Source organism: Caretta caretta, chromosome 20 (genome assembly GCF_965140235.1).
Source record: "Caretta caretta isolate rCarCar2 chromosome 20, rCarCar1.hap1, whole genome shotgun sequence".
NCBI lineage: Eukaryota > Metazoa > Chordata > Testudines > Cheloniidae > Caretta > Caretta caretta.
Window position 1 is genome coordinate 1,605,608 of NC_134225.1, and position 67,077 is coordinate 1,672,684.

Below are 67,077 nucleotides of genomic sequence, written 5' to 3' on the forward strand. Positions count from 1 at the left end.
AGGCTCTGGGGGGCATAGCAATGGGGGGGTCACAGACTAGGTCCTGGGGGGCACAAGCTGGGCACTGGGGGGGCATAGGGGTGGGGGGCACAGACTAGGCCTGGGGGGCACAAGCTGGGCACTGGGGGGCATAGGGGTGGGGGGCACAGACTAGGCCTTGGGGGGCATAGCGATGGGGGGGTCACAGACTAGGTCCTGGGGGGGCACAAGCTGGGCACTGGGGGGCATAGGGGTGGGGGGGCACTGACTAGGCCCAGGGGGCACAAGATGGGCACTGGGGGGATGGGGGGCACAGACTAGGCTCTGGGGGGCATAGCAATGGGGGGGTCACAGACTAGGTCCTGGGGGGCACAAGCTGGGCACTGGGGGGCACAGACTAGGCCTGGGGGGCACAAGCTGGGCACTGGGGGGCATAGGGGTGGGGGGCACAGACTAGGCCCCGGGGGGCACAAGCTGGGCACTGGGGAGCATAGGGGTGGGGGGGCACAGACTAGGCCCTGGGGGGGCATAGCGATGGGGGGGTGCCACAGACTAGGTCCCGGGGGGCACAAGCTGGGCAGTGGGGATCCATGGCTGGGGCAGGTTTCCACAGTCGTTCTCTCAGTCCCACTCTCACCCGTGGGAAGGACGTGCTCTGCCCCCCCCCCGGGCCTGGGGAACTCTCTGCCACCAGATCTCCCGCGGCCATGGCGGGCACCGGGCTCCCAGCAGGGCTGCATCTCGCTGGGACTAGAGTAGGAAACACCAAAGCAGAGTTAGGGGCTGGAAGCTCTTCCAGGCAGGAGCCAGCCATGAGCTTGAGGGCACGGCCCTGGGGCAAAGTTATCCCCTAATTGCCCAGGGGGGTGTTTCTTGCACCGTCCTTTGAAGCAGCTGGTGCTGATATGCGGTAGAGATAGGGCTGGGACCTGTCCAAGTTTTCCACCCATAGTCCTGTTTTTTAGGTAACTGGCCCGAGAACTCAGGGTGCTCAGTGCACGTGGGAAGCTGTCCCATTTTATGGGCTCAGGATCATCCCTGATCTCGCAGTTTTCATACCTCAGAAGGGGCAACCCCAGGTAGAGGACAGAGCCTGGGCTGTAAGGAGGCACTGATCCAATCCCCTACAATGATGCTTGTAGAGGGGAGCCTCAGCAGCCTTCTGTCACCGATTGGGAAATGTGTGTGCGGCCGCCTTTCAATCATAGCAGCAGGGAAGGGGCAACCTCACACCACCCAGCTCTGGTCAAAGTGCTCCTCTTTAAAACCTGGGGAGAGTAATGGCCCTTTGGCCCCAGCTCTGGCACCCATGCACCACTAGAGCACAGCGACTCTCCTACAAAAGCTTTTCCCAGAGGAGGCTGGTAGGAGCCTGAGCTGGGAACTTGAGCTGCATTTAAATTTGGGGGAGGGAGGGGAGGGAAGAGAGAATATGGAACAACAACAACAAAAAAACCACAGGCGGAAATCCAAGATCACCCAGTATTTAAAATGCACTTTTATTTTTTTCCTTTAAAAACAAACTCAGAGAAGCAAAATTTGAAACTCACTCTTTGCCTCTTTAAACATAAATTATATACATTTCAAAATTATATCCAATACAAAACATGCCACATACAAGTTCATTTTTTTGTTTTTCTTAAAAAAGGAATAATTTTATTTTTTCCATTCTTTTCTTTGTTACGAAGGACCACCTCGCTGTACAGGGTACACACAAAAAATAAAACCCCAAAACACACAGGAAGATTCCTCACAGAGTCCACGCTTGCCATAGTTTTATTTTAAACTTTATTTTTTTTAAAAAACCCAACAAAATAATAAATGGTTATTTCAGGGTCATAAAAGGTAAAACTTAGAAGATAATATCTGCAACTGTAAACAAACAGAAGTATTGGACAAGGCTTTGAATGCAATTTTACAAGCAGAGAACTTTAAAAAAAATCAAATGTCAGCTCTGGGGCTGGATTATAGTTTATATAAAAATTAAAAACTGTATAGGGTTCCCCCCTCCCCAGCTAAAATCTACAGGACTATTTTATACTCTAACCATAGTCTAAAAAGTCTTACATCCTGCTATATTCTGGTATTTTCTTTCCTCTTTCCCAGCTTTAATTGTTTTTTTGTAGTAATTTTTTAAATTTTTATTTTATACACTTTACAGCCTTCCAAGTTAATGGAAAAAAACAAAAAAAGTTATACTGGCTTTTTCTCTCTCACACATCTTTATTTTAAAATAACATCCAGTGGTTTTATTATTGGTAAAAACAGTTTTTTCTCTACACAGCTCCCATTTTATTTACAGGGTTAAATTTAAATTTTGTGTATAGTTTTTATTTTATTATTCCCTGCCCTCACCCCGAGTTCCAACATTTCATTTTAAACCTTTTGCAGCTTTGAATAGTTGCAGAAGCAGCTTTTTAAAAACGCGACACTTCTTCTCTCTCACTCAAAATCTTTTGATTTAAAAACATAAAATGCCCTGGGGCCCCCTCCCCCAGATTTCACTCCCCCCAAAATAATCTCACTTCATTTCATTCCCTCTCCTGCCCCCGGAGGGGAAGGAAGTTTAATACAAAAGAGACCCCTCCTCAGCTGAGCCAGGCAGCTGTGGCATGGGGGGGCACTGCAGGAGTTCGTTCTGCTTCTTTCCTCACACCTGTGCTATTCCCTATGCCACCCCCGGGGGGGTGGGGGTGTCAGGCCTTTGTGCGTTAAGAGATGTCAAACGATACAGTTTACTGGAAAGGGGCAGCGAGAGCGGGACCTCCTGCCCCATCTGGTTTACAGCAGTCTTAGAAGGTCCCTCCTGGATGAGCATTCAACCGTCAGCAAGAGGGCGCTGTGGCAGGGGGAGGCTGGAGGGCGAGACGTGGTGCCCGGTTTGTAATGTCACCAATCCTCTCCCTTCCCTGGGGAGCCCACGCCTGGCAGGAGGCTCCTGGACCCCGTCACATACAGGGTTTCTATTTAACAATGAAGACAAGAGCAGGGAGTGGGGAGGATGTTTGCTCCCCTTGGTTGAGTTATGGAACATGCCCCCCCTTCCCCCCCAAGATCTCCCCTCCCGCACAGTCCAAAATCTCAGCCAAGCAGAGCACAGAAGAGAGCCCCCCAAGATTCTAATATATACAAGCTAAGGTATAAATAGATAAATACCCCCCATACCACACCGACATTACAGACCCAGACAGCCTCCTCAGGCCAGCCTGGAGCAGCAGTTCTGCTAGTGAAAGGGGGGCTGGTTAGTGGGGGAGCGGAGTGGCTGAGGCAGGGCCCAGAGCAGAGCTCGGCCCCCTACCCCACCCCCAGACTTAGGAGTATGGCAGCAGCAGTCAACTCTCAGCCTGAAACCAGGCTCCCCATGGAGCTCAGCTCCTCCAGCCCCAGGGGCTTGAACGGACACCTGGTCTCCCCGACACGCTGGGCTCAGTGTCCAGCAGCGGTGCTCGGGGGCTGCTTGCGCCGGGCTGGGAAGGTGGGTGGAAGCAGGGCCAGGGTCTTGGCACGTTCTAATTCAAGCCCCGAACCTCCACCTCTCCTGGGCTCTGCCTCTGGGCTGGCAGCAGAGTGCCCAGCTTTATGCACGGTGTGGGAGTCGCCAGGAACACACCTGTGCACCTAACCGGGCGGACCCCACAGGTGGGGGGAGGGGATCCTGGGATATTTTATGGTCTCTCTCCTTCCAGGCAGAACCAGGTCAGAGCTCAAGGCAACAATCTCCCTCTGCTCCAGGCTCCCCCCACGGCCACTAGTTCTCATTCAGAACGAGGAAGGTTGCGTGTGGTCAGTCTCGGAGGGAGGGTCACATTGAAAACAGCAGAATCTAACACTTAAAATGAGGTAGGTTTGGGTGCAGAGGCTCCTTGCGTCCATGGGGGTGGGGAGCCCTTTTCTGCACGCGGCTCTCCCCAGCTCTGCTCCAGCAGCGGGTGCCTCCTTCACATGCTCACGGTGCTTTTGTTGGCGGAACAAGAAATAAACCAAAGCCCAAGCGAGCTCTGTCTGTCTCCAGAGAGCCGGGCTGGGAGGTTTGGGATTGTCAAGCTCAAGGAGTCTCTTTGTTACCTTGGTAAGTTAGCGAGCAAATATTATTAGTTTCTTTTTTTTTTTTTTAAACAGACTGACTGGATCTGAGCTCCCCGTGGGTCCGATACCTCGGCCGCCCCGCCCCGGACTCCAAGCTGGAGCACCCCGATCACCCCGCATCCATCCAGTTATTTACAGTGAGCAAGGCGGACAGGGCAGGTTTTGTTGGTGCCACAGGCCCCACCCTCCTCACAAAACAAAACAAAGAAAACCCTGAGTTGCCAGTTCATCGGTTCCACTCATGGCGCTGCGGCCACCCACCCGGGGAGAGCAGCGCCCTGCCAGCAGAGGCCCAGGGCCGAGGCGCGCAGGGCTGGAGTGGCTAGGGAGAGCACCGAGGTCCCTGGTCTTTTCGATACGCCCTCCCCGTGGAGGTGAGGCGGGCAGCATCCGATGGGTGTGAGCAAGGACGGGCGCCCCCTGGAGCCACCTCGCCTTTGGAACCGAAGGTGGCCCCGGCTGACCCACCTGCACCAACCTCGCTTCCTGGGCTCCAGATGGGGACGTTTCCCCTGCGCCGTCTCTGCGTCCCCCGCCCCCAGCATGGCAAAGGGGGAGGAGAACCCGCAACAGAGGCCTCCTTCAGCAGGCTCTGCTGTGCCCCTGGGGCTGCCTGTGACTGGTGGCCCCGTGGTGGCTAGTTCATCCATTTCCTGCAGTTCCAGGCTCCGCAGTGGCAGGGGATCTTATGCTGATCGTCTTCAAAGTCAAACTGGTAGTCGTAGGTCAGCTGGGGGCGAGAGGGGCAGAGAGTGAGAGCCAGCAACGCCCTGGCAGATGGGCAGCACTCACGCCACCAGCTGCCGAGCCGCACCATGCCTGCCCCCTCCTGGCCCCGTGCAGCCCCGCCCTGTCCTGGCCCAACTTGTGGGGGGAGGAGGGGGGCCCTGGTGCACCCCACCCCCTCCTCGCCTGTCTCCAGGGGGCCAGCCACAGCCCTGCCCCCTCCTGGCCCACCCAGACTCTGCTTTGATTGGTTCCTCTTGTGGGGCCGGAGCTCCCCCTAGTGGCTGATCTCTCCCCAATGCTCTGAACAGCTCGGGATGCGCCTATGGGAAGGCTGGCGTGTGCATGCGTGCTGGGTGACCTGCTGGGCAGATGCTGCTAAGGGGGGCCCCGCCCGCTGCGCCAAGCTTCCTGAGCCAGGAGGCAGCACGAACCGCATGCCAGAAGCCCCAAGGCCAGGCTGGGACCCCCGCCCCGCCCCCCCCTCCCTTCGTGGACCCAGTTCCCTACCTCCTCCCCTTTGGGAATCCGGCGGCTGGAAATGATAATGATCTTATCTTCCTTGTCGAAGGTCACGACCTCAGCCACACAGTTTGGGGCGCAGGAGTGGTTAATGTACCTGGCAGGAAGGGCAGAGAGGAGGCGTCAGAGTGGGGATCTGGGGACAAGAGGCGAGCCCAGGTGAGGGGTCAGGCCCTGCATCCCCCTGTCCCCCAGCAGGAATGCTCAGGCACAGCTTGGGGGGCGAAATATGAGACTTGATAAGTCGAGTCAATGCCAGAGACCCCTTGCGCAGCTTGGGAGGGGAGACAGGGTGCCTGACATACAGGCCAGAGGGTGGGGGGGCTAGAGCCAGGACTCCTGGGTTCTCTTCCCAGCTCTGCCACTGCCAAATCCCTTCCTCACTCTGCCTCGGTTTCCAAGTTCCCCACAACCCCCAGCTCATGGGGCTGACGCGGGCTAGGCCCTCCAGGTTTACAGGGAGCAACGTGACTGCGCTCACCCAACGGGGCAGGTACCCCCCCGTGCAGCTGGCCTTTCAACCGGAGATCGCGTCAGACTTGAACCCAGCACCTTTCGGATTGTAGTCGAGTGCCATAAGTTCTCAGCCACTGCCCTCCGCACAAGGGGGGTGGGGGGGGGAAGAGGGTGTCAGTGACTGCAGGGCACCCAGCTGAAGAAAGCTAGAGGGGGCAAGCGGCTCCCACGGGGGCATTTCCCCCAAACTCCAGCACTGCCTCTCCCAGGGGCCATTTGCCCCAAACCCCAGCACCGCCGCCATCCCCCCCCAGCCATGTGCCCCACACCCTCACCTGGCTGGGCCCCCCGTCAGCGTGGCGTCGATGACGTGCTCATTGTTGATGCGGAACATGTAGATTCCTCTGTTCTGGGAGCCAGAAGAGCAGAGAAAAGCAGTTATGCAGCCGCAGGGCCAAGGGTGTCCCTGGGACAACCCTGGGTCTGAGCCCACAGGGTGCTCCAGGCCCCACCCAATCCCTGTGGTGTCTCCCCCTCCCTCCCCCCCCAGACCCACCCCTCACACACACCTGCTCCTCGTAGATCTTCTCGCGCCGGTTGGCCACCTCGTTGCGGATGATGGTGCCGATGTACTCGATGACCATGGTGTGCTTCTCCAGGTCCTTGGCGGCATAGAGCCCCAGCCCCTGGATGCGGGAGCGCGCCAGGTACACGTTGTTCTTCCACTCGGTCTTGAGGCGGCGGTACTGCGAGGACTTGGAGTGCACAAACTGTTTGCTGTAGGGCGTGTTGGTCTCCCCCGTGAAGGTGCTCTGGTAGGCCTTGGACATGCTGGTGCTGTTCAGGGTGTGGGGCCTGCAGCAGGCGGACAGCATGGGCACGGCGGCAGGGGGGAGAGGGACCAGCACTGACCTCCCCCAGCCCCGAGCACATGGGGCCCCAAGGGAGTGGCTGGGAGAGCCCAGCCCGTTGAGGCTCAGTTTGCAATTCCCTCCCGCCCAGCCCCAGGCCTGGGGAACCCCAGCTCCAACCCAGGCCAGGGCCCCTCCCCCACAGGTGGCCCCCCAAGGGGCATGGCCCCCCTCCCTTTCCCCCACTAACCGTTTGTAGTGGGTGAGGATCTTGGGCTCGGAGCGGGCACAGCCGGTGGGGTTGATCATGAGCGGCAGCTCCATCAGGGGGTGGCGCCCGTAGCGGAACAGGTAATTCTGGCAGCTCTCCACGCCAGGCAGCTGGGAGGGAGCAAGCAGAACCCACCGTGGGTTGGCTGACAGCACCCCAGTCCCGGTGCCTGGAGGGGCTCCACTGAAAAGGACGAGCCCTGTTCCGCACCCCCATCCCCTCGGGGCCCTGGGCAGGGGGGCCACCCCTCGGGGTGCGAGTGCTTCCCTGAATGTGCCCAGCTGGCACCGGCCCCTGTGCTGGGCCACAGTCCCCGGGGGGTCCCGGCCGATGTGGTTCCAAGCATATCGCCGGGTGCTGTGTCCCTCCCGCCCCTCGCTGTCGGGAGACCCCCCCCAGCCTGCCCCTCAGTCCCCGGGGGGTCCCGGCCGATGTGGTTCCAAGCATATCGCCGGGTGCTGTGTCCCTCCCGCCCCTCGCTGTCGGGAGACCCCCCCCAGCCTGCCCCTCAGTCCCCGGGGGGTCCCGGCCGATGTGGTTCCAAGCATATCGCCGGGTGCTGTGTCCCTCCCGCCCCTCGCTGTCGGGAGACCCCCCCCAGCCTGCCCCTCCCGTCGGGTGAGGGGTTCAGGGCTCCCCCCCGGGTACATACGGACTCGGCAATGCGCAGCACGGCGTGCACCGTGAGACCAAAGAGCTCCTCGCCCTTCAGGTACTCGGGGAAGAGCCGCAGCATGTCGGCCTCCTTCCTCATGGCCGCCACTGGCTCGATGATGCGGTTCCAAACGGCTGGCGGGGGGAGGGAAAAAGATGAGACTTGGCTTCCGGACCTGCTCCCCACCAGCCCCCCTCACCCCCAGCAGCGACTCCCTGTGGCCTGGCAAACAAGCCCAAGGCATCAACTCCCTCACCACGGTGAAAGGCAGCCACCTCTGGGGCGGGCTGCAGCAGCTGGTTAACAGCCACAGAATTATGCTGCCAGAGACGGGCCACCCAGTGTGCCAATGCAGCCACCTCTGGGTGGGACACAGCAGCTGTTTACGATCCCCCACCCCATGCTGAGCTGCGGCTGACTCTGGGATGGGGAGCAGCGGCAGGCTAACGGAGAGCCGGGCCCAGCCTCACCCTGTGGCGAGGCGTCGGTGAAGACCAGGTCCTCCAGGCCCTGCTCGATGGCCTGCACCACGAACTCGGGGCGCCCGTTGTTCTCGCAGACGGTGCATCGGTAGCAGCAGCGGCGGTTGTTGGTGCGCAGGCTCCAGTAGATGCGGGTGGCCTCGAAGCCCACGGGGTAGAGGGCCGTGACGCTGTGGAAGTCGCCCATCTGGTGGGGCAGCAGCTGGCCGATGGCGTGGAAGAGCAGGCCGCCCACGCGGAACATGTGCAGGCGCTCGCCGCGCTGGATGATGCTGGCGATCTGCTTCACCTCGTCCCGCTCGATGTAGACACGCCGGAAGACGGTGAAGGTGCTGAGCTCCTGCTCGCAGGGGCCCTTGAGCTTGTGCAGCGGGCACAGCATGGTCTTGTCCTTGAAGAACATGCACTTGGCCCGGATGGCGCAGGCGAAGTGGTAGACGCTGGGGCAGCGGATGCGGTTGCAGCTGTTGGTGGCGCCCGTCTTCTGGCACAGGGAGCACTTGGTGAGCAGCCCTCGGTGCAGCGCCCCCTCCACGTTGATCAGCGCCCCGCCCTGCGTCTCGTACACCTCGGTGGACCACAGGGCGCAGTTCAGGTGCACCCAGAGGTCCAGGTCAAGGTTGAGGAGGCGGGCGGGCCCGTCAGTGGCACCGTCCCCCTCCTCGTGGCAGAAACAGCATTTGCGCAGGTCCCGGGGCACCTTCTCGGGCCGCAGGGTGGTGCCCAGCTTCTCGATGAACTCGGAGATCTCCTTCTCGCCGTCCTGCTTGGCGCCGCCCTTCTGGATGGTGATGAGGAAGCGCAGCCGCTTCCACCGCACCCCCTTCCACTTCTTGAGCCGGGGCCGGGGCTCCTCTCCCTCCTCCGGGGGCCGCGAGCGCTGCTTGAGCTTGGGCGGCGAACGGGCCGCCTCCTCCTTGGAGGGCGGGGAGAGGGCAGGCGGGGAGGGGGGCGCGGGGGCCGCCTCGGGGGGCGCCTCGGGGATCCTGTCCCCAGGGGCGGGGCTGGCAGGGGAGGGGACGAGGGGGGACAGGGGTGGGGATGGCTCCTGGGGCAGGACGGAGAGCTGACGCACGTCCAGGTTGGAAACATTGTTCACGTAGCAGTGCTGCACGGCCTTCTCCAGCGCTGGGCTCTCCTGGGGGCACAGAGCAGGGCGGCTCAGAGCGCGGGCGCAGTGGGCCGGGCATGAGGGTGCTGGGCCCAGGACTTCCCAGCACCTTCCCTCCCACACGGAGCCAGACAGCCCCGCTGGGGAGACCGGGGGCTCGCCCAGGATATCAGCCCAGCCAGAGGCTGCCAAGCCAGGGTGCAGCTGGCCCTGGGATTTGTCCTTCAGAGCTGCCCCACATCCCCATTCTGGCCCCAGGCCAAGAAACACCTCCGCCCCCCCCGCCATGGGTCACTGACCTGTTTGAGCAGCGTCAGGATGTCCAGCTCATTCTTGAGGCTGTACCCCGGCAGCATGGCGTCAAACTGCTTCAGCCACTCCGTGCCAGCGTCGGGGGCTTTCCCTGCCAGCGCCGCCTTGGCCTTGCCGCCGAGCCCCCCTACGAGAGAGACGGGACCCCATGGCTCCGCTGCTGGCTCCCAGCGGGGGATGGAGAAACCCTCTGCCCACAGGGCTCCTCCCGCCGGGGCTGCCCGATACTCACCAGCCCCGTCCGTCTCCACCTTCTTGGCCTCAGGCCCAGAGCCCCGCACTGGGCTCTCGGGGAACAGCACCTCGTAGGAGCTGGGGATCCTCATGCGCAGCAGCTCGGCCACGGCCACCATGACGCCGTTCAGGTTCTGGGGGGCGAGAGGCAGGGCTGGGTCAGAGACGCTGCTGCGGCCCCAGCCAGGGCAGGACCCTGCTCCTGAGCTCCCCAGGGGCAGGGCCCGGCGAGACGATGCCGGGGGCTCTCCACATGGGCTGAAGGGAGCCCTGGCCCTCCCCGCTCCCCCTGCACACGGCGCCTCCCCCACCTTAGCAGCCGCGGCCGAGACGGTCAGCATGACAGAGACTTCGCTGCCCTTCCCCTTCTCCCAGGCGATGCCCTGCGCCAGGGCCACTTTCCCGCCGTGCTCCCCGAAGGGCTCCCGTGCCTCGGGGGGCCTCGGGTCAGGGAACACTGAGAGCAGGAGAAAAGACAGGTTAGGTGCGTGCCGCGCCCGCCCCCAGCCCCGTGAAGGGACCCCGCCCCCAGGGTCCCCTCTGCACATGGCACCCAGCCCCACCCAGCCCACCCTCCAGGGCGTCCCCATACAGCCTTCACCCAGGCCGACCCAGCCCCACCCACCAGGGCCTCCCCATACACACTTCACCCACCACCCTCCAGGCCGACCCAGCCCCACCCACCAGGGCCTCCCCATACACACTGCACCCACCACCCTCCAGGCCGACCCAGCCCCACCCACCAGGGCCTCCCCATACACACTGCACCCACCACCCTCCAGGCCAACCCAGCCCCACCCACCAGGGCCTCCCCATACACACTGCACCCAGCCCCCAGGCCAACCCAGCCCCACCCACCAGGGCCTCCCCATACACCCTTCACCCAGGCCGACCCAGCCCCACCCTCCAGGGTGTCCCCATACACCCTTCACCCAGGCCGACCCAGCCCCACCCACCAGGGCCTCCCCATACACACTTCACCCACCACCCTCCAGGCCGACCCAGCCCCACCCAGCCCCCCCTCCAGGCCAACCCAGCCCCCCCTCCAGGGCCTCCCCATACACACTGCACCCAGCCCCCAGGCCGACCCAGCCCCACCCTCCAGGGCCTCCCCATACACACTGCACCCAGCCCACCCTCCAGGCCAACCCACCAGGGCCTCCCCATACACACTTTACCCAGCCCCCCCCTCCCCCCCCGACCCAGGCCAACCCAGCCCTTAAAGGGGCACTCACCCACCAGGATATCCCAGCCCACCTTCTCCCCCCAGGTACCCAGCCCACCCTACTGGGACCCTCACCCCCCGCCTGTGCCCACCTGGGATGCTGGCCCTGGGGATGATGGGGATGACTGGTGACAGCACCCGCTCCTGCAGCTCCGGCTTCGCCTCGGCCAGCAGGGGGAAGCGGGGCGGCTCCTCGCCCAGGACGCTCTCTGGGGACGAGGCGGGGACGATGCTGTCGGGGGAGTCGCTCTCCTCGTCGCTCTCCATCCTGAGGGGAGACGCTGGTGAGACCCCGCAGACCAGAGACCCCTCGGCCCCTCCTGCCATCACTGGCGAGAGCCCGGGGGGGGCCCTCGCCCTTCCCACACTGCACCCAGGAGACTCCCCACAGCCCCAGCCCGCCCCCCCCACCCCAGCACGGTGTTTGGCACGGCCAGAGGACACCCCCACCCTCCCCAAGAGAGCTGGGGAGGGGCAAAGCAACGGCACAGCCCAGGACGGGAGCCCTCCCCCGGCCCCTCACCTCACGTCCTCTGTCTGGTTGTGTGGGGGCGTAGGCAGGGCTGCCAGCAGGTCCAGGCTCTTCACTTCCACGGCGGGCGCGTCTGGGCGAGGGAAGGAGGGCGAGGGTCAGCAAGCACCAAGGCCTGGCGTGCGGAGCCAGACGCTACCTGCCATGGGCATGCCGCCCAGCACAGCAGCCCCGCCCCCAGCCCGTCAGCCCCGCCCACCTCCCCCTCAGCCCCACTCGCCCTGGCAGAAGCTCCTCCCACATCCCATCAGTGCTGCTCCCGGGTTGGCCAGCAGGGGGCACCGGGGTACCCACACAACCCCCCACCAGAGCTCTCTGCTCCCCTGGGGAAGGGGTAGGTCGGCAGCTCCCCCCTGGGCCCCAGCTGTGGGGCTGGCTGCGCAGCCCTCGCGCGCCTTACCCTTCCGGCCTTCGGCTTCCCGGGCCTGGTCCGGCTCCTTGGGCTGCTCGGCCAGCTCCTCCGAGGAGGTGACGCCATTCACCATCTTCTGCTGCACGGAGGGGGGCGGAGTGGGGGGCAGCGAGGAGGGTGGGGTGGGCGGGTTGCTCAGGTTGTTCTGCCGGGAGAGGATCCATCATGGATGGTCACTGTCAGGCAGCATCCCGCCCCCTCCCTGCACCCAATCCCTGCTCTCCCCGCCCCCTCCTCACCCCCCAATCCCAATCCCTGCTCTTCCTGCCTCCCCTCCCCAAAGCGGGTGGCTCAGCTCTGTTAGTTCACCCACAGATAGGGAGACTGAGGCACGGGGCCCTGCCCAGGCTGGGGCGGGCAGTACCTTGGTGAGCAGCTGGGTGTAGTAGTCGGGGACGCTGTCCAGCACGGCACTGCCGAATGCCCCCTTCAGCTGGCTCTTGCCGTTGATGGGGCTGCTGCCGAAGGGCGCAAAGAGGCTGAAGTTGGCCGTGATGGTGGGTTCCACCAGGGGCAGCAGGGAGAGCTCCTGTCGAGAGAGGGAGGCAGTCAGGAGGGGAAACCCCCAAAACTGCCCGAGGCATGAACGCGTGGGCAGCTTAACCCCTCTGGGCTGGTACAGGCGATAGGGTACCCCCCAGCGTTCCCTCTCGGTTTTTACATCCATGTGCGGAATGAATTTTGTTATGTGTACCCATATGGAGGTGATGTGTGGTGGGGCCGAGGGGTTTGAAATGTGGGAGGGGGCTCAGGGCTGGGGGGGGGAGAAGCGGGCTCTGGGGTGGGGCTGAGGGATGCGGGAGGAGGCTCAGGGCTGAGGCAGAGGGTTGGGGTGGGGGTGAGGGCTCTGGGGTGCAGTCTGCCCAGGGGCTGCGGTGGGGAGAGAGGACTCCCACCAGCCCTCCCCAGCTGCAGCAGGTCCATGCAGGGGCTGGCGGGGAGAGCCCCCCCCCACTGCAGCCCTGAGCCCCTGCGGGAGCACCCAGCTTAGAGGGAACTTGGCCCCCACCCCCAGATTGGGGCCCCCCGGTGTGCGACCTGACCAGACCAGGAAGCCTTGAGAGACCCACAGTCCCAGCCCCTGGAAACGGCAGGGCCAGGTTGGGCTGTGCGAGGTGCCGGGGGGCACGTGACGGTGGGGCGGGGCGACGGCGGTTACCTGCTTCAGCTGCTTCATTAGGGCCTCGCTGGATTTGAGCCCATCCTCCTTGCGCAGCTTCTTGCGGGAGGCGGCCACTCGCTCCCCGCTCTTCTGGGCCCGTTTGGGCTTTGGGGCCGGGGGCTTCTTGCTGGCGGAGGGATCCTGTGGGGAGAGGGTGAGTCACGGGGCTGCCTGCTGCCCCACCCCACCCACACTGCAGGGCAGGGGACGGGTGCGTGCTCTGCACACCATTGTATTTACCCCCCCCGCCGTACCCCGCCCCACACACCCGGCATGGCCCCTGCTCACCTCTCTGCCTGGGGGTGCTGCCTGCAGCCTCTGCTCCAGCCCCAAGAGCTTGCCGTCACTGTGCCCGTTGAGCTCGGACCGCAGCCCCTCGGCGGAGCGCTGCGACGCCAGCTGCACGTTCTTGGCCCGCAGCAGCTTCTGCAGCAGCAGGTGCCCAGCCTCAGACCTGGCGCCCGCCAGCAGCTGGCTACCCATCAGGAGCTTGTTGGCTGGGGTGGGCGCCGGCTCCCCGTTGGCCTCGCGTTTCACAGCCTGGCCCCCGCCCAGCACGCACGGCACCGTCTCCTCCTTGGGCTCCTGCTTGATGCAGACCCCAGGGGCCTCGGTTGGCAGGGCCCCCCCTTCCAGAGGAGAGGCCTGTGGGCCCGGCCTTTCTACCACCTGCCCGTTGACTTGACTCCCGGCCAGGCTGCGGTCCAGTGGCTTTCTCGATCCATCCATGGGCTCCATGCTGGGAGAGGAGTTGGGACCCTGCACTGCTGGCTCCCAGTGGCCAGGGGTCCCAGCAAAGGACTCCTCCCCTGTTTGGCTGGGGGGTGGCTTTGGGACAGCGGGCACCGGCTCCACCAGGAAGCTATTCTGGGTGGGCGTCAGCCTGTGCTCGGGCTGCGCCCCAGGGCTCTGTGCCACACTGGGCGGCCTGGCCAGGGTGGGCGGGGAGGCTTCCTTTGGCTCTTGGGGGCTCTGTTCCCGGCTGGGTGGGGGGTGCTGATGCACAGAGCCCAGGCTGACCATGCTCATGGGCGCCTGGACCGGGGTGGCCGCCGGCGGGGCCGAGAGTCTGAGCACCCCCTGCTGGGGACTACGCCCCACCAGTGCCGTGTGCACCAGTTCCGCCAGCGGCTGCTGGGGGGCGCTCAGCGGCACTCTCTGCTGGCCGGTGGTCGCCTGCTCCATGGCAAACCCTGGCTGCATCTGCTCTGCAGCAGCGGAGGGGCCGGCTGGCCGGACGTGGAACACCGTCCCCGGCTGCCTCGGTTGCTGGCGCACCACGGAGGCCTGCAGGGCCGAGGGAGGGTGCGGCCCCTGCTCCAGCGATGCCTGGGCCTGCCCCGGGAAGGGGCCGGCCTGCCTCAGTGCCTGGCTCTGCTGCAGCAGGCTCTGCTGGTGGCGCTGCACCAGGATGGCCTGCAGCTGCTGCTGCTGCTGCGGGGTGAGATGCCGCAGCTGCGGGCTTTTGGAGATGACGCCTTGCAGCTGAGCTCGGAATTGGCCCATCACTGGAGCGGACACCTGGCTCAGGATACTCTGTGCATGGGATGCCTGCGGGACTAGCAGGCTCTGCTGCGGCTGCCCCATCGGCCCAGCCTTGTGCTGCCCTGCTGGGCTGGGAAGCCGCTGGCCCACCGGCCCTTTCGGCTGCTGTTCTTGGCTTTGTGTCGGCGGCTGGCCTGCAATCCTTTGTGCCTGGCTCGTCATGCTCCCGGGCTGCTGTTGCTGTTCTGCCACCGAGCCCTGCGGGGCCAGCAAGTGAGGCCCCTGGGCAGGGTCCGAGTGCGGCTGCTCTTGCCTCATGGCGCCCCCCAGCTGCGCCAGCCCCCCGCTGTTCTGCAGCGGCGGATGAAGCAGGCTGCTTTGCTGCTGGCCCCCCTGCATTCGCTGCGGCTGCTGGAGCTGCAGGGAGCTCGCCATGGCCGGCTGCTGCCCCAGCTCAGGCTGGTGTTTCTGCAGCTGCTGCTCCTGGCTGGCCAGCGCTAGGGGACTGAGGTTCTGAATGCCCGGCTGCTCCTGAGGGCCCATGTGCGGCTGCCCCCCGAGGTCCTGGCTGCCCGGCCCACCCACGGCGGCGGTCAGCTGAACCTGATGCTGCCCCCTGCCCTCGGCACCCTCTGGGGGCAGCACAGCGCTCTCTGCCCCTCCCTGCTGCTCCTTGGCGGCCACGCCCTGCGGGGCTGGCTGACCTCCCTGACTCAAGTGTGGCATGGAGGGGGACTGACCCAGGGCCCCATGCTGTGGAAAGTGCGGTAGCTGCTGCTTGGCAGCCTGCCCCTGCCCCACGAGGCCCGGCTGGGCGGCCTGCCCCTGCCCCAGCAGGGCCTGATGCTGGGCGCGAGAGCTCTGCTGCTGTTGCATCAGCAAGGGCCGTGACTGGCCCAGAAGTCCGGCCTGCTGCTGCTGCGCCGGCGATAAAATCAGCCGGTGGCCCACGAGGCCCTGAGTTTGCTGCACCAGCTGAGGCGAGCCCAGCACCCTCTGCTGGTGGGGCGCTAACAGCACCTGCCTCGGGGGGTTCTGGCGGCCCGCCACGCCCTGATGCTGCAGCATGGACGCCTGGGAGTGCCCCATCATCCCTGGCTGCGGCTGCGGCGAGAGCTGCTGGACCAGGATGCCCTGCTGCTTCGGAACCATGGGCTGCCCCCCACCGCCCTGCTGGGGAGCAGGGGGCTGCTGCTGCTGCTGCACCTGTCCCAGCATGCTCTGCGGCTGCGGCTGCGATGACGACACCTGTCCCAGCATGCTCTGCTGCTGCGACACCTGTCCCAGCATGCTCTGCTGCTGCGACACCTGTCCCAGCATGCTCTGCTGCTGCGGCTGCGATGACGACACCTGTCCCAGCATGCTCTGCTGCTGCGGCTGTGATGACGACACCTGTCCCAGCATGCTTTGCTGCTGCTGCTGCGGCTGCAACACCTGTCCCAGCATGCTTTGCTGCTGCTGCTGCGATGACGACACCTGTCCCAGCATGCTTTGCTGCTGCACCTGTCCCAGCATGCTTTGCTGCTGTTGCTGCGTCTGCGACACCTGTCCCAGCATGCTTTGCTGCTGCTGCACCTGTCCCAGCATGCTTTGCTGCTGCGGCTGCGGCGACGACACCTGTCCCAGCATGCTTTGCTGCTGCGGCTGCGACACCTGTCCCAGCATGCTTTGCTGCTGCGACACCTGTCCCAGCATGCTTTGCTGCTGCGGCTGCTGCAGCGACACCTGTCCCAGCATGCTTTGCTGCTGCTGCAACGACACCTGTCCCAGCATGCTTTGCTGCTGCTGCAGTTTCTGAGCCAGCTGCATCCTCTGCAACTGCCTCTCCTGCATCAGCCGGGTGTCGGCGGCCAGCCCCCGGAGCGCGGGACTCCCAGGGAAGAAGCTGCTGGACGTGCTGGGGACGGCGGCGTTGCCCAGGAAGGACAGGCCCTGCTGGACCGCCATGGAGACGCCGCCCTGGGGCAAGCGCACGCCGCCTGCTTGCCCTGCCAGCTGGTTGGGCTGCTGGCCCAGGCCTTGCGCCCCCACCATGGCCCCCGTTTGCTGGGGGAGCTGTGGCTGGACACCGTGGGTGGCGAGCAGCTGCCCCGGGAGCTTGGCCAGGAGCCGGGGGCTCTGCGAGGGGCTGAGGGCCAGAGCGGCGGCACTCTGCTGGTGCTGCTGCTGCTTGTTGCGGTACTCGGCCATCAGGTTGGTGTGCTCCTTCTGCTGCTTCCGGACCTGCCGGGGAGAGCGCCGTCAGCCCGCCGGCCGGCCGGGGGGAGAGGGGGGGGCAGCGCAGCCGCCTGGCCCCCGCCCGCCACAGCCGAGCCCAGGGCGCCCCCCACCCCTCACACACCAGCCCGGCCAACCTCTAACCACAAACTCGCCCCACCTGCAGGTGAAGACTGCCCCCCGTGCACTGCCATTGTCTCCTCCAGCTGCTCTATCCCCAGGCTTTTCCTCCAGCACCCCCACCCCCTTGGCACGCTTGCTCCACCTCCCCCAGTCCCCCACCTGGTCCAGCTGCTTCTGGATCTTGCTCTGCTGCTCTGTCACCAGCTTGAGCTTCTCAGCGTCGGCCTCGGGGAACTCACGGCCGGCCTTCTTGGCGGTGCGCTGCTTGGCGCACAGGGCCTTGCGGGACTTGCGGTGCACGCCGATCTGCTCCTCCAGCACCTTCAGCTGCATCTGCAGGAGCTGCTGGGTGTGGAAGAGCCACTCCTCGTACTGCCGCTGGTCGGCCTCGTCTGCAGAGAGGGGCACTGCGGTGAGACAGAGCCGTGGAGACGCTCCTCTCCCGCACTGCCCCTGGCCCCCCCGAGCTCGGTCACTGAAGCTCAGAGAAAATCCAGCATTTCCATTCACAGCCAAGCCCCACAGAGCACCAAGAAGGTGGGCAGCAGCCCAATGCCCAGGGCCAGCCCATACAACCCTCCAAGTGACCCCCCTCCTGGCAGGGGGCTCCCCCAGGCAGGGGGTTCCCCCAAACTTGCCCCCCAACACCAGCTACTTACTGATGACGCCCTGAGCGAAGGTGGGTGGGTTGGGGCGGGTCTGAGACGGGTCGCTGCCACTTCGCTCCTAGGAGAGATGGAGAATGTTTATGACCATGTGCACGCCCCCCACCCCAGCCCCCAGTACCACACACTGCCCCCTGCCCCTGCCCTCCCCAGTGCTGCCCCTCACACTGACACCCCCCCTTGCAGCCTCCACACACTCGGCCCGTCTGCGAGGGTGATTCCCGGTGACCCACCCAACTCATCTCACACACGAGCCCCAGAATGGTGGCGGAGACGCCCCGGTGCTGGGTATTTGCTGGGCAAGGCAGCACGGGGGGTCCAGACAGCCACGTGCTCACCTGTCCGCTCCCAGCTGGGACGTGGTTCTGCATTTCGGCCGTGGCCGTGGCTCCCGAGAGCCGCTGAGCCAGCAGGGACACCTGTTGCCTTTGGAACCAAATCAAGAGAGAAGAATGAACCAGGAACTGCTCCTGCCCTCAGCCGCCTGCCTGCCCCCCTCCCACACATGCCCCCCTCTTACCTGTTCATCCCAGGGGCCACCCCAATGCTTCCCTGAGCCATCACCTTCTTGATGCCCTTCAGCGCTACCATCTTGGCCTTGGCAATGGGGTCCATGATGTCCTCAGCCGCAAACTTATCCAGGTCTGCGTGGAGAGGGAGCGTCAGCTAGAGCCCGCTGCAGGGCTCCCACCCCTGGCAGACCCAGCTGCTTCCCCCGGCTAACGCCCACCAGGCTCCGAGACCACAGGAGGAACCGCCACCCCCTACGTGGGAGTCTCAGTGCCCCCAACCCAGAGAGGAGGGGCAGCTGACAACAGACGTGGCTAAAGGGTGCCAATTTCCAGAATCCATGTTTGGCGGGCCCAAGCGGGGATGGAGCTGCTCTCCACGGCCTGAGCAGGCAGTTGGCACAGGCCCCATCCACGCTCCTGTGGGGGGCAGGAAACAGGACGACTCCCCAGCATGCCCCACCCAGGTCGGACGGGGTCACCCCTCAGCTTTCCACTCTCGTTCAGTCCTTGGCTGGTCAGCTGTGGTCGCCCAGTGCCAAGGGAATGCTCCTCCACCGAGACCCCCCCAGCTCCCTTCAAATGGGGAGGGGTTTCCCCAGATGTGGGGCCAGATCTGAACTTGGGACCTCAAAAGTCTGCCATCCCTTTGCCCCCGCTGGCTCCTACCTGTGTCAGGGAAGAAGCTGTTGGCCAGCTGGTGCTGCTGCATGACAAGCTGCTGGGGTTTCATGCCCATGGGGGTCGGCTGCACCCCAGGTATCTGCTTCTGCACCAGCACCTGCTGCTGGTTTGGCTGCGGGGTCAGCGCCGGCTGGACGCCGTGCTGGGCGGCGAGGACGTGGGGCTGGGGCTGCGCCATGTGTGGGGCCAGCACCTGGCCCTGCTGGGGTCCCACCATCCGCTGCTGCTGCGTCATCAGCTGTTGGGTGGGCACCAGGTTCTGCTGCCTGGCGATGAGGCCCAGCTGCAGCTGTTGCTGGGGCCCCACCAGGCGGGGAGCCTGCCCGCCTGGGGGCTGGGCTGGCCCCGCAGGGTGAGCCAGAATGGAGTGCTGCTGCACAGTCTGGAGGTGCTGGGCGCCCCCCGGCAGGTGGGCCGACATCTGCTGCTTCTTCTGCAGCTCCTTCTTCTCGTGCTCCAGCAGGTCCTCAATGAGCAGGGGCAGCTCGCTGGCCACCAGGGAGCTCTCCATCTTCTCTAGGTCATCAGCCGGCGAGTGCTGGGCGTTGGCCAGACCCAAGGCCCCTCCATCCAGCTCCAGCAGGGCACTGCTCTGGCTGGCTGCCAGCCCGCGGCCCGGAGCAGCGTAGGAGCCCTTGTCTGAGCCAGAGGTGGCAGGTTGGCCGTTGTTTGGGAAGGGGGCTGTGCCGAGCCGCACGGGCCCCGCTCCGGGATTCAAGAGGTTCTGGCCAGGCTTGAGCGTCAGGCCTAGGGAGGCAGCCATTTTCTCGGCCCCCTGGAGGGCCTCCGACTTGATGGGGACCGGGAGGCGGTCAGAGGTGCCGGCGTTGAACTGGCAGGGGGATGTCTTCAGGCAGCCATCCTCCAGCTTGGGCTGGACGCTGGCCGGCAGGGAGGCTGGCTTGGCTTCCAGGATGCTGGCCTGGGCCTTGAAGGTCGGGTGGGGAGCCGGTGCCGTGCTGGAGGGGCAGGGGGCAGGCGCCAGCCCTTCCCTGGGGGGTGCCAGCTCCTTGGGCTCCCCAGGGCCCTTGGGGCAGGGCCCAGCTGGCTCCCTCTTGAGCAGGGCCTCACGCTCAGCCTTCTCGTTGGCCGACTCCACCAGGCGCAGGTGCTCGTTGAAGATGTCCTTCTTGTCGCCCGTGTCCAGCTCGGGGTCGGTGTAGGCCAGCAGGTCGAACTCGTCGCCATTCAGCAGGTCGTCCAGGTGGGGGTCGTTGGTCTCCAGGTTGTCCAGGTTGCCCAGGTCGTCGTCCCCCTTGGCCACGTCCGGGTCCAGGCTCAGGTTGGCCAGGTCGTCGTCCTCCAGGTCCTTGTGGGAGTCAAAGTCGTCGTCCAGGTCGGGCTCCCCCGGCACCTCGCACGGGAGCCGCCCGCCCTCCAGCGCCAGGTGGCTCTTGCTGGGAGCTGGAGCCGGGGCCGGAGCCAGCGGGGGCTCCATGGCAGGGCTGTCCTTGGGGCCCTCGGGGCGCAGGCTGGTGGACGACAGCGGGCGGGGCGGCCCGTGCTGCAGCTCCAGGCCGCTGGCAGGCGGGGGCAGCGGAGGGCCACTTTTGGGGGGAGGCTGGTGGCTCCGCTGAGCCCCCTGCGGGGAAGAAGCAGAGGGCGGCAGAGGGGCCGGCAGCTTCGGGGGCTGCAGGACCGGGGCTGCCAGAGGCATGACAGAGGCACGCAGGGCCTGGCTGGAGCTCTCGTCGCCGGGCAGGAAGAAGCGTGGCCTGGCCGGGGGGCCCTGCTGGACGAAGGGGGAGCCCATGCCCCCGGCTGCCCCCTTCTGGGAGTTGTGCCGCAGCTCAATGAACTGGGCCCCCATGGCGCCGGGCGAGGATGGGATCTGCTCGGCAGGGCCCGGCACGCGCCCAGCCAGGCCCCCCAGCGCTGGCCGGCCGAGCTCGTGGCCAGGCGGCTGCTGGAAGCGGGCCGGGCTGGGGAGCCGCACGGCTGCCTGCTGCTGCCACATCTGCTGCTGCTGCGGCGAGGGCCCCTGGAACATGCCGCGTGGGAAGAAGGTCTGGGGGGCTCCCACCGCCGGCCTGCAACACAGACAGGGAGGGTCAGGGAGCGGCCCCTTCCTCGGGCGCCCCAGGAGGTGCAGCTCCTGGCCCGCACAGGGTGCCTGTGCCACCATCCGCCCAAGGGCAGAGCCACAGCCAAGGAGCTCCCTCGCTCGCCCACCCCAGGGGCAGGTCAGCAGCAGCTGGGGCTTCTGGAAGCGGACACGGGCTGGCCACGCCCCAGCACGGCATCGCCCCGTTGAGGGGCTCCTGGCGGACAGGCTGAATCCCCAGCAGACCTGCCAACGGCTTTCCCCACCCACGTCTGATGTCAGGGGATGGGGGCTCAGTGACGGCACCCTGTCAACGGGGGCCGCCCCAGAAATCCCAGCCCCCCACTCCCCCAGTGGATTCCAGAGAGGGGAGCGAGGCTCTCTGACTAGCTGGGCCTGGGAGCAAGGTCTCCTCAGTTCTATTCCCAGCTCTGCCACAAACTCGCTGAGTACTCGTGGGCCTCAGTTTCCCCACGTGTAGATGAGGGCAGGGTCTGATGGGTAAGTGAAGTGCCGTGCCCTGCCCTCTCCCCGCTGTGAGTGCAGCAAGGCCAGAGCACTGCTCGCCTCCAGCACCTGTGGGGACACGCACCTGCCGTTGAGGTCCATGGAGGAGGGCGTGGCGGCAGGCGGCGGGCGAGAAAGCCGTTCGTCCGGTGCGAAGGCCACGGGCACCATAACTGGCCCAGAGAGTTTGCTGCTACCAGGGGCTGCGGGCAGATTCCCGAGGGCGCTCTTGTCCTGGGAAGGAAGGAAGAGCGACTCCACCTGTACCCCGACTCCTACAGATCACTCCCTCGCCTGCACCCTTCCCCTCCAGCTGTGAGGGATCCTGACTTCCCTCCTGACCCCAGCCTAGGCTCAAGCTTCTCTGCTGCAGGCAACGGGCAGCTCTAACTAGTGCACCTTGCTGCCCTTGTTCGGGACTAGCCCCAGCCCCATCCAAGTCTCCCCATGCGCTTTGTCTGGTGACACCCTGCAGCAGGGAGCTCCCCAGGTGACAGGCACTTCCAGATCTGTGCCCCCAGCCCCCGGCCCTCTGTCCCATTCAGAGGGGCCCTCGTGGGAGCGCGGGGCTTGTCGAAACGCTGTGTTCGTCAACGTGCAGAACCAAATCCACAGTGGCCGGCTCCGACTGCCCCTGGGGCCGGGCCGGGCCGGGCCAGGCCAGGCCAGCGGCCCTGGGGCCAGTACGACGTGGCCCATACGGCTACGGAGATGTTCATGTGGCCCCAGCCACGCCTGCCCTACCTGTGCTGGCTGGTAGGGTGCCAGGCCCCTGAGCTGCTCGAAGGCCGGGCTGCTGGCTTCGGCACTCCACGCTGCCTGGGAGGAGCTGGTGGCGGCAGCCGCACTCTCCTTCTCCTGCCGCAGGTTGTTCCTCTGGATCTGCTGGCGGATGAGGAGCTCGCGGAGTCTCTGGCGCTGGGAGATGAGGGATGCACCGTTACAGCAGGGCCTAGACTGCACCCTGGGAACTCACCTCCCTACCCCTGAGCATATGGGGGACGGAGCGGGGACAGGACATCCAGGGCAGCTTGGAGACTCTCTGCCTAAGTTGACTAGACTGACACAGGTGGGAGGGTAAACTGAGGCACGGAGAGGGAGAGGGCCTTGCCCAAGTCACCCAGCAAGTTAACGGCAGAGCCAGGAACAGCACCCAAGCCCCAGTCCATGCAAGTAAAAGAGACTAGAGGGCAAAGAGCCATTCCCTGGGCTCCAGCTCTCCCTTGTATCCTCTAGGCGATGTCACGGTGTCCCTGGGCTCAGCCCCCACCAGCACTCACACATCCTGTGCCTGGCGCTGGGAGGGCAGCGGGGTGCAGTGGTTAGAGCAGGGGGGATTGGGAGCCAGCAGTCCCAGCTCGACCTCTGATTCGCCGTGCACCTGGTCTGTGCTCAAGGGTGCCCCGAGCCAGTGCCCCCAAAGCCAAGTCACCCCCAAGGGTTAAGGAGAAAGCGGAGCGCTCACCTGCCTCTGCTTCTCCAGCTCCGACTGGCTGATGCTGCCGAGGGTGCCCTCCTGGCTGACGGGCAGCTCAGGCAGCTCCCGGCTGGGGAGAGCAGAGATCCCCGACACCACCTCGTCCCGCTTGTCAGCTGGCAGCGCCATCCCGGCTCGGGGCAAGTAGGTCAGGGAGCTGTCCTGCTGCTGCTGGGGGTGGGGGGGTTGCTGTGGCAGCACCGAGGGGGGCCGCAGGGGAGAGAGGCTGTAGGTTTCAGCAGGGCAGTTGCCAGGCCCCAGGGGGCTACCGGCCTGGTGGAAGCCGGGCGAGGAGGCATAGTTGGTGCTTTGGGGCTTGCCCACGGACTGGCTAGAGGTGAAATGGCTGTTCATCCCGTGGGGTTGGTGGGAGGGGGAACCCTTGAGGGTCTCCGAGACAGCTGGGGGGAAGGTGAACCGCATCTGCGCCGGGGCGCCAGGGAAGACGCTGGCTCCAGGGGAGCGGGCAAAGGGGGGCTGCTGGCTTCCCGGCCCCTTGGAGTGAGGGTCACTGGGCTGGGCTGGAGGGAAGCCCCCACCAGCTGGGGGATTGTGGGAGACTGGGATCGATTTGAAGCCGGAGTCAGGCATTTGGGGCCGCGGGGGCTTGTGCAGGGGGGCAAAGGGGTCCCGGGACTGGGGGCGCGAGGGGGGTCTGGAGTAGGGGTCGGGGGACTGGAAGCGAGGGGTGACGGGTGACTGACAGCAAGCCTCATTGGAGAGTGGCCGGGGGGTGAGGGGGGACTGGGAGCTGGACTGGGACTGTGGGCTGGCGGGGACGCGGGAGAAGGGGTCGGAAGGCAAGGACCTGGGGGGCAGGGCACAGCAGCTCTCGGGGGGCTGTGGCCGGGGCGTCAGGGGGGGCTGGGCATAGGGATCAGAGTAGCAGGACACGGAGGGCGACTGCCTGTAGAGGTCGGGGTGGCTGGGAGGTGAGGGGGCCAGAGCCTGGGGATGCGGATGCGCGAGCCCTGGGCTCTGTGGCTCTACCTGAGAGACCCGTGGGGTCAGGGGGGCTTTGAACACGTCGGCCGCCTTCAGCTCGGCGGAGGAGAGGTGGGACGGGGAATCGGCGTAGCCCATGGCAGCCACGTAGCCAGGAGAACACACTCCCGGGCCCCCTTCCTCCTTCTTCACCTGCAGCCCCCCAGCCTCCAGGCTCCGCTTCTGCTCCCCGAACGGAGGGGGTGAGAGCAGCGGCTCGGGGGGCCTGGCCCCAGGGCTCCCTGGCACCGACAGGTTGTCCAGAGAGCCACTGAGGCAGCGAGGTTTCAGGAAGGGGTCTGGGGTGGAGGGCTGGTGCCGGGGGGGTCCAGGGGAGGTGGGGTGGAACTCCGGAGGCTGGGGGCCCAGGGCCGGCCGGGGAGTGGGCAGGAGCTGCTGCTGCTGTTGTGTGGGGAAGGGCTGAAAGGCAGCTCCGGCAGTGGGACTCTGGCCCAGGGGCGAGGGGAAGCGGGGCTCCAGCGGGTAGGTGGGGGCCATGCTGTAGGGGTCGTGCGAAGGCACTTGGGAAGGAAGCTTGAGGGAGAGCTCGCTGGACTCGGCCCCCGCTTCGGCGCCAGCAGGGGACTTCAGGAACCCGTCCGTGGAGCCAGGCAGGGCCAGCGGGCTGTTGATGTAGACAGGCTGCCCCGCAGCACCAGGCAGCGCCCCCTGCTGGGGCGGGATCCTCAGGTGCAGCGCGGGTCTCTCAGGCTTGCGCAGCACCTCCCCTTTGGTCTGCTTGTTGATCTGGCTCTCGGCCTGCTGCAGAGACAGCGCAGGATGGGGGTCAGCTTGCCAGGGGATCCTCTCTGCACTGCAGAGAGCCTGAGACGGCATCAGGTCAGATCCCCCGCCCTCACACCCACCCACCACCTTGGGCTGTGAAACGGGGATAGGGGCAGGGAAGGGAGGATCCGGCAGAGTCAGAGGAGGGGCCAGTTGCTCCAGTTCCTCCCTGGCCCAGTCTGGGTCCCCGAGAGGAAGAAAGGACAGAGAGGAGCCCCACAAGGCTTCTGCCCGCGTCCGGAACGCTCTCCCCCGGCACGTACCTTCTGCACCTTGTTGATGCGATGAGCCGCCCGGTTATCTTTGGCCTTTTGCTGCACAAAAAAACAATCAGTTCTCAGAGCTGGGCTGTGAGACTCCCTGTCGATCCCCCGCGAGCAGGTCACGCTCCCCGGCCACAGCCCGCAGTGGGGAGCGGGCCCACGCAGGAAACTCACCAAGTAGGGGGCTTTGTCCGGGGCAGGGACCTTTCTCCAGAGCTTCATGATCTGTTTGCAGCGGCTGGACCAGTCTGGGTGGGGGACAGAGACAGAGGTTACGATCGCCCCAAATCACTAGCCATGGCAGCCTCCGGCTGGAGTCTCTGGAGCATCCGGGGTTTAAGTCCCAAGCCCCAGCCGGGTCAGGGCAGGTGTGGGGACATCCCTCCAGCCTGGGCTCCCCAAGATGCATGACCAGGGGCTTCGTGAAGCCAATGGAGGCTCACGCCAGAGAGCTCTCTGGGTAAGGAGCTTCTTAGCCAACACAGAAGTTTCATGCCAAGAGGACTATGCGCAAGGAACTCTTCCCGCAATAGGAGAAAGGGCTCAGTGCCCTCATACCAGACAGGATTATGGGTAAGAGCCTTCACTCGGCCACTGAGATCCAGAGAGGCTGGTTACTGAGCATCCCTCCTTCCCGAAGGCGGCAGCCAGAGGGGCGAGAGCAGCTGCCTACCTGGGTAATCCTGCTTGAGGCTGGGGAAGTTCATGTTGGCATAGAGTACGGGCGAGATGGTGGACAGCTCGCCCAGCTCCTCATCCTTCTCCCAGCGCTGTAGGCTCCGCTGGTTGTAGGAGAGCCCATCCCCCTCACCCTCCGTGGTGGGGGTGGTGGGTGTGGAGGGGGTGGTGGCAGCCGAGCTGCTGGCCCAGGGGCTCTCGGGCTCGCAGTGGTCTGGGCTGAAGAAGCCACTTCTCTCCCTACACCGGGGAAAAAGCACATGGCCTGAGTCACCAGGGCTGCGGGCAAAGCCCAGGGCACATGCCAGCTGGGACAGATTCCAGCCCCTGGATTGAAGCAGCCCCCAGCGCCTTAGGGACCCGCATTCACCCCATCTCCTGAAGAAACCCGTGCCCTGCCTCTCCCAAGGGCACCAGCACTGCCCGCCTGGCACGCACCAACATACCTGTTATCGAGGAATGGGGACTGGCAGACTCCTGAGTAGGACTCCATGGGGACAGTGGAGGAGAGAGAGCCCAGAGAAACACTCCCTGTGAGGGAAGGCAAACCATGTGGCAGAGAGCTGGCAATGCGAGTCAGAGCCAGCCTCCCCATCCCCAACTCCCCCTCCCACCTGCCCCAAGAGGGCTCCTAGAGCCAAGACAGGTGAATGCCTAGCTCCTAAAGAGTCCTAACACCACTCTCTCCTCCCCCAGGAATCACCCTATTTATTGCACATGGTGAAACAAAGGCACAAGAGGGGTGACCTTCCCACAGATCACACAACACATCGATGCAGGAAACAGAACCCAGGAGTCCGGTCCCGCAATGCTGTCCTCCAGCCCCTAGATGGTGCTGCCTCTGCTCAAACCAGGCTGCACAGCAAGGGGCTGGAAATGGGGCACGCCGAACACGCCCAGGTTTGCTCTCCTGTGTCCTGCCTGGCGTAACAGACAGCACCCCCGATGGCCCTCCCTCTCACAACCGGTCCCGAGAGCAGCCCTTTCACACCAGGAGTTTTTGGAAGGGGGTTGTAATTTATCAGCCACACTCGCCACACGGGACAGACAGGTCACCTTGCAGGAAGGGCCTCTGGGAGAGCTGTGCCCGGTTGGCGTCTCGCCCTCCCATGCTGGCCTCCATCCCTGCCGCCATGCAGCTCAGCTGCTGCTCCCGCTCGGCAGAGCCCAGCACGTCCTTGAAGAGCTGCTGGATGTCCTTGCTCTCCATCTTGGGCAATTCTGGGGGAAGAGGGACGATCAGAATGAGCACAGGGCTGGGGAGCTGCATGGCCTCATGCCCCGTGTGCGGATCCACCCCGTTCCAGACTCACCATCTTCCAGGGCGAAACTGAGGGACAAGACTTCCCCTCACGCAGCACGCCAGTTGCGCAGCTGGAAAAGGAACCCAGGAGTCCTGACTCTTGGGTCCCTTCTACTCTACTAGACCCCACCTCCTCTCAGAGCCTTTTTGAACCAGATAAAATGGCACCTGGTTCAGGCTGAGAAAACAGGGTCACCACCATCCTCTGCTTGATTGGCAGCTGTACTATGCAACAAGCTGCGGGAACTGGTCTCCTCGGACCACCAGGGGCTTCAGCAGAGGGGACCAAAGGGATCCCTCACAGGACTGAGCCACTAGCCTGGGAAGCTGGTCTTGGCAAGTCCCTTGCTTTGGGAATAGCCCATGTCACCCTCTGCGGGAGCTGGCACCAGGCTGTCGAGACCTGTTGTGGGCTCCAGCACATGTTTGCTATTTCCCAGCACATGTTTCCCATTTCACCCTAATGACAGGCATTTGGGAGGCCCCCTCAGCTTGGGGCCCTGGTTTAACTCTCCCGCTTCTGCCCTTCTCGCCAGCCCCGGCTGGCACCAGCACGGAACCGAGGGAGGTGTGAGGGGACGTCCGGCAGCCTGACCTTCTGTGGGGATCTTGTCAAGGTCGGAGCTGAGAGCACCCTCGCCGGGCGTCGCCGGCTTCTCGCTGTCCCCAGGATCCGGAGAACCTTTCGGCTCCTCTGCCCCTGGGAGACAAACGCACACGCCACCCACATCACCCCAGCTCAGCACCTGTGGCCAGGGGGTGTGCCGCTGCAGATATCTTCTTGCCCCACCCCACACACAATGGGGGCAGACATGCCATGGGGATGCTGGGTCGTGACCCCCACCCCCACCCCATCGGGGGCGGGCGTGCCAGGGTCGTGACCCCCACCCCCACCCCATCGGGGGCGGGCGTGCCAGGGTCGTGACCCCCACCGCCACCCCATCGGGGGCGGGCGTGCCAGGGTCGTGACCCCCACCGCCACCCCATCGGGGGCGGGCGTGCCAGGGTCGTGACCCCCACCGCCACCCCATCGGGGGCGGGCGTGCCAGGGTCGTGACCCCCACCGCCACCCCATCGGGGGCGGGCGTGCCAGGGTCGTGACCCCCACCGCCACCCCATCGGGGGCGGGCGTGCCAGGGTCGTGACCCCCACCGCCACCCCATCGGGGGTGGGCGTGCCAGGGTCGTGACCTGGGAGCTTGGGAGTCCATCCCCCCCTTTCAGCACCCTCCTTCCCTGAAAAGATTAGGAACTGAGGGTGATGTTCTAGGCTACATCTCTATGGTTCTGAAGGTGGGGGAATCACTCTAGGACTCCAAACCATAGAGACTCCGGAGTCCTCCAGGACTGACCATAGATGCACCCTGCCTAGATAATAGCCCACAGCCATAGAGCTGTAGCTAGAGTGCTTAGCCATGATGGATAGAGTGGCACAGCTCTATGGCCACGGGCCGGTTGGAGAGTACACTCTAGACAGGATCTCTATGGTCAGGGGAGTTGGTCAACAAGATGGGGAGCTCCAGGCATGGTGGAGGTTATACAAATGGAGTCCTGCATATTCAGATATTCAAATGAGAGGGTCACTCTATTTGCATAACCCCCCAGCTCTCTGTACCAGCCTGCCATAGTGCTGAGTCCCGTCCCCACAGGGAACACCCCCCAGCCACGGGCCGGACACCAGCCCCCCCCCAGCCCCCGCTCCCCACCCGCGGGCCAGCCCGGTGGGAGGTGCTCACCTGGGTCCTCGGCCTTCGCTTCCGCCCCTTTCGGGTCCTCCTCTTGGGCCACCAGGGTGCTGCTGTCCATGCTGCTGTCCCCTGGGGGGGGTGTCACAGGAGGGGGACGCTGAGCCAGCAGACGGCTCCTCCCTCCCGTGACGCCAGCCCCTTGGCAAGGGTGATCTCCGGCTCCTGGCACTACCCGCCCCCAGTCCAGGTGACCATGCCCAGCCCCTCAGATCCCTCCCCACCAAGCCAAGTCCCACCGGCCAGCCCTGCACCCTGCCAACCTCCGCCCAGAAGCCAAGGGCATCTCTGCAGCCCCGGGCATCTCTGCAGCCCCCTTACCTTTCAGATGGGCAGGGGTCTCCTTCCCATCTCCGGGCGCCTTTTGGAGTGTGCCGGGCACCCCAGGGTCCACCCTTGGTCTGGGAGCACCCTGGCCAAAGGGGGGGCAGGCAGCTCCATCCCCTACACCCCCCGCAGCCAGCAGGGCCTTCCGGCTCAGGTCCATGAGCGCCTTCCCGAAGAACGCTTCCTGCCGAAGGAGTGGGGAAGGGGACGGGAGGGGGCGGGAGGGAGCCAGGGGACACGTACCAGAGTTAACAGAGGAGCCAGACCCCATCCCCAGCTCTCTGCCCAATGAAGCTCCCCCACCCTCCCCTCCCCCTCCCCTCTGCCCACAGCAGCAGGGGCTGACATGGCCCTGTCCCGCCACAGCCTGGCTTACCTGGAGGTAGGCAGGGAACATATCCTCCAACTTGCTCTTCTTCCTGCCTCTGCGTTTCTTCTTCTCGTCCACCTCCGTGGCACCCTGCTCCGCAGCGCCCTCCGCTGGGATCTCCGCCGGCGCCACTGTGGACAGCAGCTTCTGTTACTTCCGCCCTCCCCAGGAGGGAGTAAAGGACCCCGGAGACCTGGGGCCCTCCTGGAAGGAGCCCTGCCTTGGGCAGGGATTTCCCCATCGCCTCCCCGCACAAGCTGTGGTGCAGCCCCACCTCCCTCCATGAGATCCCAGAACTCAGGGTTGGGGCGGGGGCTGTTCTGTCCCAGCTACACCCCACGACACAGAGGTTAATGCCAGAGGGCCAGGCACTGCCTGGGCGCACGCGGCTCCTACCGTCCTCCGGGTGCCCCTCGGCGCTCAGCACCTCGCGACATGCCTCCACCAGTGCCGCCGAGCCCTTCTTCAGCCGGGTGTGCGACTTCCGCTGCCGCACCATGAACCCGCCGATCCCTGTGGGGGAAGATGAGCATTGGGGGGTTACAGAGGGAGGCCTCAGCCCTGCTTAGCCGGTGGGTTTCACTGCACAGAGCCCAGGGCACAAGATGCTGGAACCGACACCCTCCAGCCCCAGCTCTGATGGGCTGGATTTGGCGGGACACCTCCGTCAGCCACCATGGACAAGGCCCGGAAGAGCCCAGCTGATTAGCCGTCCCCCTGTCACCGATTGGTGCAGGAGTACTCACCAGGGCGGTACGGCTTCCGCTTCCTCTTCTTGCACTCCTCCGAATCCTCCAGCCCCTTCCCCGAGTCCACGTCGGCGCCCCCGTCCCGGTCGGGGCTGGCAGCAGCTTCCAGCTTGATCTCACACTCCATGTGCTCCACACCCCCTGCGCGCGGGAGGGGGAGAGACGTTAGAGCGGGACTCCCTCATGCCCCCCAGTCCCACTATGGCAGAGGGAAAGTCAACTGACAATCCAGACCCCCTGAATCCCCCACTCCCACACCCAGCCCCACACATTGCTCGCCAAGCTGCGCCCCTTCTCCCCACGACACTGACCCTGGAGGAGCCAGTTCAGCCCATCAGCGACAGAGGGGTACCCCTCTCTCTGGTGCATCCTGCCCCACCAGCCATGGGCCCCTGAAAGCCAACAGCCACCCAGCTGGGCCCAGCAACATTCTCCCCACCCCACCCCACGCAGTTCTGCCAACGTGCCAACCCCTCCCTGAGCGCGTCCCTCTCTCTCACCTGCACCCCCCCCGCGCACACGCCCCTCCCTACACATGTATACGTCCCCCTTGCGCCCCAGTGCGGAGGATCCCAGCTGCAGCCACCTCCCACCCACCCACCACAGCGCCAATGCCCTCAGGCACTGAGCCGAGACCTGCCCTCCCGGGCACGGCAAGAGCCCTCGGTTCGGTGGGCTTGAGGGGTTGACCAGGCCTGGCAACGAACCCTGGCATCTTGGCTCCTCTCCAGGCACAGTAAGGTGGCAGCCCAAGCAGCAGGCACCAGCATGCATGCGTCCCGCGCCAGCCGGCAGTGGGGAGCAGGGGCCACACGAGGGGAGCGCACCTTCACCCTTCAGCAGGTCGTCCGCGTCCAGATCCCCGTCCTTCTTCTCGTCCGCACCCAGGGGGTCGCCGCCCTCCAGGCCCCCCTCCCCATTCAGGGGGCCCAGCCGGGTCTTGCGTTGCCTGCGTTTGTGCAGAGGGGACATGGACAGGTTCCGCAGCACGGCCATGCCCGTCTCCGTCAGCCAGACGCCCTCGAAGCGGAAATACTGGGGCTCTGTGGGGGGAAGAAGGCAGGGCCAGACAACAGAGTTACGGATCACACGCTCTCCACTTGCAGGCTGGCCCAGAAGTCAGGATGCCTGGGTTCTATTCCGGGCTCTGCACTGACCCACTAGGAGACCTTGGGCCAGTCCCTGAGCCTCTCTGTGCCCTTCGTCTAGCCCGTTCAGACTGTGAGCTCTTCAAGGCAAGAGAGACTCCTTGACCCCCTGCTCCAACTACTGGATTCCACAACCCTCCCCACCCCCACGAGCCAGGAACAGAACCCAGGAGTCCGGGCTCCCAGCCCTAACCGCGAGACCCCACTCTTCTCCCTGAGCCGGGAATGAACCCGGGAGCCTGGGCCTCTGCAGCACACCCCTCCCTGGGAAAAAGGTGATACAACCCTAGCGAGACCGACTCGTCCCAAGTGGGCGGCGAGTGCAGCTCGGTCACACGGAGTGGAGAGCGTGTCCCCTTCCCCACATACTTACCCGGCTCCTTGATCTTCACCGGGATGATCTCTGGGGGAGCGACGGGAACTGGGGAGGGAAACAGACAGCGGTGAGTCCACCTGAGTCCCCGGCCCACTCCCCCCCGCCCAGTCCCTCGGCCCCTCCCTGCTGCCCCAAGCACCTGCCTCCCGGCGCAGGGGAGGCATGGACGCACCGACTGGCTTGACCACGTAGGGCTGGCAGGAGCTGCAGTCGAAGCCCTCGTCTGCTGCCTGTTCCACCTCCTCCTCCGTGAAGAGATTGCTGCACACTGCGTGGATCCACCTGGGGGACAGGGACGGGTAAGGGACGGGGCGCAGCATGGGGCCCGGGGCCTCCACAGGGGAAAGGCGCTTGGCTCAGGAACTCCCTTTGATTCTGCTCCCGGAGGCAGCCCCCGAGCGCTCCAGGGAACCCTCCCAAGCTGCCTGTCCTGGGGACGCCAAGGAACAAGCTGATCTCCACCGGGGGAACCCAGCCCCCAACAGGGAGCTGTGCAGGGACCCGTTCAATAAAATCAAGTCTGGTCTCTCGCTTAGACCCTCTTGCGGCAGGGGCAGGGCCCCGAGCACAGCCCCGTGTGCGTCCCCCGAGGCAGAACCCTGCTCCAGATCGGTTACATCTTTCTGGCCCTTATATTTTCAGAAACCTTTCAAAAAAATTAAAAAAAAATATGAGCCATCCAACAGCCTGCAGAGAGCCTGAAACAGTAACTCTTGGAGGCATGAACTGACCTGACTCCTCACCAAGGCTGTTGACTCTGAACCCTAATGGTGCCATATCGAGCTGAGAAGATGTGTGCCAGTGTGGATAAGATCCTGTCTCTAACCCAATAGCCCAAGGAGCAAGGATTAGGAGGGCTGTGTTGGCCATTTGCATGTTTCACTGGAAGCTGTCCCAGAATTCCCAGAGGCTGTTCCCAGGTCCAGGGACCAGCCGCAGATTGCATGAAGCAAGGGCTCCAGGGGGCAAACACCAGCTGGGGTGTCGGACCCCCTAGGACAGAGGTGGGCAAACTACAGCCCGCGGGACTGTCCTGTGCTCCCGGCCGGGGAGGCCGGCCCCCAGCCCCTCCCGCGCAGTGACACCGCTGCGCTCTGGCTCCAGCCGGGCAGCAAGCTCCTGCTGCTCTGACCAGCATGGTAAGGGGGCGGGGGGTCCCGCAGGGCAGTCAGGGAGCAGAGGGAGGTTGGATGGAGCGGAGGATCTGTGGGGGCAGTCAGGGGACGGGGAACAGGGAGGAGTGGGAGTCCCGGGGGGCCTGTCAGGAGGCGGGGGTGTGGATAGGGGTTGGGGGGGCAGTCAAGGGACAGGGATGGTTGGATGATGGGATCCCAAGGGGCAGTCAGGGGTGGGGGGTCCCGGGAGAGGGCAGTCAGGGGATGAGGAGCAGAGGGTGGTTGGATAGGGGGTGCGAGTCCCGGGGGGTCTGTCAGGGGGCAGGTGTGTGGATAGGGGTTGGGGCAATCTGGGGACAGGGAGCGGAGCCCCAGGGGGCAGTTAGGGGCCGGGGTCTCGGGGGGGGGGCAGTCAGGGGACAGGGAGCGGAGTCCCAGGGGGCAGTCAGGGGCAGGGGACAAGGAATGGGGGGGTTGGATGGGTTGGAGGTTCTGAGGGGGGCAGTCAGGGGGCGGGGTCCAGGCTGTTTGGGGAGGCCTTCCCTACCCGACCCTCCGTACAGTTTTGCAACCCCGATGTGGGCCGCGGGCCAAAACGTTTGCCCCCCGTTTGTGTGCAGCCCCGTGGCTAGCCCCCCCCCCGACCTCCGCCAGGCAGAAAGGGGGCTGGGCCTCACCGGTCGCAGTCCCTGCACTGGATGAGCAGGTCGTCTTCCACGTACTTCGCCCGGCAGAGGGGGCAGGTCACGAGGCTGGCGCAGGGGGCGCAGTGCGTGGAGTTGTTCTGCCACTCACAGTGAAATCCGGGGGAGCCCGCCCCACACTGCACGCAGCACACGCACCTACCGGAGAGAGGGGTCAGCACCAGCCCCCGCTGCACCCCCCGGCGCCCCGAGAGCCCCCACGCACTGCCCGTCTCACGCCGCACTGCACCCCTACCCGCCTCTCCCGCCCCACCGAGAGCCCCCACGCACTGCCCGTCTCAGGCCGCACTGCACCCCTACCGGCCTCTCCCGCCCCACCGAGAGCCCCCCACGCACTGCCCGTCTCAGGCCGCACTGCACCCCTACCGGCCTCTCCCGCCCCACTGAGAGCCCCCCACGCACTGCCCGTCTCAGGCCGCACTGCACCCCTACCCGCCTCTCCCGCCCCACCGAGAGCCCCCACGCACTGCCCGTCTCAGGCCGCACTGCACCCCTACCGGCCTGCTCCACCCCACCGAGAGCCCCCCACGCACTGCCCGTCTCACGCCGCACTGCACCCCTACCCGCCTCTCCCGCCCCACCGAGAGCCCCCCACGCACTGCCCGTCTCACGCCGCACTGCACCCCTACCCGCCTCTCCCGCCCCACCGAGAGCCCCCCACGCACTGCCCGTCTCAGGCCGCACTGCACCCCTACCGGCCTCTCCCGCCCCACCGAGAGCCCCCCACGCACTGCCCGTCTCACGCCGCGCTGCACCCCTACCCGCCTGTCCCGCCCCACCGAGAGCCCCCACGCACTGCCCGTCTCACGCCGCACTGCACCCCTACCGGCCTCTCCCGCCCCACCGAGAGCCCCCACGCACTGCCCGTCTCAGGCCGCACTGCGCCCCTACCCGCCTCTCCCGCCCCACCGAGAGCCCCCACGCACTGCCCGTCTCACGCCGCACTGCACCCCTACCCGCCTGTCCCGCCCCACCGAGAGCCCCCCACGCACTGCCCGTCTCAGGCCGCACTGCACCCCTACCCGCCTCTCCCGCCCCACCGAGAGCCCCCACGCACTGCCCGTCTCACGCCGCACTGCACCCCTACCCGCCTCTCCCGCCCCACCGAGAGCCCCCACGCACTGCCCGTCTCACGCCGCACTGCACCCCTACCCGCCTCTCCCGCCCCACCGAGAGCCCCCCACGCACTGCCCGTCTCACGCCGCACTGCACCCCTACCCGCCTCTCCCGCCCCACCGAGAGCCCCCCACGCACTGCCCGTCTCACGCCGCACTGCACCCCTACCGGCCTCTCCCGTCCCCCCAATACCCCCCCACGCACTGCCCGTCTCACGCCGCACTGCACCCCTACCGGCCTGTCCCGCCCCACCGAGAGCCCCCCACGCACTGCCCGTCTCACGCCGCACTGCACCCCTACCCGCCTGTCCCGCCCCACCGAGAGCCCCCACGCACTGCCCGTCTCACGCCGCACTGCGCCCCTACCCGCCTCTCCCGCCCCACCGAGAGCCCCCACGCACTGCCCGTCTCACGCCGCACTGCACCCCTACCCGCCTCTCCCGCCCCACCGAGAGCCCCCCACGCACTGCCCGTCTCACGCCGCACTGCACCCCTACCCGCCTCTCCCGTCCCCCCAATAGCCCCCCACGCACTGCCCGTCTCAGGCCGCACTGCACCCCTACCGGCCTGTCCCGCCCCACCGAGAGCCCCCCACGCACTGCCCGTCTCACGCCGCACTGCACCCCTACCGGCCTGTCCCGTCCCCTCAATAGCCCCCCACACACTGCCCGTCTCACGCCGCACTGCACCCCTACTGGCCTGCCCCACCCCACCGAGAGCCCCCCATGCACTGCCCGTCTCATGCCGCACTGCACCCCTACCCGCCTGCCCCACCCCACCGAGAGCCCCCCACGCACTGCCTGTCTCACGCCGCACTGCACCCCTACCCGCCTCTCTCGTCCCCCCAATAGCCCCCCACGCACTGCCCGTCTCATGCCGCACTGCACCCCACCCCAGGCCCAGGCCCCATTGCACACAGAGAGAGATGGATCAAGTCGGGGGTCAGAACAGGCTCCCCCCGCCCTCGGCAAGCCCCACGGCTGCCCTGGCTCCAGCCCAGCATCGCTGCTGCCCAGCAGGCTCCCCCGTGGCGCAGCTGGGTCGGGGCCCCGGCTCTGGCGCTCACCACTTGCACTTCCAGCCGCCCTTGGGCACGGTGTGCAGCGGTGGGTCCAGGCAGTAGGTGTGGTAGCTGATGTCGCAGTCGTCGCAAAGCAGCAGGCGCGAGGGGTCCGAGGCCTTGCCACACACCTCGCAGACGATGCACTCCACGCAGCGCCAGCCCTTCAGCAGCATCACCTTGGTGATCTGGGGAGCAGAGCGGGGCTGCACTGTGAAGGGGCAGGGAGGGGAGCCCCGCCCCCCGCAGGGCTGGCGCAGGGACGGGGAGGATCAATAGGCACAGAGGTCACACCCTTGCCCGTGGCACCGGACCCAGGTCAGAGCACTTCTGCTGGGGCAGAGAGGAAAGTGTCCAAGGGCCAGGCACGCAGCCTGTGGGACCAGCCGTAGGGACCCAGCCCCATGCTGGAAGGGGCCCAGTGGCACTGGGGCCCATGTGCAATGGCAGCTGACGGGAGAACCCGGGTGCAGGAGGAGAGCTGCTCCCAAAGGTGCACCAGGGCCATACTAGGGCTTGGGGGATCCAGCGCCTCCCACTCCACCTTACCTTGCTGTTGACGCAGTAGGGATGGTAGCACTGGGAGCACTGGGAGCAGGCCAGGAGGTGCCCCTCCGCCCCGCGCCCGAAGCTGCCGCACACCACGCACATGTCCTGCCGGGGAGAGACAGACGTTGGGGGGCTGGGCAGAGACACACAGAGCCCCCCAGCCGAGCCCGGAACCCGGCTCCTCCCCCCGGAACCTGGCTCCTCCCCTCCCCAGAACCCCCTCCTTCCCCGGGCGGCCCATCTGCTCCCCCACCTGCATGAGAACGAACTTGTCCGTGTTGGAGAAAAGCACCACAGTGTTCTGCATGGTGTCGTCCTCCTCCTCGTCATCCTCCTTGCTGGGGGAGCTGTCGATATCCGCCAGCTGGGGGAGCAGGCGAGACAGGGTGAGAACACGTCACCGATGGAGCAGGCACGGACCCACCCCCGGACCGAGCCAGGCACCCCAAGGGCGCCGGTCAGTGCCAATCCGGCCAGCTGAGCCGGAGACGGAAGCACCAGGTTCCCCCTGCAAGGCTGGAGTGGGGCCTGGCTTAGACACTGGGGGAGAATGAGCAGAACAGCACAGTGTGCCGAAACCTGCGCTGCAGCCCCCCACAGCCCACGAGGGGAAAGGCCCTGTCCCCACTCCTACCCTGGAGCTCATCAGACCCAGAGCCCCCTAGAGGCATGTCCCCCCCAGCCAGCCAGTCTTCCCGGCCTGGGATCTGAGCCAGCCCCCACATACCCAACCAATCCCACCGACTGCCCGATGGAGAGGCTACCAGCTCTGGTTTAAGCCACGGGGAGGGGGAATCAGAGCCCACCAGCACAACGCTCCTAGGGGTCACTCGCCAAGCACAATGCTCCAGACATCGGGAGTGGCCTGGGCCCCCCACAGATCCCACCCTGGGGAGCAAGGGGCTCCACAGCAGCCACTTCCGAGGGCCGGGGGGGCAACGCAGGGATGCAGAACCACCCCCCCAGCCCAGCCTTACCGCGAGGGTCTCAATGGACGAGGTGGTCGACTTCAGCCGAGCTCGGCCCCGGCCCCGGCCCCCCTGGGTCCCGCCTCGGGGCCGCCTCCTCCCTGGGAAGCTGCTGCTGCGACCCTAGGGCCAAGGGGAGGGGGGGTTACAGCAACACCCAGGCTTCCCAGAGCCAGGGGACCTGCTCCAGCTGGCATGGCCCCCCGCCCGCTCCAGGGGGCACCAGGAGATGGCACAGCCCCGGGACTCACGTGGGGGGGGGGCACACGGGACCCATGGGGGCTGCCCCATTCCCACTTGTCCCCCACCCTGCACCCCAGCAAAACGGCCAGCGGGGGATGGCGCTGACAGCAGAGAGGTGGGGTGCAGGGGCCAGCCTGACTCAGGATGGAGACAGTGCTCCCCTCCCTGCCCCACAGCTTGGCAGCGGGGTGTCAGACCAGGGTGGGGTGGCGCACAACGGGGGGCTGGAGGGAGCATGTGGTGAAGGGGTGCCCAGAGCCAGGCCCGATCCCAGCAGGGACAGTGAGAGAGCCCCCCATCCTGGTGCCCCTGCCACACCCTGTGCCCACGTCCCCCCTTACCTGCCCGTGCCCCGGTCCCCCCGTTACCTGCTTGACGCGGGAGCGCCCCGGGGAGCTGCGCCGACGCCCCTTCTCCCCCTCGCCCTTGGCCCCAGTGCCGGGCTCAAAGAGCAGCGAGTCGTCCGTCTCAGCCAGCGAGTCAGTGCAGTGGGGCAGGGAGCCGGCGTCGTCCTTCTGCAGGCTGATGTCGGTGGAGGTCATGCCCAGCTCCATGGAGAGAGAGCCCCCGCCCTCAGGGTCTGGAGAGCCCAGCAGGGGCTCCGAGCCAGGAAAGCTGCTTCTGGTGTCGCCCTGGCTCAGGTTGGAGATCTCGTTGACGATGTCCGACTTGATGAGGGTGGGACGGGGCCGCAGGACGGGGGGCTCGGGGCCCCCCTCTTCCCCACGCTCCAGCAGCTTCCCGCCCGTCCCATACACCTCCATCGGGGTGGCTGGGCCCAGCTCCTCGGGCTCCAGCAGCATGGGGGACCCCTTAGGCTCGCTGGTGAAGCTGACCGGGGTCTGGCTGGACTCAGGGTCCCCCACACCCCGGCTCTCCTCTAGCCCGTCCTCACTCAGTGGGGGAGAGCACCTCCCCCCGGCCCCCGCCTGCTCTGGCCCAGCGGCTCCCTCCTCCTCTTCCTGCTGTGCCAAGCCTGGGAACGGCCCCAGGGCCACAGCTGGGGTGGACTGGGCACCATCCCCAGCGGGGCTGGCCAGGGACCCCGCCTCGCCCCCTGCTGTGTCCATCCTCTCCTCCTCCCCACACTCCATCGTTTCCCTGGGCTGTGGGGGGCCCAGCTGGGGAGCAGGGGAGCCTGGCAGAGGGACTGTGGGGGGTGTCTCTGTCCGGGGTGGGGAGGCAGGCTCCTTGTCCATGGGGGGCTGGGAGCTGCCTGCAGGCTCCAGCGGGGCCGCGGTGATGGCAGGGGGTCCCGCTGGCTGCTTGGGGGCCGGTTCCTCTTTGGCATCCGGTGGCGGCTCCTCGGAGCGGGCGGGCGATGCGGCAACAGCGGGGTCTGGGGAGAGAATCAAGGGGGACAGTCACTCTCACGGGGGCGCAGAACACTCCGCCCCCAGCACCCGGAGGGTTAAAGGCGCCTCACTTCATTGGGCAGTTCGGAGCCTTCCAAGCAAAGGGCCCGACTCCCAGAATGCTCTGGGGCGGCCTCGGCCCGCATGCCCCCTCCCCACAGACGACGGCAGAGCTGGCAGACCCGCCCCCAGGGGTGTTCGTGGGGCACCCCCTCACCTGGAGGGGCCGGGGGCAGGGCTGGCGGTTCAGGGGCCATCTCGGGGGGTGTCGGCTCCGTCGCCTCGTCCTTAGCAAGTGCTGCCGGGCCTGGCGCCTCCTCCGGCTCCGGAGCGGGACCTGGGGGACAGGATGGCTGGTTGGGGGGGTAGGAGGGGGAGCCCCCAATCCCCTGCCTCACCCACCTCCCTGGGTCAGCAGCAGCGCCCAGCAACCAGAGGCCAAGCAGCGCCACCTAGCAGGCAGCACAGGGCCACTGGGCTCTGCCTGGGCTCGCCCCGGGGATGGGGGCCCAGCCTGGGGACACTCAACACAACACGCCACCTGTCCACGTTCCCTGGGCTCTCCCAAGCTCCAGCCTCTCGGCAGGGCCACCCAGACAGAGGCAAATACGACCGCTGGCTTAAAGAGGGGGAGAAACTGAGGCACGGGGTGGAGGGACTGGCTCAAAGTCACGCAGCAGGTCAGCGTTGGACCTGGGAATAGACGTCAGGACTGTTGGCTCTCACCAGAGGGATCCTTCCTCCCAGCTGGTGGTGAGGAGGCAGGTGGAAACTCCTGGCACCAAGGGGTAATTCTCACAGGCCCACGCTTGGGCCAGGGCATCCCCAATGCTGTGGGGCCGGCGTGGGGCAGGGCATGCGCTCACCTAGTGGTTTGGCTTCACACCCCGAGGGCATCTCTTCCTGGGGCACGGCCCCATCCAGCTGCGGGTGTTTCTGCTGCCCTTGACACGCCGGGCAGGCGGAACCCCCTGCCGCATCACTGCTATCCGGGGGCAAGGGCCTGGGGGGGGGGGATGAGCCACGTGAGGAGCGTCTGAGAGCCCCTGACCCATCCGGCCGGCCAGAGGTGCTGGAGGAGGAGGGATCCTGCCCTCTCCCCTAGCCCCAACACACCCTGGACCCCTGAACACCCACCCGGTGGTGCCCACGGCCCCTCCCCCGGTACCCGCAGCACTGGGCTCAGCAGCTTATAACGGGAGGGAGAGCGCTATCTGGCACGGCCAGGCCCAGACCCTCCTGCCCCCCCGGCAGGGACCCCCATGCAGGTGCCAGGGGGGACCCCTTTGCGACTCACTTCTGGCAGCTCTGGCAGCACCGGGCGGCATCGGTGCCTCCTGCCGCGCTCCGGTGCCGCTGGCATCCTTCGCACACCGAGTAGCTCTCATACCAGTGGCACCCGGGGTCGAGCGCTGCCGGCCGCGACCCACAGTCGGAGCACACCCGGCAGTTCTGCAGGGAGACAGACAGTCAGCGGGGCTGGCTGGCACAGGGGCCAGAGAATGGGGCATGGGGCCTTCCCCCTCTAGGAACGCTGGCTCTGATCTGGCCCCAGGAGAGAGGACTGGCTGGCTCAGTGGAGGGGGGAATGGGGCATTTCCCCTCTGGGTGGCCCCAGCTCTGACCTGGCCCCAGGGCTGGAGGTGGGGACTGGCTGGCTCAGGGTTGGTGCTGTGCAGAGATCTCTTCCCCTTGGGTTATGGGGGCTGTGGGCCTGGGAAAGCCTGGGGTCCCTGTCCTTCCCGCTGGGGACTCCGGCTGGGGGTGCTGGCATCAGGTGAAGCAAAGCAGGGCTTGCTCCGTGGGACGAGCTGCCAGGGCCCCAGAGCAGATGCCGCCCTGGCAGTCGGCCGGGCCCGGCCTCCCCGGGGCGCTCCCTGCAGGCGATGTAGGTGTGGAGCCCACCTTGCACTTCCAGGAGTCCGTGGGAAGGCTCTCAATGGCTGGCTTCAGGCAGAACGTGTGGTAGCCCTTATCACAGGCCTCGCACACCAGCATCATGGAGTCCGCGCCGGGCTGTCTGCAGGGAAGACGCTGCCCTCAGACAAGCCCCAGGCCCCTCATGGACCAAGCGCCGCCGCCCCGGCCTCCCCACAGAGAGGAGCGCCGCTCAGGATAGAACCCAGGAGTCCGGACTCCCAGCCCCCCTGCTCTAACCCACTAGACTCCCCTCCCAGAGCTGGGGATAGAACCCAGGAGTCCTGGCTCCCAGCCCCCCCGCCACTCTAACCCACTCCCCTCCCAGAGCTGGGGATAGAACCCAGGAGTCCTGGCTCCCAGCTCCCCCGCCACTCTAACCCACTCCCCTCCCAGAGCTGGGGATAGAACCCAGGAGTCCTGGCTCCCAGCTCCCCCACCACTCTAACCCACTCCCCTCCCAGAGCTGGGGATAGAACCCAGGAGTCCTGGCTCCCAGCCCCCCCGCCACTCTAACCCACTCCCCTCCCAGAGCTGGGGATAGAACCCAGGAGTCCTGGCTCCCAGCCCCCCCACCACTCTAACCCACTCCCCTCCCAGAGCTGGGGATAGAACCCAGGAGTCCTGGCTCCCAGCCCCCACTCCTCAGACCAGGAAGGCTGGTGCGGTTCACACAGTGCCCATGCCCAGGGTTTTGCCACCTACCTGCACGTTTGGCAGACTTTGCACTCGGGGCACTGCCAGCCAGAGCGTTTGTGTGGCGTGACGGGGATGTCCAGGCAGGTGCCATGGTAGTGCAGGCCGCAGCTGGTGCAGAAGAGCAGGTCGCGCAGGTCCCCTGGCCCGTCGCACACCATGCATCGCGAGTCCTCTGGGCGTGGGGAGCAGGGAGTCAGGGAAACGAGCCCTCCTGCACCCACACTGCCCGATGCCCAGCCTCTTCCCCCCACCTCAAAGCCCTGTCCCACAGCCTCTGCCCCCAACCCCTGCACGTGCTCTGCCCACCCCCTAGGGCACCCCCGGCCAGCAGCATCCTCTGCCACCGCCCCAAGGATCTCACAGCACCTCACCAACATCCACTTGGACCCCCCAGCTCCACCATCACAGAAGTGACAGGTCCAGGAAGAGAACCCAGGAGTCCTGGCTCCCAGCCCCTTCCCACGCACTCTAACCAGTAGACCCCATTCCCCTACCTGAGTAGTGGCCCCCAGCCCCTGCTCTAACCACTAGACCCCATTCCCCTACCTGAGTCCTGGCCCCCAGCCCCTGCTCTTACCACTAGACCCCATTCCCCTACCTGAGTCCTGGCCCCCAGCCCCTGCTCTTACCACTAGACCCCATTCCCCTACCTGAGTCCTGGCCCCCAACCCCTGCTCTTACCACTAGACCCCGCTCCCCCTAGCCCCTTAAGGTTCCCAGGAGTCCCTAGCCCCTCCAAAAACTCCACCAACCAAGCGGCAGAGGTGTGCCCAAGCAGCCCCTGTCCCTGCCCTTCTTCACGTCCCGCAGCACCCGCTGCCCAGGGGCCCTGGCGGCACCTACCCATCTGCACCGCCTCGGCCACGTGCTCCGGGCACAGGAGCTGGAGGGTTTTCATGGACTGGAAGGCGCCGCTGGCCGCCGCGCACGGGAAGTGGTACTGCCGCGGACACCCCTCCGAGTGGCACTGAATGGTAGCACCCATCCTCCGACAGTGTTCACATTTCTGAAAGCAGCAGGGACCCCAGCGCGGGTTAGAGATGCGGCTGGACGGACGCTGTCGCGGCTCGGCTCCTCCGGGGCGATCCCCGAGAGCCCCCAGCCCCCATACGCAGCCCCGGGGTGGGGTGCAGCACCTGCTTAACAGCTACGAAGCAACATGAGGCAAGGATCCCTCAGCTGGGGCTGGGATGCAGCCACCCCGGGGTGGGGCACGGCAGCTGCTCGCACAGGGACCTCTCACTCAGCACAGATACGCAGACACCCCCCCAAGGGGAGCAGGGCAGCTGATTCACAGCCTGGCAGTTTAGGACAGGAAGTGAAGGAGAAGCCCGTAGCCAGGCGCAGCCTGTGAGTGGGAAATCAGGGAGGTGAATGCAAACACCCCTTGGGTGTTTGTCCAGGAGGCCAGGGTTTGTGCCAAGAGCCCCAGGGGCAGAGCCTCGCTTGAACACCTCTTCTGGAGGGCGGTGCCCGTGGCAGCACCGGGACCCCAGGGCTGGCAGGGGGGAATGTCCCCCACCCCCTGCTTCGAGCCCCAGACCTTCCTCAGAGGTCTCCCCTCCCAGGGGAGGCACTGGGTCGAGTTGGCTTAGGCAGACATCCCACAGCAGCACAGCCCAAGGGGTTGCCTACCCAACCACAGCCGCCCCAATGCCAGGGGGCCTGCAGGCCCTCCCTCTCCCTCCCATTTGCTCACCCCCTTCCCCTCACCTGCGAGATCCCTGAGAAAACAGCTTTGCCCACGTCGCTCAGCCCAGCTCCGGCCTGCAGCTGCACCCCCACCGACCAGGCCGCACACCAGTGGTGGGCCCAGCAGTGCCCTGCGAGGGGAGGCAAGGGGTTAATGGGAGGAGGGGGTCAGGGTAGGAGCCCCCCCCCCCCCCCCGCTCTCCTTCTCCAGAACTCTGCCCAGCGGGTAGGGAGCCCTCCCCCGAGCCATCTCGGGGGCCCCACAGGGCAGACAAAGCACCTGAAAAGGAAGGAGATGCCCGAGGTCCACAGCAGCCTTTGCACTTGTGTCCCTGGGCCGGGGGAGCATGGGCAGAAGGAGGGGGTGAGAGAGCCTAGGGCTGGGGGCGGGCAGCCCAGTGCTGGGGGCACCGGCGGAGCTGGGGACGGGCAGCCTAGGGCTGGGGGGGGGGGGGGCAGGGGTAGCAGCAGAGCTGGGGGGGCAGGAGGCAGCCTAGGGCTGGGGGGGCAGGGGTAGCAGGGCCACCCTTCTGCGAGGCCTGCTGAAGATGCTCGCCCCGCACTGCTCACCCGTTGGCTCGAAGAGCTCCCCTGGTGACACCCCCTCCGCGAAGCCGATCAGGGACAGGTCGTCCCCAGGGCCCCGAGTCTCGCCAGGGCCCCTGCCGTCCGGCAGCTCGGAGAGACGCTTGTTCCAGTCGGGCGCCGGCTCGAAGCGCTGGAGCTCCCGCTGCCCATGCAAGCTCCACCCGCCGCAGTTGCAGAGGGCACAACGCCTGGGCAGGGCACTGGGGGCAGAGACGAGAGCAGAGTCAGTGGGGGCAGGGCGGGGGGCTCCCAGAAACACGTTCCCCTCCCCCCTCCACGAAACTACCCTCTCCGCCACCCCAGTCACCTCCCCTCCCAACCCCTCCAATGTCCCCCTGCACCCTCCTTCCCGTGCCTGGGGGGCAGAGAGCATCCCCTGGGCTTTTGGGTCCCAGCACCAATCAGGCAGCTCCATTTGGCTTCCCTACAAGACAGGGGATCGGGGGCCTGAGCTCCAGGCTGGGCCCCTCGGGGGCATCACTTGAGTGGGGCGGACCCACTCCCCTCGTCTGTTCCCTGCCCTATATCACAGCACCCAACTCCTGGCTCTCAGCGTTGCAGGTGTCCCACCCCACAGCACTCACCCACAGGCCTGGGGAGGCTCCTTGGCTTCCGGTTCCGGGGCAGCGGGGGCCCCTTCCGGCGGCTTCAGGGGGTCTCCTTCCACGCCACCCCGCTCTTCTGAAGACGCGCCCCCGTCGGCTGCAACAGGGGAGCTGCCCCATCAGGATCCCAGCAGCGGAGGTGCCCAACCCCCAGGACACAGATTCCCCACCCCCACCGGCACAACTCCTGCCACAAACTGGGCCATGGCTCAGCGTGGCCCTTCTGTTTTCAGGGCACCGAGTGCATCCCCCTCACCCAGCAGAGGCCATTCCACTGGGGGATCCCTGTAACCGCACCCCATAGGACTCTGCACCAGGCGGCTGCCTGTCGTCCCCCCTTCAGCCACGGCAGCTGCCCAGGATGCACCACGGGGCCCCTAACAGGACTGTATAATGCCTAGTGAGACACCTGCTTCACCAGCCACATCCCCTACACGTCGTGGATCATTCATCCATCGGCCCCCTCCAGGCCCTTCACCCACGGCTCACCGCTGCCCCCTGGTTACTGCACTGGGCCAGTTTCAGACCCATTGCTCTGATGGGGAAACTGAGGCACTGGCCCAAGATCAAACAAGACAGCTGGGGATAGAACCCAGAAGTCCTGGCTCCCAGCCCCCCCAGATCTAACCTTTCGACCCCACTCTTTAGGGGAAGGAGTTTCAGGTAAGCCGGAGCCACATCGGAGCTGGCAATTCCCATGTAACAATGCCCCAAAACTCCAGGTAAAATGCAGCCAATTTGGCTGTTTCTGTGGGATGGAGGGGGGGACGTGTGGCCCCGAAACTCAACACCCCAGAGGGGTGTGACTCCATCTGGCCAGGCATGGGCCATACTCCTGTGCCATGCCACACTGCAGCCCTTGGCAATGGCTCGAGGCAGCCAACAGCCTCCAGGCCAGGCGGCTCCTGCAGGGAGCTGCAATGGGTGCTCCCAGCAAGGCCCCATCTGGCTCCACCCCCATGCCCCGGACTCACCTGGCACCTCACAGTCTTTGGCCTGGCTGGGCGGTTTCCGATCATCCATCCCGTCTCCTGCCGTCCCTCCCTGAGAGACCTGCAGCCGGGGAGGAGGGGACATGTCAGCTCATTAACACCGGCCGGGGCCTCACCCACCGTGCCCTTCGTTTGCCCCCAGCTCTGACCTAACCCCAGCCCCCCTTCCATTGGCACGCCAGACCCTCGGCTGCTGGCACAGACCCTGCGCCGTGAGATAGAGCCACTTGCCCCAGCCCTGAAGAGCAGCCGCAGGCGTCGCTCCCACCGGACAGCCGCTCAAGTGGGGTAGGTCTCAGCCCAGCTCCCTGCAGGAAAGGGCCCACGTCACAGAAACCAGCCCCACAGCCTCCAGCAGGCCAGGAACCTCTAGCCAAGCCCCCTCCCTGCTCCCACCCCACAGGGGTCAGCTCACAACCACCTGCAAACCCCAAGGCCTGCCTGGGGCAGTGCCACCCCACAAGCCTGGAGTCTGCAGTTCTCTGCTTAGCTAGAGGGAGTACAGCCAGGGCAGAGACATGACAGGCTTCCCAGCCACAAACATGGCCCCAACCCCTTCACTCGCCTGCCAAGAGCCAGCGGGGCTGTCCCCCACCCCCGCTGGGGCATTGTCAGCGCCAGACAAGGCCCAGAGAGACGCCCGTATGTGTACTGAGCCCTGGCAAACTCATGGTGCCCACTGGGCTCATCACATAACACCCACCCCCCATCAGAACCGACCCCGCGCATCAGCAGTCGGGCCATGGAGAGCAAGCTCCTCTCCCACCCCAGTGGGGGCTCTGCAGGGCCAGGCTGGCGGGGCAACTGGAGGCAGGACTCCGTCACCAGGGCGGTCAGACAGGCCCCCTGCCAGCATCACAAGAACGACCAGCATGCGCCCTACGGAGGGTCTGTTCTGGGGAGGTCTGGCTTGTGCTAAAGTAAGCAGGACTAGACAAACTGGGGGGCGGGGGGGATCCCAGCATGCTTTGCTCCAAGCACACATTTCACAGGAACCTCGTTCCAACCGGACAGGCCTCCCACACTCCGAACCCCCTGCCTGCTCCCACAACCCCAGCTGCCCGCTTCTCCTACAATGCTACCCAAGGACAAACTGAACCGGGCCAGCTGCGGCCTGCACCCAGGTGCATGGTGGGAGATGTAGTTCTGCCAGTTTGCCACGGACGTGGGCCCAGGAACAGGAAGGGGTCGGCGCAGATTATCTGGGGCAGGGTGTTTGCAGGTGAGGCCGGTGGCATCTGTATGGACAGACCTCAATTAGAGCCACCGCAGGTGGTAGCAGCCAGCTTCCTTCCCAGCACAGCCTGCAAGAGTGGGCACCCCCAGCCGCCAGCTGGCTCATGGGTTCAGGGGGCCAGGCATTGCTGAGAAGCAGCTGGGGGCACCAGGCGATGCCACCTTACCCAGCACGCAACCGCTGGGTGAAGCCCAAAGCCCAGGGTGTGGGGACATGCTCAGGGTTCCTGGGCTCCACCCCTTGCCACTGTGGGATCTTGGACAAGCTTCCGCCACTCCGTGCCTCAGTTTCCCCATCAGTGTCGCAGGCTGATGCTGCTCTCCCCGGCACAGTCACTAATGAGCTCGTCAGATCAGAGGGCAGCATTTGTTTGACCTTGCTCCGGGCGCACAGACTCTTGTAAAATTGAAAGGGGATTGTTCCCTGCGAGCAGCCAGGGTTGAAGTGTTGGCCTGAAGACAGAGCTTCCTGGGGCAAGGTCCCCCAGGCACAATGGCAGAAGGGGAAGAGCACGCCCCCAAAAACATGTCAAGCTGCTCTGCACTGGTCTCCCGTCTGGGCAGTGATCAGCCCTGACCAGGCTTAGCTTCTGAGATCCACTGAGCCCTCAGCTGGTGCTGGCTGCATGGACAGATCACCTGGGAGCTCCAGGGGATGGGGGGAGACATCACCTCCCCCATGGCCCAGACAGGTCTTCTTGTCCCTGGCCCTGGAGCAGCTGGCCCAGGCACAGTCAGAGATGGGGCACTGGGCTAGACGGCTCCAATCTGCTGGAGCCGCCCCTCTCACGACCCTGAGGGATGCTCTGTGAAACCTCCCCAGCCCAGCGCTCTTGGGAGGGGCACCTGCAGGTGGAGTGGGCCACGAGCCCTCTGACCCCCACATGGCCTTTGCCCCCGGACTCCTGGCAAGCCAAGCGCAGCTTTACCCAACCCACGCTGGGCATCGCCAGCCATGATGGTGGAAGAGGATGAGAACTAGGTCAAAGTATGGGGCTGGAGGGCTCCCCCCACCCACCCAGAGACAGCAGCTCCCACGTTAGCACGCTCCAGCTGCCACGTCTGTGTCTTGTGGGAAGCAGTATAGCCTAGTGTTCAGAGTAGGAGATTTGTCTGGGGTCTCTCCCTGGTTCTGGGAGGGGAACGGGGTCTGGTGGGTTAGAGACGGGTGGGCTGGGAGCCAGGACTCCTGGGTTCTCTCCCCGGCTCTGGGAGGGGTCTTGTGGCTGGATCAGGGGGGCTGGGAGCTGGAACACCTGGATTCTGTTTTGACTCCCTTTGTGACCTTGGACCAGTCACTTCTCAGCACCTCAGTCTCCTCCTCACTGCAGAAAGTGGGTAGATAGGGCATGACCCGGCAATCTGCCAAGCCACCTCCGCTCCCCACTGACCCCAGCAGGACCCAAGGAGCACTCAGCCCCCCAGGGCCAAGCCAGGCATTCACCAGTTGCTTTGAGGTCCCCTAAAAGAGAGTCACTGGAGAAAACGCCAGGTGGGACGGAACTGATGGCACCAGAGGTGGGACAAGGACGAGGGAGCCGTACTCCAGACTGGCAGGGCCCGGGTACACCCCTGCCAGCATCACCAACCTCTCGCTGGTGCCACCGTGGTCAGCAACGGACCTTCCGGAAAACCGGGGCTGAGAACGAGACCTCTCGTCGCCATGGGGGGAGGGGAGAAAACGGACCGAACCATCACTGGCCGTTTCTCTGTCAGATGCAAAAGACCTCGAGGTCTCAGCGAGCAAAATCAGTGCAGACAAACACCTTGGGCCCCGATCCCACAGGCAGATCCCTGTGGGCAGATCCCAGCATCCACAGCGGCTCGGCAGGGGGGCAAGGGCTCAGCCCGCATGGAGCCAATTGCGGAAGGAGGGCCATATAGACAACCCCCCACCGAACCCTACACTGAAGGGCCTACTAGCCAAAAACCCAAACCCTCAAGATTCCCAGAGACAGGTTTCATTCCCGAGCAGCAGGACTTGCCACAACAACAAAGTTCTAGATTAAGAGGCAATTTGGGCAGCTCCGAGCTGGCACCAAAACTGAAATGTTTTCAAGGGATTGTGTCAGGGGCGGATTTCCTGTGACCCCCTCAGAGCATCACCCGCCCCCCCGGTCCTTCTCCCATAGGGGTAGCATTCTAGTGCACGCGCCATAGGCCAGGGCCGGGGGGCTGTAATTTCATTGCATCACTGGGCCTCACCCCAAGGGGTTAGGCCCTGCAACACCTCACCCTAAAAAGACCATATCAGAGAAGGGGCCCCAGACCCCCTCGCAACACAGCAAAGTGGCTCCTGGGAGATGCATAGCCACACAGCCACACAGGGTGAAGGCCCTGGATGGAGCCAGGACTCCTGTGTTCTAGCAGCAGCTGCGGGGGAGTGCTGTCAAGTGGTTGGAGCAAGGGCCTGGGCATCTGGTCAGCAAAACAGAGACATGAGGAGCCTGCCCACAAGAAGAGGGTTTTGGTAAAGACGGACCCAGTAACAGGCTGTAGGTGGATTGTGACAGCAGGGACACAAAACGCTGCAGCCTGACCAGACCCGACACACGATCCCTTCCCTCCGACCCCTGCTCTGCCGGCGTAAACGCGGAGTAACAATGCCAGCAGAGCTGCTCCCGCTTTCCACGAGCGGGATGCAGATCAGAACCTGGTCTGCTGCAGTTTTAACCTGGTATTAATTTAAGCCACACATGGTGTCTTTTTATATTGATTGATTGATTGGGCAGGTCCGGGGGATTGCCCGGCCCCGGCCTCTGGAGGTGAAATGTGCAGTGAATTCATCCCATTAAATCTGAGCAAGCCTGGCCTTATTAAGCAGAACGCACGGCCCAGCTCCAGCCCTGACACCGCAGCCCTTGGGACTCCTGGCTGTTGTGTCTGTTTATAGGGGGGCAGATCCAGCATTACTCCCGCTGCGTGCCCTGCCCGCCCAACCCCCACCCCGCTATCCTCTCTTCCCCATGTGACAGGCGAGGCCGCAGGAGGTGGCACCCAGGGGGAACAGCTAGACCGCCAGCACAGACAGGGAGCGCAACAGGTGCAGCCCAGCCTGTCCTGAGAGCAGAGACAGAGAAAGTGTTTGTGGATTTGCTGGGGTCCCCCCCCCCCCCGTCTCCCCACTCACACACACTCTCATTCACGATTCCACCACACCAGGGAAGCTCAGACAGGAGCCGGATTTAACTGGGGGGAGAGGCGCAGAATCTGGGCCCCACGGTCTTCGGGGTTTGATGCCGGTGATGGGGGAGGGGTGGGAACTGCCTACCCAGGGCTGCTGGTTCTGTTCCCCTGAAGCTCAGGGATCAGAGACGCTGCTGGGGAACAAAAGCCTGGAAAGCCACATTTCTGCCTGGGAAAGGGGGAAAAAATAAGCAAGAGCTCTCCCCCGCCCCCCCCCCAAATCCCACCACTTTCTGTTTGAGTAAATCTCCTAGGGCTCCCTGCTAATCCGCTGGAGATTACACTCAGCCCAGGATAGCTGAAGGCCGCTAGGCCGCACTGAGGGTCGCTCTGTTTCTGGGGGGAACCACCCCCCAGCGTACACTTCCTAGTAAAGGGGCAGTGTGAGGAATTTAGGGGGGAGCAGCTGGAGGGGGGGAGCCCCATTCCCTCACCCCCAGTACGTTTACAGGAAGCAGTAGGGAAAACACAGCCAACAGCCTCGGAAAGGCAGGAGGGAAGGGGAAGGGAGTGAGCAGAGTTAGCCCCCCCCACACCAAATACCCCCCTGCACCCCCCTTCAGGCCAGGGGTCAGCCCCTCTTCACAGGCTCCAAATGCAGCAGAATTTGGGGGTGACACAGACAGGCCCTGCCCTATGGAGAGAAATCTCAAGCTAGGCCTACGATCAGGAATTGTACATAACAAAAAGCTCCCCCCAGGCCCCCCTGCAAAAAACAAACTCACCCCCCCATGCCCCCTCACCCCCCTCCTACCCTCACCACACCCCAATCTCCCCCCCTTTCCCCCCCCCAGGCTCCTCCGCCAAGATCCACCGCTGTGCAAAGGGATCCCCAACTTAATCAGGGCCCTGGCTGGGGGGTGAGCCACGGAACCCCACACCGCCCCCCCGCCTGCCCCCCAACTCCTCCGGAAGCCGCAGGGGGGGCTGCGCCCCGCGGGGGGGCGGCGCTCGAACCGCTCCCGGCGCGGCGCAGAGGCCTAGGAGCAGAAGCTATTTCCAGTTTACTCCGCTCGCTTCCTCTCCGCCCCCCCCCCGCCCCCGCCCCGGCCCCCCCCCGCGCCCCGGGGAGAGGGGGCGCCAGGCCAAGGGGGTCCCACTTACCGCGTTACAAGGCCGTCCAGAAACCCGCACCCAGCGCCAGCCGCCGGCGGGCGGCCGCGGAGAACATTGTCCACGAAATAATTAAAACACCCCCCCAAAAAAGGGGGGGGTCTGATTTTCCTTCCCCCCCCCAAAAAAAAAAACAAAGCGTCACCCGCAGCGGAATTCGGCGGTGTGGAAACGCGGCTAGCTCCAAATCCGGGGTCACACCGCGGGGAGTGGGGGGGGCAAGGGCCCAGCCCTCCTCGGCCCTGGCTGGGGGGGGGGGGCTGCACGGCCGCGGCCCCCTCGGGCGCCCCCCAGCCCGCGCGAGCGGGGCGCCGGATCCCGGGGCAGACACAAAGGGAGCTGCTCCGGCGTCGCCTTTGATCCGCATCCGACGGAGCCGGGCCTGGCCGCTCCCTCCGGGGGGGAAGGGTGTCGGGGGGGGGCGGACCGAGCCCGGCCCGGGGGGGGGAGGCGGCGGCGGCGGCGGCGCGGGGGGGGGCCGGGAAGTTTCTCGCCCCGGGGGAAGCGAGCGCCCGCCGCGGGCCTGGCTACATTGTAACCGCCCCGGAAGCGGACACGCAGCAGCCGCCGACCCCCCGCGCCGGCCCGGGGCGGCAGCAGGGGGGCAGGACGGGGGGGGGGGGGGGAGTGTGGGGGGGGTGTGGAGTGCCCTCCCCCCCTCTCGTGGCCGGCCCCCCCCCGGCTCCTGCAGAGAGAGGGGGGGTTCAAAGGGGGCAAGGCGGGCGGCCCCCCCCCGCTGACGCCGCCGCCGCCCGGGCTTCAGGGAGCGGAGCGGAAAGTGCCCGCCGAGGCCGCCATTTTCGGAGAGGAAAGTAGTCCTGCTGGGGCCCCCCCCCGGCCAGGGGAGGGGGGATCCCGCGTGGGGCCCGGCCCCTGCCGCTGCCCCGGGGGCGACCCCACGCGGGCGGGGGGGCGGGCTCGGGGCTGGGGGGGGCGCTCCACACCGGCCCCCTTCGCGGGGGGTGAGGGGGGGGCGAGGCTCTATTTTTTGTGTTGGGCCCGGGCGGAGGGACACGCTCACGCAGCCCTCGGCAGCGAGGAAGTGGGCCTGTGACGGCACGGAACCGCAGCGCACGCTCGCCGGGATCCCTCCGCGCGGGTTAACCCTGCCCTGCCCGGGCCGGCTGGTGGCGAGCACGTGGGCCGAGCTCTGAGCGCTGCTCCCCCCCCACACCTTGGAGCTGGGGGGGGGCGCTTTGGGGCTGCGCCCCCGCCCTACGCGGAGCACGGGGGCCAGGAGCGCCTCGCCCCCCGAGGCCCCGCAGCGTGCACAGATGGGTCCCGGAGGGGAGGGGGGCTGGTGAGCGCCCCCCCGCCCAGCGGTGCCGGTGCAATACCCCTGCACGGCCCAGGGGGGCGCCCTGCCCCCGGCACATGGCTCCGGACGCGGCAGACCCACAGCGCCCCCTGCGATGGGAGCCCGCCCCCTTGTCAGCTCTGCCCGCCGGGTGCCGCTTTCCCCTGCCCCCCCCCCCGCCGGGGTAATCCCCTGCCCCCCCGCCGGGGTAATCCCCTGCCCCCTGGGGCCCCTCTGCCCGCCTTGGTGCTGTTCAGGGCCCGGCCTCGCGCCCCCACGCACGCGCTGGCACGGGAGCCTTTGGAACAGGCGTGCCCCATAGGACGGAGACTGGGGTCAAGCCCGAGTGGGGGGGGGGCAGGAGATTTGTCCGTCCGGGCACGTCTCACTGTCTGAGCTGGGTTCTGTTCCCAGCTTGCTGTGCGAGCTCAGGAAAGCCGCTGTGCCGATCCGTGCCTCAGTTTCCCCACTTGTAAAACAGGGGACAGGGCCCCTGCAGAAGGGTGACGTGGCTTTTTTGGTGAATGTCTGTACTTCACAAACAAGGTGGGTGAGGTAATATCTTTTATTGGACCAGCTTCTGTGGGTGAAAGAGGCCAACTTTCGAGCTGCAGGGAGCTCTCCTTCAGATCCGGAGCAGGACAGAGTTTCCGCTGTGCCAAAAGCCCCAGCCCCTACCACTCCAGATGAAGGGGAATCCCCATCAAGCGTTAGCAACATAGACCCTAAGATGCATGGTTGAGCAGTTCTGATTCCATCCCGTAGAGGGCAGGGCTGCTCAGGAACCAGCATGTTTTGGATTTTTTTAAGTCTTTTTTTTTTATTTATTTTCTGTTATCCTGTCTTCTGCAAGGCTGTAGCCTTATCTGTAGAAAATTTTAACTAAACTTTTTAAAGATTATATTGCTATGCACACCTGAAACCTGATTCCAGGGTAGGGGGGAAATACCTGATCCTCAACACATGGCTGAGCTTATGGCAGGGAACAAACCCCTTTGGGACTGCAGCAAGCCCCAGCTGTGTGGGTGGTGAGCACATTACCCCATCCCCACGGGGCACAGTGACACTGCTGAAAGGCAGGAGTGGGGCTGGAACTGGGATCTACCAGCTCCCAGGCCCCACCCCTCCAGCTCAGGGATCTTCATTTGCTGTGACCGGTGTAGGGCAGTGCACGGAATTGGCCAGTCTGATTCCCTCCAGGAGAGGGCGGCGGTGCCCAGTCGATTAGTGAGATCTATGCTCCCAGATGTTGGGGGGGTCTCTCCAAGCTCACACCTGTCTGTAATAGCATGGGGGGGCGTCAATAGCAGGTTGCTCTGCCTGTGGGAAGCAACGGTTCCTTCCCCAGCTTCCCAGGGCAGAGCAAACGCAATGCAATGGCTGGGAGACCCTGCCTCCACTTTGCAGAGAAGCAGGCAAGCCTCAGCCTTCTTCAAGAGGGGAGAGGGGCCTTGGGTCTCAGACTCCCCCCCCCCCCCCCCCCGCCCCATCCTGGGCCTCTCTGCTCAGCTGAGGGGGCCAGTTGGGGCCAAGATATTGGCGCTTATGGGAGGCTGTGAGCGCATTTCACTGAACAGCCATCACATGGGAGCAGCATTTAGCAGCTCCTGCTGCGGCCCCCAGCTGGGCTTTGCCCTGGCAATCCACCGGGGAAGAGCTGTGTGCCCCATGCAGACCCCCAGAGCACCCTCTGGCTGCAGAGGAGCAGAGCCCCAAGCCCACCTGAAGCTTTTGGCCAGATCCCCCACTCCCAGCCAAGCCTTCACCTGGTCACTTTGGCTCTCTCCTGCTGCTGGGTGGTGCAGCCCCCCTGGCCTGCTCAATCCCCCCAACTCCATCCAACGGTCCCCTGGACAATCAGGTCCCAGCTCAGACCCCAGCTGGAGGGTCATGGAGAGCAAGCAGGAGGCTGGAGAGCGCTGCCCTACTGGGGGTGGAGCCGATGCTGGGTTGAGGCTGATCCGCTCCCCCAGCCCAGGGGAATAACCATGATCAAAACTACCCAATGAACGGACATATCAAAGGGAGCCGAGGCTGGAGCCTGAGCCTTGATCCCGACACTGCTCTGGGAGGAGGGGGAAGAGGGCCACACCCTGGGGCTGGAAGGGAGAAGGCAGCCCCGGCACACTCACCTGAGGCTACTGCCCCTTCTAGCCAGGCATTCCTTGGAGACCTGCAACCAGGGAGACATGAAACCCCAACTCTCCCAGCCAAGAGCAGTGACGGCCAAGGGAGTTTTATAATAGCGTGTAATAGTCCAGCTGGTTCTGTGCCCTCCTCAAGCAGCTTCTCAGTCACAGAGCTCAGAGCATGTCCCAAGGGAAGTAAACACCATGACCCCCATTTTACAGAGGGGGAAATTGAGGCATAGAGCAGAGATTTGCCTACACTCCCCCGATGAGTTGGGAATAGAAGCCAGAGTCCTGGCACCCAGTCCCCTGCACTAACCACTAGACCCCACTCCCTCCTAGGGACAGGAATCGAGCCACCGAGTCCTGACTCCAAATACTGGGACTCTAATCACTAACGCAGGCTGCTGCCCTACATTACAATGTGCTCTACGAACTTTCTCTTACAACCAATTTCCACAACAGTCGGATGTCTAACCTCATGCCCTGGGGCTTTGCTTGACACTGGGTCAGGGCACCACTAGCTGCATCTGTTCTTAAACAGAGAGTGGGGGAGAAAAGGAAAAGCCAATAGGAAGGAAATTCCTAAACCCAGTCTGGTGCTGTACATAGGAATTTCTCCACCAACCACTGAAATGCAGCCACCTCTGGGGTGGAACAGGCAGCTGCTTGACAGCCACACTATGCGATGGTTTAAAACAGGAAGTGATGTATCATCCTGTATCCCACTGAAACTACAGAGGGAGTAGAGAGATCAGAGCCCAGGGGATGGGCGCCAGGAGAGATTAGATAGGGTGTGTGGGACAGACAAATTAGATGGTGTGGATGTAGGAGTTGAACCGGGGAAACAACAGTAAATACTTTTCCAAGCCCCACCCACTAAACAACTTCGCCTAGTTAAGATGCCAGACAAGGGCCCAAGTAGATTGTGAAGATGTTCCAAGTACAATTCGATCTCGCCAGCTTGGGCTCCTTGTGTTTAGCACCATAGTGGGAGCTCAGATGCCCAAGGCTCCTGCTTGACTGGAGGGAAAACATAAGAGTTTGGTGGTATCCAAAGCCCCTCCCCTTCCCCGAGGTTGAGCAGTTACCCAAACTAGACTGTGCAGTTCCTCATAGTCTGATCCTGCTCCTAATCACTCACCAGAGGCTTAGAGGGGCAGTGGGCTAGATAACAGTCATACTGAAAGGATCATCTTTGACATTGGAGTGAGCAGGGACTGGGTTGAACAGGGCAGTTCACAGCTAGGGTTTCAGGCTCTCTGCAAACTCAAGCAGCCATTGCTGCCCCACTACACCTGAGTCACGGTTCCCAGGGGAGCCACGACGGCTAGAAATCTCATAAACGGAAGCTGAGATTGTGGAGAACAACGGCAGTTTGGGAAAGGCGCTGATCCACGGTGCAGGCATGCACTGGCCCAGTTCGAGCCCTGGCTGGACAGACAGACAGTGGCTGAAATGGTGAGGGACAATCCAACCAGTCAGAGAATCACTACCAATAAGATGCAGTGTAAATCGCTCCCGGGAGCAGAAGCCCAGCTTAAGGACTCAGCCTGGGACTTTCCACTTGGCTGCAGCACAGTGCCACAGACGGATGGACAGAGCCGTGGATTTCAGCGAGAGACCCAGGGAAAAGCAAACACAGAGCACGGGGCTCAGGGGCCAGGGAGAGCCGCAGGCCTGGGGCTGAGCAGGGAGCTGCCCTGAGCCACAGCCAGAGCCCGGATTAGCGCCTGCAGCCAGCTCCCCTCTCCCCACCAGCCTCCTGGGCTCTGCAGAGTGGGATTAGCACAGCCTCCATCTGCCGATCCTGTGGCACTGAGATTTCCAGCCCCAGGAGTGGATCCCAGCGGGCCTGGCGCCCTGCTCCTGTTGGGGATGAGACCCTGGCTCCCACAGTCCATGGCTGCCTGCCCTGTTGCTGCCCCATTGGAGTGTCTGATCCGCCCCCCCAGCTCCCCCGTTCTACTGCAGGCAGGCTCCCGTGTGATCATCTCCCACCCACGGGCTCTGGCTCTCCTCCCCACAGCCCCACTGGGACAGCTTCTGCTGGGAGGCCCCCAGCTGTGCCCAGGGAGGGGGCTGTTAATACACAGCTCCCCACTTTCCTGACCAGGGGGGTCAGAGTGGGAACCAGGACCTCTGGGTTCTAGTCCCAGCTTGAGCAGGTGAGCGGAGTCCAGCTGCCAGAGAGGGAGGCCTGGGAAGCAGGACCCCGGCCTTCCATTTCCAGCTTGGGGGAGGGGTTACAGCAGCAGACTGGCCAGGACTCCTGGGTTCCATCCCTGGCTTTGCCATTGACTCACTGCATCACCTTGGGTGAGCCTCTGCCCCCCTCTGTGCCTCCATTTTTGCATCTGCAAAACAGGGGTGATGCCCCCCCCACCCTCAAACGATGTCAGCTATTAACAAGGCTGCGTAGTGCCCAACACCTTCCTCCCTCCTTCCAACCTCCTACAAATTTCTCCTCCCCTGGCTGCCTCACCTGGGGAAGTAAAACAACCCCCTCCCCCGTTAGACCCCCTCCTGCCCTAGAGGAGGGGTCTGAGGCGACTAAACGTGGGCTGGTTCATTTCCATGACAATTTTGCATGGCCAAGAAAGCCAGCAGCTCTGGTGCAGAAACTCTGTGTGGTGAGTTGCTCCAGGGGTCCTATCTCCGAGAAGGAACGGGCCTGCATTATTAGTTAACACCATGAAACCTCCAGGGGTACAAAAAAGCCCTTCCTAGCTAGCCTAACTGTAACTGTTCCTATTATCCCTCTACATGCCCAAGACGGATTTTGAATCCAGCTAAGCGCCTGGCCTTGGGATCCTGTGGCAGTGAGTTCCACAGGTTGTTTTCGCACTGAATAATCTTTTATGACTTGTCAGTGTGTTACCCTTTATGTTTTTTTCATCCCAGGTAGTTCCCTTATACTGATCTCACAACACTTGATGACCAGATTCTCCCACCTGCCCCAGCAAGCAGCTTGGCGTGAGCCCTGTTTTCCAGCCCAGTCGTGCTGCAATGCACAGAGAGGGGGTGTTTCCATAGGGAATAGAGGCGGGAAGGCACCAAGCTCCCCGGGGGGAAAAGCCTCCTCCCCACTCTACAGCTCAGGATTTGCAGAGGCCTGTGGCACTGAGGAGCGGCTGGATGCTGGGACGTGGAGCTGGCCCCCGCAACAAGGGGGGGCTGTACCCATAGCCGAGGGGAGCAGTGCACAGCGCAACAAGCTGTTGGCTGCACTTCCGTTGCAGCAGCACCCGGAGGCCCTGCCCAGCATCAGGACCCCGTCCTGCCCCAGCCTGGGCAGCTGCTTCCAAGACCTTGTCTAGACTGGCGGAAAATCAAACTTGCACCAGGGTGAGCCGCACTAGTGCAAAGCCCGTCTCTTACTCGTGCTGCGTTCGCGGCCGAATCCACACAGCCCCCTGGGGCTCGAGTCCAGGGCTCCCGCTTTGCAGAGCAAATTGCCCAGGCACCCTGGTCAGTGTCAACCTAGGCGGGGCTGCTGATGCCCCAGCACTGCCCGCGCCCCGGCTCTCGGGCTGAGCCACGTCCCATCTTACCCCTGCCCTCTTGTAGCATGTTAACTCTGCTGCTTTAACAGAGCGCCGAGCACAGGCCTGAAAGCCTCAAGTGAACCCCTGCCCCATGCCACCCCTCGAGACGTCACCCCAGGCCAGAGCTCTAGCAGGCAAGACGGCGTGTGGGCTGGGGATCATAGAATCTCAGGGTTGGAAGGGACCTCAGGAGGTCATCTAGTCCAACCCCCTGCTCAAAGCAGGACCAATCCCCAATTTTTTTTGCCCCAGATCCCTGCCTAAATGGCCCCCTCAAGGACTGAACTCACAACCCTGAGTTTAGCAGGCCAATGCTCAAACCACTGAGCTATCCGTCCCCGGTGTCCAGGATCAGGCCACCTGGGTTCAAAAAGCCCTACCCAAGACCAAGACCCCTGTTCCCTCTAAGCTGGGTGCACACAGATCCTCAACCCCGCGCACACGGCGAAACCCTGCACACACAACAATTTGCACAGAAGAAATTTTTTGCGCACAAAGCCTGTCAAAAACCAGAAGGAACATTGACCCAGACTTCTTGTTCGATGCCTCAGTGCCTCTCTCTGTGCCCAGTTCCCCCTCCGTGGTGAGTTTTTCCTTTCTCCCCTCTTGCCGCTGGCGACTGGGGGGCTCAGCAGCGTAACACAAACAGGATCAGCCCCTAACACAGCCCAGATACGAGGGTGAACAGCTACAGGTCAGCCACGAGAGGGCAGAGTTTCCATGCCGAATTCCCTCGCTCAGCCGTTTGAGAGGCCTGCGCCCCACATCCCTTTAGCTAAGTGCTCACTCTCCGGGGGGATCCAGGTCCCAGCCCCCAGGAATCGAGGAGGGAGAGCCTTCCAACATGTGACCTGCTCACGGTGCAGCTGGTTCTGGAAGCCAGCTCCGAACACAGACAACAGCCCTGGGGGAATGGGCACAGCCAGTGGGCTGTTCCTAACAGAGATGATCCACCACCCCCGCTTCACCCACCTCTGGGTGCAGCACAATAGAATCATAGACTCTCAGAGTTGGAAGGGACCTCAGGAGGTCATCTAGTCCAACCCCTGCTCAAAGCAGGACCAATCCCCAACTAACGGGACCAATCCCCCAGAGACCACCCACCCACCCCTGAGATGCAGCCACAGCTAGGGTGGAGTGCAGCAGCTGTTTAACACCTGTACAGCAACGTTTAGGAGGAAGATCCCTCTTCTGAGGAATTTTAAAGGGAACGGGACCGTGGCCACTCCAGCGGGAATTTGGCCAGGTCAGCGGAAAGCTGTTTCACATTTTAAAATACATACAGACATGTTCACCACAGCTCAGAAGGGCAGAGCTCTTCCCAGGCAGGAATGAGTTACACCTCCCTGTGCTGTGGGAGACGGGGACTCGCCCGCTCCAACAAGAAAGGAAACTGAGGCACGCAGTGTGGGAGTGACGCCCGCAGGAGCCAGGCATAGAACCCTGCTGCCGCCATCAGCTCCCAGTGCCCTGGGACATTCACCCGGGGGAGCCTGCTGACGCTGATTCACAGAGGGCCCCTTGCTCACAGCAGCCAAACCCTATCACGGCCATCAGCCATGAAGCAGCAGTTTAGTTCCAGCCAGAACAGAGACAGCAGCTCTGGGGGGCAGAAAAGGCTTCACCCCTGTCACCCCAACACCAGTCCAGCATCTGCTCCTATTGCCCTAGGCTGGTCCCTCTCCCTGTAGAGGGCAGCCACGCACTGGCTGTAGGCCTCTTTGCTTCCAATAATCTCACAGCAGGTTGAGACGTTTCGGTCCATATTCTTTATGAAAATATGCTTAGAAGATGGATCTGACGTAAGTGAGATGTACTCTAGGCCAGATAGCCCGTGGGAGGTATCGGGGCAAGGTTCTGATTTACTGCAGGCCATTATCCAGTGTGCGTGCCTGTATCCTTTCTGGAGCTGAAGTTAGGAACGTTAACTATGTACCTGGGTTACTTTGGGCATCACCCCCACCTAGCCCTTCCGTACAACAATGGAGAAGCCAGACAGGGCTAATGGGCCATTAGCAGAGACAAGGGAGGGTGAAAGAGCTCAGCCTTCCTGTGGCCCCTCAGGCAGCCTCTGTGCCACGGCTGCCACAACCCTGCAGAGACATGGGCGTGAGGCACTTGGGACTGGACCCACCCCTCGCACTGCCAATGTACACCAATAGCCTGGCTCAACAAGACAGGTAAAAAGGGGGCCCAGGCTGGCAGGACAGGCAGGCCGAGTGGTATCTCAGCACATCAGGTGGCATCCTAAGGGGGGCAGATTTCCCAGGCAGGGCCCCCCATTACTGCCTCTTGGTAACAATGGGATGGGTGTAATTAGCTATGGAGATGTGCAGTGCTTGGAACACCAAGGGATTGTCCCCTCCACAGGAACTGTCTGCCCCCCTCCCCGCTCCTCCTCTGCGCCCCCTTCAACACCTCTCAGTTCCTGGCACTGGGAACCACCCCCATGCACCCTGCGCAGAGCCTGGCCCTCTCTGGGTTGGGGCAGGCCCCTCCCCACACATTTATGGGACTAGTTAACCTAGAAACAGTCCAGGCAATTGCTTTCACCTTTTGAACCTTTATTTCCTAGTTCCTGTTCCCCTTCCCCCACTGCCTTCGCCAGACCCCCCAGCGCACCACACAAGAAGGGGGGAGGTTCCTGTGCAGCCAGCAGGGCACCGTCTACACCAGCGGCCGCAATCCACGGAGCCGGAGACCCTCCAGCCCCGCTCACAAGGAGTCGCAGCAAAAAGCCGCCAGGCCGAACGGGGCCAATCCTGTGAGACCCAGAGATGGTGTCGCTGCCCAGCCCCTCTTTAGCAGGGCAGAGACGAGGTGCCCCCCACAGCAAAGGCTCTGCCTGCTCCTTTGTGGCTTGTCCCAGCCCTGGGGGCTCAGGAACTCAACAGCGTGAATCAGGGAGAACCAAACCTTCCTTCCTTTCATTCTTCAGACAAGCTGAGGCAGAGCAGGGGCACCAGGACACCTGGGTTCCAATCTAGGCAGCGTGTTCCCAAGCAGGTCACTTACTCCTTCTAACTCATTTTCCCCAAAACTAGAAATAATTCTGACCTACCCCTCCAAGGGCTGGCTCAGTTCTTCCAAAGCATTGTAAGATCTGCTGACAGGACTATGTGCATGCAGAGTGTTAATCCAGGCCCAGTGAACGTTGACTCGGAAACCTAATGATAACACCATTTCGTTGCTGATCTTTTTTGCAGCTGCTCTGAGATGGTGGGTGACGCACACCACCAATTATTCCCCCTCCCCCGACTACCCTAAGGTTTTAATATACAGTACCCTGGTCTCAGAGTGCTGCCCTGCTTCGGCGGATGCTCCCCATGCCCCCCATTCTCTCTCTCAGACCTTGAGCACAAAGACTCCAGGAAATTCATTTTGCATACAAAACAAAGTTTAATTGATCCAGCCACCCCCACCCCCAGCTCCCACCCACGAGTGCTGCCCTTCCAACAGGGCTTGGGGAAGAAACTCCCCCCCCCCAGAAAAGAATCCACATTAACATCCCCTTTGCGACTTGAAATTCACAACAGTTTCTTGGTTTTAAGGAGAACTAAGGCAACAGATGGCGAGGCAGGAGGGTGGGTGGAACCCTGGCCAGATCAGAATTCGGCTGTGGCCAGTGGCATCTGAACCGAGACCAGACCAGGTCTTGGAAGGGCTGGAAAACTGATTCCAGTTCCAGCAGCGGTAGAAAAAAAAGGGAGTCCCAGTCTGCCCCAGAGGCCCAGCCAAGGGGAACTGAGCCCATGCTGGGGACCGGGACAGAGACTGCCGTAAACATATGGGTGCAGGCTTAGACATCGGCTATAAATATCCAAAGCCCCCCACCCCACCCCACAAAACATAAATACATTCGGTAAGAAGAGCCCCTTCTATAAACGCAGAGTGCCCGATACACACAGATTGCTTCCAGCCTGGGAATGTGCAAACGCAGGCCCTGCCCCCCGGGGAGCCCCGGAGGGGCCAGGCAGTGAGGTACAGTGTGGTTGTGGGTTACCCGTAACAATGCCAGGCCAGGTGCCTCTGGTGGTGTCTAGCCCCCGATTCCACCAGTCCCGGGGCTGCAAGGAAACTTCTAGGTAGAGGCGGGGAGGTGGCCACCCTCCCCACCCCGCCTCTCGAGGCAACAGCGCTCACATCAGGAGGCAGCTGCGCTCGGTGCCGTAGGAGTTGTCCACCCGGTCGATCTCCTCTATAATCTTGGTGAAGATTCCCCGGGTCATCTGCGGGGACGGAGCCAGGGAGGGGTGCTTGAGTGACAGCCGGGAGGGCTGGGATGGGATAACTGGGGCGCCCCCTTGGGGCAGGTCCTGAAGGAATCCACCCGCCCAGTGCTTCAGGCATGGGGCTCTTGATCCCCAGCATCTGCGGCCCCCCCGTGTCTCCCCACGGAGCGCCTCTCTTTCGGCGGCAGCTGCAGAGCTGCACCAGGCTGCGCTCTTGGGGAATCCAGTCACTCCTGTCTCCGCAGTGCATGGACCTTACCCCTCTGTGCAGCCCCCTGCCCTCCCCACAACCCCTGAGCTCTGCTGGAAAGGGCAGATTCTCCCCCCCACCCCCCAAGCCTGCAGGTACCAGGAGATGCTGCAGAGACGGGCTGTAGGCTCCCAGAGCAATTCAGCATCTCACTCCCCCCGGCGCCCCCGAGAGTCAGGACCAAGAGGGGAAATATACCAGACCTGGTTCTCTTTGGCCGACGACTCCAGGAACACGGCCCCCCAGGTATCCGCCAGCTTCTTGCCCTCGTCGGTCTTCACCTCCCGGCTAGAGACACGACAGGGGGTTGAATGGGAGCTGGATGAGGAGCGAAGACCCCTTAGACCAGAGCTGCCCAACCCCCAGGAACGCGAGGGAGGGGCAGCGGGCTGGAGCTCAGCAGGGAGCTCTAGAGAGGTGGGGTGCAGGGAGGAATGAGTGACAGACCACCGGGCCTCGCCACCCCAGAGCCACTTCTTACCTCTCCAAGGAGAGATCGGCCTTGTTCCCGACCAGCACCACCGGCATCCTGCGGAGGGGGGAAGAGTCAGAAGAGCAGAGTGAGCTGGTGGCATCCAGCCACCTCCGGCCCCCGCCTCCCCAACTCCAGTGGGCCATGGCCCATTCACACCCAGCAGGCCAGGTGTCCAGCCCTGCCTCGGGAGGCCTCCCAAGGCCACGGCCCATTCAGTCAAGAGGCCCAGTTAGCACCCACAGCCTCGGTGGGTTGAGACGCAGGCACACGCCCCATTGGAGTCCGACGGCTGGGGATGGAGTAGATCCACCCAGTGCAGCTGCAGACCCAGCCTCTCCCCAAGAGCCCCCTTGTTGGGACAGACCAGGCCCCGGACAGGGGAGGGGAACTCTTACCGGGTTTTCCCTCTGCTTTCGTACAGCCTGTTGTGAAGGGTCTTAACCACCTGGAAGCTGCAGAGGGGAGACGGGGAGCGGTCTCTAAGGAGAAGCCAGGGAGCTGCAGACGCGCTGCTCCGCCGCCAGGCGTGGCCCAGAATGGCCCAGCAACCCTGATGACGGGATCCGGGGCCAACACCAGGGCTGGGCAGGTTCTGCTCCAACCTGGCCCCTCTGGACTCTGCCTATCCCCGGGTGGAGCCAGGGTGGGCCCGATCGCCCTCAGAGCCGGCTGGATCCCAGCCTGGAGCTGGCTGAGCTGGGTCTAGGGTCACCGTCATCGATTAGCCTGGCCAGCAGCTCCACCACAACTGGGGGGCACAACCCTGGGGGGGGCCCCAGCCGCTGTACTGCTGGTGACAACACATGAGCCTGGAAGGGCCCCTCCAGACCTGCTACCCCAGGGGCAGTTTGCTGGGACAGTTGGGAGAACAGCCCCCACTCTGATCCGGAGTCATGGCCCAGGACACGGGGCTGGCTGCAGCGTGGGGGCTCACTGAGCTCCCAGCCCCACCGCAGGGCACATCCCCTCCCCGGTGCTGGAGCCAAACCCCTGCCCTGCACCCCCCGGGGGGGGGGGGGACCCTCACCTTCTGAGCGAGGTGACCGAATAGACCAGCAGGTATCCGTGGATCCCGATGCTGAAGGAGGGGGGCAGGATGGTGTACTCGTCCTGGTGAACCCGGGCACAGCGTCGGGTGAGAAAAAGATAGAAAAGATCGCCCCCCCTTCATTACGGGACCCCACCCCACTGAGACACAGGCGCCCAGCCCAGGGGCAGCAGAATCGAGTCAGGCCAGCAGGCGGATGGGAGACCCCCAGCAGGTGTTTCATGAATGCCCCCTCCTGCCCCAGCACCATGCTAAGGGACAGCGTTGCTGCTGGAGATTCATTCCTTTGGAAACACCGAACCTTTCACAATGGGTTATTTTGGGAGGGGGAAGGGCCTGACCAAATCCCCCCCCTCCCTAAACTCCCTCTGGTCATCAGACATGATTTCCCCCTTGCTGACCTAAACTGCTGCCTTGATAGGTGATGGGTTCCGCCCCAGAGATGGCTGCATCACATATCAGTTTTGGGGGTGGAAAGGGAAGACCCATCAGGACAAGGTACCAAGGGGAAAAGCTACAGCTAGTCCCTCCTGGCTGCCCCAAGGCCTTACCTGCCCTGCAGTATCCACTAGCTGGAGGTGAAATTCATCCTTTCCCACCATCAGCATTTTGTTGTAGGCTGGAGGGAATCAACGGCGCACGAGTCAATTATGGGGTGTGGCCCTCTGCACACAGCCCCACAGCTCCCTGCTGCCCTCTGGTGGCTGGTTTATGAGTCCGCTACTGACCCATAGCGAACGGGCCTGGTCCTTTGGCCTTGGATGTCCCCTCCCGCCCCCAGGTTCCGGGTGCTGAAGAAGACGAGGCCCCTGGAGCCGCAGGGAAGACGTTGGAAGCTTCTGGAGCTCAGCTGAAATCAGCTCCCGTTGGCCACGGCTTCCCGTCCTGCCCAGCCAGCTCCACACAACAGAACCAGAGCCGAGCCCGGAGACATTTGAGCTGGAGGGACCCCAGTGGCTCTGGCAGCCCTCCCCCATCCCCCTGGATGTTCAGTCGATGATGGATTTGAGCCCAAAGCCTGATGCAGCCCAGGGCGGGCCAGAGTGGCTCCACGGTGAGCTAAGGACCGGAGCAGGGCTGAGCGTTTGACCCCCCCTGCGACTGGAGCATGTCCAGCAGGTCTCCTGCGATTGCACACACAGGACTAGCTGCTCCGGACACACTTAGCCCGAGGAATTGCTATGTTTCCTGACAAAGGCAGGCCTGAGTAAAGGGCCACCCAACCGCCTCGCTATTGGCGGGGCTGAGGTCTTCTGAAAAGCAGGAAGGGGCTGGAAACAGCCCAGGGCAGGAAGGAGGGAGGGGTCACGACAAAAGCAAAAGGAAACATCCCCATCCCCCCCTCCCCCCCGCACAGCACGTGGCCTTTCAGCTTAAAGGCCCCTTGTCTTTTTATTCTGAGCCGGATTCTCGCCCTGGGTCGAGATCTATTTGAGTGAAACCCCAAGCAGAGCTCAAGTGGTTTCCATTCATACTAGGCAAAAGAAACTAACCGATCGCTTTAGCGAGCCGGTGACAGAGTCCTGATGGATACCTCGCCCCGGGCCCCTCCCTGCCCCCTGCAGAAGGCTCTGGATTCCAGGCAGGGAAGCCACCTTCTCCCCACATTCCCTTCCCAACGGCTGGCGTCCTGGCTGGTGTTTGTTTTAACACATGTGCGAGTTGTAGCATGGACACCGCACATTCCTAGTCCCATCCAAGAACAGCAACGTGTGGATCCTGTAGCCTGGTCGAGCGGGTCGGTTCTGTCCCTGACTCTGCCACTTCACTTTGCCAAGTCTCCTCCCCTCCCGTCCTTCTTCGGTGCCCCCCCACCCCACCTTTAAACAATGGGGCGGGGGAACTCCATAGCACCTCCAGTGGAGACTGGTTTTGGTGAGGCCTCTAGACACTAGGGGGGTAAATAATGTGCGAAGACAACTACAATCCCCAAGGTAGAGATGCCCGCTATGGATTTAATCAGGCCTCCAAGGGCCCTGCACTCACTGCTTTCCACTGTAGGGTCGTAGCACTCCAGGAATTCCCCGTCAACGAACTGATGAGCCAGGGAAGTTTTACCTAGAGGGAAGAGATTTGAAAGTTCGCTGTTGTGGATGCCGCAAGTCTCTTAGCGTACGTCTACACTGCAGTCAGACACCCGGTGATGGCCCATGCCGGCTGACTAGGGCCAAGAGGCTATCTAATTGCGGTGGGAACCAGGGGCTAGAGCCTAGGGCTCCAGCCTGAGCCCAAACAGCTGCACCACAACTAAACAAGCCCCTTCGCCCAAGCCAGCCCGGCACGGGCCAGCCGCGGGTGTCTGACTGCAGCGTGGACGTAACCCTTAAAGCCTGCTTTGTCCGCTGCTACGAGCCACCCACAGAGACAACCGGGCGAGGCCTGCCAAGTTCACAACCGTGTCCAGGTTCGCGGGGGACGTCCAAATGCGCACCCGGGCCAAGGGCGGCCTTTCTGCTGTGGCGCGGGGGATCAGCCCCCACGGGTGGGTGTTTTTAGGCAACAGCTGATCTGAGTGATTCGAACCCACCCTCCCAGACCCCATTCTGCCATGGCCCCTGGGGGGGGGGGGAAGGAAACGTCAGATACACACACACCCTGCGCGGGCAGGCCCCCTGGCTGGACACCCGCACACACAAACACTGATAAACGAAAGTGATAAACGAGATCTAAGGAAACGAGTCTGACTCCAGGTCATTTCCTCCCTCCCCTCGCCTGCCATGTGGCTCAATGGCAAACTGACCCCGCATGACCTCTGCCGCCCAGCCCCTCTGGGGTCGGAACTGGGGGGGGGGGGTCCAGCAGAGACACACGGAGCAGCACACCCCAGAACGTGGCCATAACCCCGGCCCCCGCCCTGGGGCGCGCCTGGGGGCGGGTGGGAAGGACCCCTTTCTCCCAGCCCCCCAACCCCCCCGCAGATGCGGCGGGGCAGCTCGAAGCGTGCGGGAGCTGGGCCGGGAAGCAGCAGGAAACCCGCAGCGCAGCCGGGCCCGTCCCCTCCTCACAGGAGCAGCAGCCCCCACCGCCTCTGCAGCCCCTCGCCCCCCCAGCAGACCCCCCACCTGCTCCGTGCAGAGCCCCCCGTGCCCCCACGCCCCAGACCCCGCATGCACCCTGCGCCCCGCCCCGCCGGCTCCGTGCACCCTCCCCCCGCTCCTGCAGGGAGCCCCGCCCCGCCCCGCCCCGCCCGACTCACCCACGGAGCGGTACCCCAGGATCACCACCTTCCGGTAGCGCACCAGCGGCATGGCCCGCGCGGACAGCACCCGCGCCGCTGAGCCCGGGGGCGGCAGGACGGGGGAGAGCGACGCGGGCGGGCCCGGCAACCTGAGCGATAAGAGCCCGCCCGGGCGGGGCCGCCACCGCAACCACAACACCCGGCCTCCCACGTGCCCACAACACTGCGAAAGCCGCCGCTGCTATTGGCCGGCCACCCGGCCGGAGGGGCGGAGCCTCCCCCGAGGAGGGCGGGGAGGGCGGAGGGCGCATGCGCGCTGATAGGGCAG

At 64.3% G+C, this 67,077-nt stretch overlaps 2 protein-coding genes across 11 annotated transcripts; both read right to left on the bottom strand.

The window, feature by feature from the left end:
- Nucleotides 1-1,447: 1,447 nt before the first annotated feature.
- On the bottom strand, nt 1,448-51,406 carry KMT2D (lysine methyltransferase 2D). Of its 7 annotated transcripts, none has more exons than XM_075121684.1 (56): nt 50,584-51,057; nt 45,040-45,118; nt 44,045-44,162; nt 43,443-43,660; nt 42,894-43,003; nt 42,024-42,186; nt 41,187-41,352; nt 40,470-40,584; nt 39,862-40,016; nt 39,431-39,567; nt 38,782-38,901; nt 37,578-38,548; nt 36,976-37,089; nt 36,252-36,362; nt 35,999-36,103; nt 35,456-35,637; nt 33,248-33,412; nt 31,628-31,737; nt 31,453-31,500; nt 30,759-30,974; nt 29,929-30,072; nt 29,579-29,695; nt 29,189-29,313; nt 28,807-28,996; nt 28,477-28,557; nt 27,337-27,441; nt 26,495-26,659; nt 25,885-25,969; nt 25,434-25,678; nt 24,935-25,008; nt 24,761-24,811; nt 22,716-24,473; nt 21,995-22,168; nt 21,336-21,484; nt 18,685-20,729; nt 18,027-18,150; nt 17,845-17,932; nt 17,501-17,567; nt 17,001-17,233; nt 16,185-16,724; nt 13,305-16,154; nt 13,014-13,157; nt 12,219-12,383; nt 11,843-11,999; nt 11,434-11,515; nt 11,003-11,178; nt 9,997-10,142; nt 9,684-9,819; nt 9,439-9,578; nt 8,017-9,166; nt 7,544-7,680; nt 6,871-7,001; nt 6,339-6,624; nt 6,105-6,178; nt 5,302-5,410; nt 1,448-4,795 (listed from the first exon to the last, which is right to left on the bottom strand). In XM_075121684.1, the coding sequence occupies exons 2-56, from the start codon at nt 45,086-45,088 to the stop codon at nt 4,703-4,705; spliced, it is 15,909 nt and encodes a 5,302-aa protein (XP_074977785.1). In that variant the 5' UTR covers nt 45,089-45,118; nt 50,584-51,057; the 3' UTR covers nt 1,448-4,702. The 7 variants fall into 7 exon arrangements, with proteins under 7 accessions (XP_074977785.1, XP_074977786.1, XP_074977787.1 ...); XM_075121685.1 differs by having other exon boundaries at nt 13,305-16,118; nt 16,155-16,724; XM_075121686.1 differs by having other exon boundaries at nt 13,305-15,749; nt 15,810-16,724.
- Nucleotides 51,407-61,007: 9,601 nt separating this feature from the next.
- Nucleotides 61,008-66,960, bottom strand: RHEBL1 (RHEB like 1). 4 transcript variants are annotated; one of them, XM_048831606.2, is made up of 8 exons: nt 66,768-66,960; nt 65,558-65,629; nt 64,123-64,190; nt 63,551-63,633; nt 62,919-62,975; nt 62,530-62,577; nt 62,252-62,366; nt 61,009-61,795 (listed from the first exon to the last, which is right to left on the bottom strand). In XM_048831606.2, the coding sequence occupies exons 1-8, from the start codon at nt 66,817-66,819 to the stop codon at nt 61,706-61,708; spliced, it is 585 nt and encodes a 194-aa protein (XP_048687563.1). In that variant the 5' UTR covers nt 66,820-66,960; the 3' UTR covers nt 61,009-61,705. The 4 variants fall into 4 exon arrangements, with proteins under 4 accessions (XP_048687565.1, XP_048687563.1, XP_048687566.1 ...); XM_048831607.2 differs by having other exon boundaries at nt 61,012-61,795; nt 62,252-62,336; XM_048831608.2 differs by lacking the exon at nt 62,919-62,975 and having other exon boundaries at nt 61,008-61,795.
- Between the last annotated feature and the right edge of the window lie 117 nt (nt 66,961-67,077).

Excerpts from the sequence above, each read along its gene's own strand:
- KMT2D (XM_075121681.1), bottom strand. The coding sequence starts at position 45,088 with ATGGATGATCGGAAACCGCCCAGCCAGGCCAAAGACTGTGAGGTGCCA. Across the intron at positions 30,073-30,758 it reads CGACCTGCTGAAGGGTGAAG|GGGGTGTGGAGCACATGGAG; the intron begins GTGCGCTCCCCT and ends TCCCGCGCGCAG. Across the intron at positions 10,143-11,002 it reads CCCCAGGGCCAGCATCCCAG|TGTTCCCTGACCCGAGGCCC; the intron begins GTGGGCACAGGC and ends TCCTGCTCTCAG.
- RHEBL1 (XM_048831606.2), bottom strand. The coding sequence starts at position 66,819 with ATGCCGCTGGTGCGCTACCGGAAGGTGGTGATCCTGGGGTACCGCTCC. Across the intron at positions 62,976-63,550 it reads TCGGTCACCTCGCTCAGAAG|CTTCCAGGTGGTTAAGACCC; the intron begins GTGAGGGTCCCC and ends TCCCCTCTGCAG. Across the intron at positions 62,578-62,918 it reads GAAAGCAGAGGGAAAACCCG|GATGCCGGTGGTGCTGGTCG; the intron begins GTAAGAGTTCCC and ends CCCCCTCCGCAG.